The following is a 70,000-nucleotide window of genomic DNA, read 5'->3' as shown; positions in this document are numbered from 1 at the left end:
GAGAGGCACAACCAGTCAGCGAGGGCACTGGGTGGCTAAATGAAGGGAGATGTACTGCTACCCAGTGTAGGTAGAAAAGCAGAAAGAGCTAGCTCTAAGAGTGTACTGGCAGGTGGAAGCTCTGTGGCTAGTCCTGGCGTTAGCTAGCTACTGTTCGCCCTGTGGGTCAATTGCCTAGCTATTGCTACCGTAGTACACTGCTTGTTGAAGACAAAGCAAATGGCGTAAGTCTTAGGTGAGCTAGCTGGTTAGCTTCGCCTTGTAGCGGTGGATATGAGTCCGTAAGAGTGGGCTACAAGCATGTCGTAAGTGGCACACAATCAGCTGGAAAGCTCCACTAGTTGGCGTTGCTCTATATGCAAAACAATTTTAGGTTGGTAAGTTAGTCTAGCGGCCAGCTATCTGAACATTTAACCAACCATTGATTTTGTTAGTCACTTCCACTCAGATATAATATTAAAAACTGCAAAATTTCTCTCCACCCTAGGGCAAAAATGTGCATAATTGCAGGAAATTTGCTGTAAAATTTATATTTTATCTCTCTGCCCCATGGCAAAACGTGTTTTTTTTTCTATCTCCACTGCCCAACCAAATGTTATTTATGGCCCCCAAAAGGCTAGTGCTGGCTCTGACTAAGTCAGTATGAATGTGGGTGCACACACCCGCGAGCCATTGCAGCCCCTTTTTGTGGCCCCCACCTCCATACAAACTGACCATTCCTGGCTTAGAGTGTGGCTAACCGAATCTCAAAAGTCTATTTCCTTTCTTCCACCTTGGTGGGAATAAGCAGCACGAGGCAGGTAGCAAAGCGGGCTGGTAGCCATGTGGCGCTAGCTGAGCCAGAGAAGTAGCTTTGCTGCGAGCTCAATCCTCTCGATTAGAAGCTGCTGTGCTACACTCCGTGGCAGAGTCTTTGACGGTTCACCTGTGCTAGCAGGAAAGCAGAGGTCGAAGTTGATGCTGAGAAGAGTAGAGGATTTTATTTGAATCAACGAGGAAGACGAAAGAAGTGAGGATGGGAGAGGATTATGGCCCCTTATATAGGAAGTAGAGTGGTCTATGACAGACGTTGTGTGATCGGATCTTCCTAGACTCTTCCCCTAACAAGGCATTACCCAAAGTGAAAGACAGAATGAGTCACTTAAATAGTATCGAACTGGCTGATCTCTAATATTGTGTGGGCGGTACCCCCAACCCTTCCCCCTTCTTTAAATAAAATACATAGAACCTTGCACAGATTTATTTTATAAAGTAGTATGTAGGCCTATGTGGTGTAAATATTGTCAATGAGTATTATAGGAGGTTTTCTTTAAGCCTGAAGGCTGTGGAAAGTCCTAAGGAAAGCCCCTACTGCCCACATTGAGTGCCCTGCCTAATGGAAGCCACACTATGTACGCCACATCCTAATGGTCATGAGTGTCAGTCACAGAGTTGCTGACCCTGTACTCATGGTTTGTTTGGTTTCCCCATTGATCCCTGTGTCTAACCTATAGGCTTACACTATCGGGCACACTGTATCTCCTCTCTGGTTTTTGCCTTAATGTCTCTAAGTCTCTCCTTCTGTCTGGTCTGTGTGCGTGTCTGGTCTGTGTGCGTGTCTGGTCTGTGTGCGTGTCTGGTCTGTGTGCGTGTCTGTCTGTCTGTCTGGTCTGTGTCTGTCTGTCTGTCTGCGTGTCTGTCTGTGTGCGTGTCTGTCTGTCTGTCTGGTCTGTGTGCGTGTCTGTCTGTCTGTCTGGTCTGTGTGCGTGTCTGTCTGTCTGTCTGCGTGTCTGTGTGCGTGTCTGTCTGTCTGTCTGCGTGTCTGTGTCTGTGTGCGTGTCTGGTCTGTGTGCGTGTCTGGTCTGTGTGTCTGTGTCTGGTCTGTCTGTGTGCGTGTCTGTCTGTCTGTGTGCGTGTCTGTGTCTGTGTGTCGTGTCTGGTGTCTGTGTGCGTGTCTGGTCTGTCTGTGTCTGTCTGTCTGCGTGTCTGTCTGTCTGTGTGTCTGTCTGTCTGGTCGTGTCTGTCTGTCTGTCTGCGTGTGTCTGTGTCTGGTCTGTGTGCGTGTCTGTCTGTCTGTGCGTGTCTGTCTGTCTGGTCGTGTCTGTCTGTCTGTCTGGTCTGTCTGTCTGTGCTGTGTCTGTCTGTCTGTGTGCGTGTCTGTCTGTGTGCGTGTCTGGTCTGTGTGCGTGTCTGTCTGTCTGTGTGTCGTGTCTGTCTGTCTGTGTGCGTGTCTGGTCTGTGTGCGTGTCTGTGTGCGTGTCTGTGTGCGTGTCTGTCTGTGTGCGTGTCTGTCTGTCTGCGTGTCTGTCTGTCTGTGCGTGTCTGGTCTGTCTGCGTGTCTGGTCTGTGTGCGTGTCTGTCTGTCTGTGTCTGTGTGCGTGTCTGGTCTGTGTGCGTGTCTGTCTGTCTGTGTCTGTCTGTCTGTCTGTCTGGTCTGTCTGCGTGTCTGTCTGTCTGGTCTGTGTGCGTGTCTGGTCTGTGTGCGTGTCTGGTCTGTCTGCGTGTCTGGTCTGTGTGCGTGTGTCTGGTCTGTGTCTGCGTGTCTGGTCTGTCTGGTGCGTGTCTGTCTGTGTGCGTGTCTGGTCTGTGTGCGTGTCTGGTCTGTGTGTCTGTCTGTCTGGTCTGTGTGCGTGTCTGGTCTGTGTGCGTGTCTGGTCTGTGTGCGTGTCTGTCTGTCTGCGTGTCTGTGTGTCGTGTCTGGTCTGTCTGCGTGTCTGGTCTGTGTGCGTGTCTGGTCTGTCTGCGTGTCTGTCTGTCTGCGTGTCTGTCTGTGTGCGTGTCTGGTCTGTGTGCGTGTCTGGTCTGTGTGCGTGTCTGGTCTGTGTGCGTGTCTGGTCTGTGTGCGTGTCTGGTCTGTGTGCGTGTCTGGTCTGTGTGCGTGTCTGGTCTGTGTGCGTGTCTGGTCTGTGTGCGTGTCTGGTCTGTGTGCGTGTCTGGTCTGTGTGCGTGTGTCTGTATCTGCGTTCTGGTCACGTGCCTGCCTGTCTGTCTGTGTGTGTCTGCTGAGGTGTGAGGAGTGTCTGACAGTGTGACTGGTGACCTGGTCTGTCGTGTCTGGTCCACTGTCTGTGCGTGTCTGCCTGTCTGCCCATTGTTCCTGGAAAATGGCAGATGAGTCTCTGTGTGTGCTCTGTGGAAACAAAACAACTCCCTGTCTATAATCTCCAAAACAGAGTGGAACTAATCCACGGGCACAGGCTCACATTATCTCACCTCCTCCTTCAACACATACAGATGTATGACCTTAATTTGATCACTCTGCTGTTTTGGAAATGTCCTGCACAGCAGGAAATGAACACTTAACGTATTCTAGGTTGAAAAAGGTTTCTAAAGATTGTAATTTCCACTTTACATTTTCAGACTCGATTTGCTCTGACAAAAAAACGTATAATTTAAAAACAATAATCCACACACTTATTCACATTTCCTATTGATGCAAGGATTATTTTCCTGTTGTGAGAATGATCAAATTAAGATCCTACCTCTGTAGGCCTACTACAGTACATGGATGAAGATATACAAAACTCCAAAATGTCAGCAGGTTAATAGCCTACTGTATGTCTAAGAGTTGAAATAAAACATTGTCAATGTAGTAGCGCACCCATAGCAATGCACTGAATAATGTAATAACTGTAGGCCTCCTTTTAGGCCCAATCCATAACAAATCCACATGCTCAAGTTGTCAATGGCAGCTTCAAGCTCAAAAGGTTTCAAAGGCTTGTCGTCATTGCATTGGGAACGACTTAATAGCCACTGACTATCATTGACTTTTGGACCAATTTCATACAAACAGGAATGTGATAGCATACATTGTTGCCAAACTCGTGATAGCCCACTTCCTCAAAACGGTTACATTGTATCACAGAGGTTTTCCCTTCTGTAGCAGTGTGTGGATACATTCACTGGGGAAGCCAAGCCAGTAAAAAAGCCATATTAGTTCATATATAACTATAACCCATTAGTTCATTCACCACAATAAGGCTGTGACAACAAAAATACTAAATTCACACAGTGGTGGAATAAATTCAACTACACATACGTTTGCATCATCACAAAAGCGGAGAGCAACATCTGTCCAGCAATGTTCCCTCAAATTTTTTTTGGGGCACTGATCAAATATTTGGTCTTGTGAGCAGAAACTTGAAAGTTGTGAGAATTTTGTGCAACTTCCAGCGAGCGTTTACAGTGAACACTGAGGCTGTACCCTTACAGTTTTAGACAGTATTCAATAGGCTATTGTGGTTATTTCAGCATAATGTAGGCCTAGCAACAAAACCAATCGAGCAAATCCCGTAACATTTTCACATGGAAATAGCTTCTGTTGATGTCTATGATGTAGCCCACAATAGCCTGTATGTGGTGTTCAATGCAGGCCTACATTGCATGAGACTTTTAAAAAGTTTATAAAGGGCTTGCCATGAATTCATGATTTCTTTCGTTGGTCTGTAACACCATGGGCCAAATAGGTCAATCGATCAGTCAAATGTATCTATAAAGCCCTTCTTACATCAGCTGATGTCAGAAACCCATCCTAAAACCCCAAACAGCATGCAATGCAGGTGTAGAAGCACGGTGGCTAGGAAAAACTCCTTAGAAAGGCCAGAACCTAGGAAGAAACCTAGAAAGGAACCAGGCTATAAGGCGTGGCCAGTCCTCTTCTAGCAGTGCCGGGTAGAGATTATGGCAGAACATGGCCAAGATGTTCTAGTGTTCATAGATGACCAGCAGGGTCAAATAATAATACATCACAGTGGTTGTTGAGGGTGCAACAGGTCATCACCTCAGGAGTAAATATCAGTTGGCTTTTCATAGCCAATCATTCAGAGTATCTCTACCGCTCGTCCGGTGAACAGGTCAGGGTTCCATAGCCGCAGGCAGAACAGTTGAAACTGGAGCAGCAGAATGATCAGGTGGACTGGGGACAGCAAGGAGTCATCAGGCCAGGTAGTCCTGAGGCATGGTCCTAGGGCTCAGGTCCTCAAAGAGAAAGAAAGAGAGAGAAAGAGAAAAAGAAAGAGAGAAAGAGAGAATGAATATATTATTATTATTATTATTATATTAGAATTAGAGAGAGCATACTTAAATTCACACAGGACACCGGATACGACAGGAGAAATACTCCAGATATAACAGACTGACCTTAGCCTCCCAACACAAACTATTGCAGCATACTGGAGGCTGAGACAGGAGGGGTCGGGAGACACTGTGACCCCGTCCGAAGATACCCCCAGACAGGGCCAAACAGGCAGCACTGTGCTCTGGATACCATATGTGAACTGATTGCCCCCCCATCTATCTTCAGAGCTTGTGCTGCTAGGTGACCTAAACTGTGACATGCTTAACACCCCGGCCATCCTACAATCTAAGCTTGATGCCCTCAATCTCACACAAATTATCAATGAACCTACCAGGTACAACCCCAAAGCCGTAAAGACGGGCACCCTCATAGATATCATCCTAACCAACTTGCCCTCTAAATACACCTCTGCTGTTTTCAACCAAGATCTCAGCGATCACTGCCTCATTGCCTGCATCCGTAATGGGTCAGCGGTCAAACGACCTCCACTCATCACTATCAAACGCTCCCTGAAAGACTTCAGCGAGCAGGCCTTTCTATTCGACCTGGCCAGGGTATCCTGAAGGATATCGACCTCATCCCGTCAGTAGAGGATGATTTTGTTTAAATGCCTTCCTCACCATCTTACATTTACATTTACATTTAAGTCATTTAGCAGACGCTCTTATCCAGAGCGACTTACAAATTGGTGCATTCACCTTATGACATACAGTGGAACAGCCACTTTACAATAGTGCATCTAAATCTTTTAAGGGGGGATGTAGAAATTACTTTATCCTATCCTAGGTATTCCTTAAAGAGGTGGGGTTTCAGGTGTCTCCGGAAGGTGGTGATTGACTCCGCTGTCCTGGCGTCGTGAGGGAGTTTGTTCCACCATTGGGGGCCAGAGCGGAAAGGAACAGTTTACTGGGCTGAGCGGGAACTGTCCTCTTCCTCAGTGGTAGGGAGGCGAACAGGCCAGATGTTCTAGATGAACGCAGTGCCCTTGTTTGGGTGTAGGGCCTGATCAGAGCCTGGAGGTACTGAGGTGCAACAGTTCCATCATTGCTCCGTAGGCAAGCACCATGGTCTTGTAGCGGATGCGAGCCAACTGGAAGCCAGTGGAGAGAGCGGAGGAGCGTGGTGACGTGAGAGAACTTGGGAAGGTTGAACACCAGACAGGCTGTCCGGTGGATGAGTTGTAGGGTTTAATGGCACAGGCAGGGAGCCCAGCCAACAGCGAGTTGCAGTAATCCAGATGGGAGATGACAAGTGCCTGGATTAGGACCTGCGCCGCTTCCTGTGTGAGGCAGGGTCATACTCTGCAGATGTTGTAGAGCATGAACCTACAGGAACGGGCCACCACCTTGATGTTAGTTGAGAACGACAGGGTGTTGACCAGGATCACGCCAAGGTTCTTAGCGCTCTGGGAGGAGGACACAATGGAGTTGTCAACCGTGATGGCGAGATCATGGAACGGGCAGTGCTTCCCCGGGAGGAAGAGCAGCCCGTCTTGCCGAGGTTCAGCTTGAGGTGGTGATCCGTCATCCACACTGATATGTCTGCCAGACATGCAGAGATGCGATTCGCACCTGGTCATCAGAAGGGGGAAAGGAGAAGATTAATTGTGTGTCGTCTGCATAGCAATGATAGGAGAGACCATGTGAGGTTATGACAGAGCCAAGTGACTTGGTGTATAGCGAGAATAGGAGAGGGCCTAGAACAGAGCCCTGGGGGACACCAGTGTTGAGAGCGCGTGGTGAGGAGACAGATTCTCGCCACGCCACCTGGTAGGAGCGACCTGTCAGGTAGGACGCAATCCAAGTGTGGGCCGCGCCGGAGATGCCCAACTCGGAGAGGGTGGAGAGGAGGATCTGATGGTTCACAGTATTGAAGGCAGCCGATAGGTCTAGAAGGATGAGAGCAGAGGAGAGAGAGTTAGCTTTAGCAGTGCGGAGCGCCTCCGTGATACAGAGAAGAGCAGTCTCAGTTGAATGACTAGTCTTGAAACCTGACTGATTTGGATCAAGAAGGTCATTCTGAGAGAGATAGTGGGAGAGCTGGCCAAGGACGGCACGTTCAAGAGTTTTGGAGAGAAAAGAAAGAAGGGATACTGGTCTGTAGTTGTTGACATCGGAGGGATCGAGTGTAGGTTTTTTCAGAAGGGGTGCAACTCTCGCTCTCTTGAAGACGGAAGGGACGTACGTAGCCAGCGGTCAGCGATGAGTTGATGAGCGAGGTGAGGTAAGGGAGAAGGTCTCCGGAAATGGTCTGGAGAAGAGAGGAGGGGATAGGGTCAAGCGGGCAGGTTGTTGGGCGGCAGGCCGTCACAAGACGCAAGATTTCATCTGGAGAGAGAGGGGAGAAAGAGGTCAGAGCACAGGGTAGGGCAGTGTGAACAGAACCAGCGGTGTCGTTTGACTTAGCAAACGAGGATCGGATGTCGTCGACCTTCTTTTCAAAATGGTTGACGAAGTCATCTGCAGAGAGGGAGGAGGGGGGGAGGATTCAGGAGGGAGGAGAAGGTGGCAAAGAGCTTCCTAGGGTTAGAGGCAGATGCTTGGAATTTAGCGTGGTAGAAAATGGCTTTAGCAGCAGAGACAGAGGAGGAAAATGTAGAAAGGGAGTGAAAGGATGCCAGATACGAGGGAGGCGAGTTTTCCTCCATTTCCGGGGCCCGGAGCCCTGTTCTGTGAGCTCGCAATGAGTCAAAGGATGGAAGATAGGGGACATAGAGAGTCAAAGGATGCAGAAAGGGAGGAGAGGAGGGTTGAGGAGGCAGAATCAGGAGATAGGTTGGAGAAGGTTTGAGCAGAGGGAAGAGATGATAGGATGGAAGAGGAGAGAGTAGCGGGGGAGAGAGAGCGAAGGTTGGGACGGCGCGATACCATCCGAGTAGGGGCAGTGTGGGAGGTGTTGGATGAGAGCGAGAGGGAAAAGGATACAAGGTAGTGGTCGGAGACTTGGAGGGGAGATGCAATGAGGTTAGTGGAAGAGCAGCATCTAGTAAAGATGAGGTCGAGCGTATTGCCTGCCTTGTGAGTAGGGGGGGAAGGTGAGAGGGTGAGGTCAAAAGAGGAGAGGAGTGGAAAGAAGGAGGCAGAGAGGAATGAGTCAAAGGTAGACGTGGGGAGGTTAAAGTCGCCCAGAACTGTGAGAGGTGAGCCGTCCTCAGGAAAGGAGCTTATCAAGGCATCAAGCTCATTGATGAACTCTCCGAGGGAACCTGGAGGGCGATAAATGATAAGGATGTTAAGCTTGAAAGGGCTGGTAACTGTGACAGCATGGAATTCAAAGGAGGCGATAGACAGATGGGTAAGGGGAGAAAGAGAGAATGACCACTTGGGAGAGATGAGGATCCCGGTGCCACCACCCCGCTGACCAGAAGCTCTCGGGGTGTGCGAGAACACGTGGGCGGACAAAGAGAGAGCAGTAGGAGTAGCAGTGTTGTCTGTGGTGATCCATGTTTCCAAGAAGTCCAAGTGCCAAGAAGTCGAGGGACTGGAGGGAGGCATAGGCTGAGATGAACTCTGCCTTGTTGGCCGCAGATCGGCAGTTCCAGAGGCTACCGGAGACCTGGAACTCCACGTGGGTCATGCGTGCTGGGACCACCAGATTAGGGGTGGCCGCGGCCACGCGGTGTGAAGCGTTTGTATGGTCTGTGCAGAGAGGAGAGAACAGGGATAGACAGACACATAGTTGACAGGCTACAGAAGAGGCTACGCTAATGCAAAGGAGATTGGAATGACAAGTGGACTACACGTCTCGAATGTTCAGAAAGTTAAGCTTACGTAACAATAATTTTATTGACTAAAATGATTAAAATGATACAGTACTGCTGAAGTACGCTAGCTGGCAGTGGCTGCGTTGTTGACACTACACTAATCAAGTCGTTCCGTTGAGTGTAATAGTTTCTACAGTGCTGCTATTCGGGGGCTAGCTGGCTAGCTAGCAGTGTTGATTACGTTACGTTGCGTTAAAAGAACAACAATAGCTGGCTAGCTAACCTAGAAAGTCGCTCTAGACTACACAATTATCTTTGATAAAAAAGACGGCTATGTAGCTAGCTATGTAGCTAGCTATGATCAAACAAATCAAACCGTTGTACTGTAATGAAATGAAAATGTGATACTACCTGTGGAGCGAAGCGGAATGCGACCGGGTTGTTGAGTTCTATTCGGAAGACGTTGGCTAGCTGTTGGCTAGCTAGCAGTGTCTCCTACGTTAAGGAAGACAAATAGCTGGCTAGCTAACCTCGGTAAATTAAGATAATCACTCTAAGACTACACACTCTAAACTACACAATTATCTTGGATACGAAGACAGCAAAGACAGCTATGTAGCTAGCTAACACTACACTAATCAAGTCGTTCAGTTGAGTGTAATAGTTTCTACAGTGCTGCTAATCGGTGGACGTTTGCTAGCTGGCTAGCTGCTGGGCAGAGCAGTGAAGACTACGTTAGGACGACGAAATACGATAATTACGCAATTATATTTGATACAAAGACGGCTATGTAGCTAGCTAAGAAGAAATTGCTAAGATTAGACAAATCAAACCGTTGTACTATAATGAAATGTAATGAAAAAGTTATACTACCTGCGGAGCGAAATGCGGATGCTACCGCTCGCTCCAACCCGGAAGTAGCATGCCCCATTCAAGAAATTTAACACCAAGAACAGATATAGCCCTTGGTTCTCTCCAGACCTGACTGCCCTTAACCAACACAAAAACATCCTATGGCGTTCTGCATTTGCATCGAACAGCCCCCGTGAAATGCACATTTTTAGGAAAGTTACAAACCAATATACACAGGCAGTTAGAAAAGCCACGGCTAGCTTTTTCAAGCAGAAATTTGCCTCCTGCAACACAAACTCAAAAGTTCTGGGACATTGTAAAGTCCATGGAGAATAAGAGCACCTCCTCCCAGCGGCCCTCTGCACTGAGGATAGGAAACTCTGTCACCACCGATAAATCCACTATAATTGAGAATTTCAAAAAGCATTTTTCTACGGCTGGCCATGCTTTCCACTTGGCTACCCCTACCCCAGTCAACAGCACTGCCCCCTACACAGCAACTTGCCCAGGCCTTCCCCATTTCTCCTTATCCCAAATCAGTCAGCTGATGTTCCGAAAGAGCTGCAAAATCTGGACCCCCACAAATCAGCCGGGCTAGACAATCTCGACACCATTCTGTATACTTCTGGCCCTTCTTTGGACACTGTGTTAACAACCCTCCAGACGAGCTTCAATGCCATACAACTCTCCTTCCGTGGCCTCCAATTGCTCTTAAATACAAGTAAAACTAAATGCATGCTCTTCAACCTGCCCGCCCGTCCAGCATCACTACTCTGGACTGTTCTGACTTGTGGAATATGTGGACAACTACAAATACCTAGGTGTCTGGTTAGACTGTAAACTCTCCTTCCAGACTCACATCAAAAATCTCCAATCCAAAGTTAAATCTAGAATTGGCTTCCTATTTCGCAACAAAGCATACATCACTCATGCTGCCAAACATACCCTCGTAAAACTGACCATCTTACCAATCCTCGACTTCGGCGATGTCATTTACAAAATAGCCTCTAACACCCTACTCAACAACGTGGATAACAATATCCCTATACTTTTAGCTTTAGCCAGCACCATCTTCAGATTAGCCTTAACATCGGTAGCGCTGCCCCCTGGTAAACAGTGTATGATCGCTGGATGATTCGTTTTAAGTCTAATACTGCCGGTAATGGAGTCGCCAATGACTAAGGCTTTCAATTTGTCAGAGCTTCGGTGTCTCAGACCCTGTAACGGGAGGAGTAGAGACCCCACGAAGGCTTGGCCTCTGACTCTGCCCCGTTTCTTAATGGGAAGAACCCAGTGGGAAAAGGCTGCCTATATATGATCCTCAATCAGAGCCAACGACAGACAGCTGCCTCTGATTGGAAACCATACCAGGCCAACATAGAAATGGGAAGAACCGGTTGACAGTTTCTGTCGGCTGAATGAGCGACACCGGTTGAGCATTCCTACAGCATTTCCTTCCAGAAGCCATGAGAAAATTGCCCGGCTGCTGGGACTTTGCGAGGGGATTTAAACCACTATCTGTACTTACTGGCATAGACGCTATTTCATCCTTTCCTACACTAAAATTACCCTTGCCTAACGATTGCGTCTGAAGCTGGGCTTGCATTACATTGCATTGTGTTGTATGATGCAAGAAACCACTTTATAAAATGAATTATTATTACTGTACCATTGTCACACCCAGGGTGTGACTAGGGTGGGTAGTCTAGTTTTTTCATTTCTATGTTGGCCTGGTATGGTTTCCAGAGGCAGCTGTCTGTCATTGGCTCTGATTGAGGATCATATATAGGCAGCCTTTTCCCACTGGGTTTTTGTGGGATCTTGTCTATGTCTAGTTGCCTGTGAGCACTACATTAGTTTCACGTTTCGTTTTGCGCTTTATTGTTTTCTGTGAGTTCCAACCAATGGCACCTTGGTCCATTAATTCAATCAACTATCGTGACAGAAGATCCCACCACCAACGGACCAAGCAGCGTGCCCAGGAGGAGCGGGGATCCTGGGCCTGGGAGGAAAGCCAGGAGTGGAGGACATCCTGGACTTGGGAGGAAATAATGTCAGGAGACAAAAGCCTGCCATGGAAACAGGCGGAAGCAGTGAAGGAGGAACAACGATGACACCAGGGTTCGCAGCTAGGACGCAAGCCCAATTTTTTTTGGGGGGGGGGGCACATGGAGTGGTCGGCGGAGCCAAGGGGTGAACCAGAGCCAGTCAGGGAGTCGAGTGAGGAACTTGACAAAAGATTCCGGAGGAGAGAGGTGTTGGCGTTGAGAGCGCTGCATAGCGGGCATGCTGAGTTGTGTGACACCAGTCCGGTGCACCAGTTTCACGCATCTGGCCTCCAGTGCACCTCCCCAGTCCGGTAAGTCCTGTGTCTCCTCCAAACACTCGCGTTGAGGTGTGTGTCACCATTCGCCTCCACTGCCCAGTGCACCCGTTCGCCTCCACTGCCCAGTGCACCATGTGCCAGTTCGCCTCCACTGCCCAATGCGTCCTGTGCCAGCTCCCCGCACTTGCCGTGGGAAGGTTGTCATCTGTCCAGGACACTTTGTGCCAGCTCTACGCTCCAGACCTCCAGTGCACCTCCACAGCCCAGTAGACAATATAGACAATGTAGGCTACCCCTCTGCCAAATGATTTATTTGCATATTCAAGCCTTTCTCAAAATACAACACTGTCCCTTTAATTAAGACAGGCTTTTTAACTGACTGGTTTTTCAAAGACAGCTTGAAAAGTAACCTACACGTTTCGTGCACTTGTAGGAAGCAAAAACTCCCCATTGCTGACCTATACGAATCTATAACTGGCCTAATAACTTGCTAACTATCAAAGAATATCAACACCTGCAGCTCTGCGCTCTGATCTGAAAAGCTCCTTCACTCATGATTGAAAGCCCACTCAAGCTAGCTAGCTACTGCAGGACATCAACAAAGCAGGCCAGAAACAGACACATTTTTCTGATAATGATGACATGTTGCTTAGGATGTGATTTGATTTGAGCAAAGTCAAATCTTTAGGTTACGTTAGTAACCCCGGTTCTCTGATAGTATGAGTGAGTTATTTCACTTATGGTATATGCCCCCAGCGTATTTGTCAGAAGCCTTTATTACAGCAGCCATGATTGGCCAGATATCGAGACGTGTACGTCGAGAAGGGTGTCTCTCCTACCATATAAAAGATCCAACGCAGCGTCTCTGAGCCATTACAAAATAAGCAATACCTCTTCCTCACTCATGCAAGGAGGGTGGTCTTGTGAAATACCTCACTCATACTATCAGAGAACCGGGGTTACGGTTGTAACCTAAAGTTCTCTTTCAAGTATTTATTTTGGTATTTCCCTTATGGGATATACTGACTCCCGTGTTGCCAGACAGGCTTATCCTGACAAGGACTGATATATCACACAAAATCGGGCTTTGCCCTCAGAAGATCCTACATGTTAAACAGTATGCGCCAGGGTCGGTGCAGTGACATTGAGCCTATAAAACTTTGCAAATGTAAGAGGCGAAGCCCAACTTGCTGCTGAGCAAATATATTGGATAGATATGCCCTTAAATAAATCCCAGGATGTAGCCATTCCTCTAGTGGAATGGGCCCGTAGGCCAGCAGGAGACTGAAGACCCTTACTTGTGTAGGCCAAAGAGATAACCCTCACTATCCAGTGGGAGAGGTGTTGTTCAGTGAGCAATTTACCTGTGTGAGGTTTCGCCCAGGCAACTGATCACATATTCTAAATCCCTTTGTCCTGTCCATGTAGATTGCCAGAGCGCACACCCGGCACAACATATGCAAATGTTGATGTTTCCGGAGAGGAAAACAGTGGGTAATAAAAAGCTACCAGCTCAAGGGGAAGATGCATCAAAGATGGGCTAATAATCTTAGGGAGGCGGGGTTAGGCCGCAATGATACCTTATTGGTACCGGGTGCAAATTGTACACATAATGAGTGCACTGAGAGTGTGTAAATGTCACTTACATGCTTGGCGGAGGACAATTCTAGTAATAGCACGGCCTTAAATGAAAGCATCTTCAGCTCCACCTGATCCAGGGGCTAAAAGGCTGTTAGCATAAAGTATTCAAAACAATTGATAAATCCCATGACCGGGAAAGCTGTTTTGGACACCGGATGCAAACAATGTGCACCCTTCATAAAACGGGCAACAAGAGGGTGTTGGCCAGCCAAAACATTGCTAGATATACCTTAATAGTCAGAGCACTGGAATGGCACTGTCTGTGATTTAGTGCACCATTCCTCAAACATGTGCCATTTACAACTGTAAAGGGATCTGGTGGATGAGGCTCTAGCACTCTGAATAGTCTAAATAACATTTTGGGGAAACCCGGCAGTGTTGAAGTTGAACCATTCATGGCCCAGGCCCAGAGTGCCAACCGTTCCGCGAGTGAGGATGGAAAATCTCCCCTCGTGGCTGGTCCCGACGCAGGGGGAGGGGCCACGGTTGATCGCATAGTGGGGGGGAATGCACACAGGAGGACGTGTCCACGTGCGCCAATGCATCCACTCCCATCGTCGTATCCCAAGTATTCTCTATTGATGCATAAAGATCCACTGCTGGAATGCCGAAGTGCATCCAAACCTGATTGGCTACCTCTGGGTGGAGCTTCCACTCTCCGTATAGAGGGTTCCCCCTGGAAAGTAACTTTGCCCCCAGATTCAGTACTCCCGGTACATCATTAGCTCTCAGTGACTGGAGATGCACACTGCTCCACATAATCACTATGTGTGCCAGTGTGTGTAAGTGAGGGGATTGCAGTCCCCCTTGTCTGTTTATGTAAGCCACAACAGTGGCATTGTCTGTTCTGATTAGAACGTGACGACCCTCCAGAAATGTGAGGAACGTCTTTAATGCTAGGGACACTGCAAGGAGTTCCAGGCAGTTTATATGAGTAGATCGGAGATGGGGTCCCCATACTCCGTTGACCGTTCTGCCCTCATGGGTCGCACCCCAACACGAGAGAGATTAGTCTGTCGTGACTACTTTTCTGGATAAAACAGTGGCCATCTGGGCACCCTGTGACAAAAATGTCTGTTGTCTCCAGGAGTGCAGTACTACCATGCAGTCTTTGGAGATCTGTACACGGTGATGTTTGTGACGTATTGGGTTCAGACCTAGAGACAGACCCAGCGTTGAAACCTTTTCATATTCAAACAAGGAAGGTGTTCCAAGAGTAGCTGACTGTGTTCTAAGACCTCTTGTCTCGATTGCACGTACAGCAGCCAATTGTCTATGAACATCATCAGCTGAATCCCCTCTCTCTGAGTGGGGCTATGGCTGCCTCGATACACTTTGCAAAAACATGAGGTGAAATGAGAGGCCAAAAGGGAGTACCAGATATTCGTAGATTATGCCTTGAAAAGCAATTCTGAGAAATTTCCTGTGAGGAGGGTATATTGAGATGTGAAAGTAAGCATCCTTCGGGTGGATGGACACGAACCAATCGCCTGGGGCCTTAGAACGTAGCAGAGCAGTATGTCTCAACATTCTGAACGTGTACTTTCTCATGTGCCTGTTTAACTTCTTAAGGTATAGGGGGCAGCATTTTCACTTTTGGATAAATAGCATGCCCACTTTCAACTTCCTGCTACTCATTCTAAGAATATAAGATATGCATATTATTAGTATGTGGATAGAGAACACTCTGCAGTTTCTAAAACTATTTGAATCGTGTCTGTGAGTATAACAGAACTTATGTAGCAGGCAAAACTCCGAGGACTAACCGTTCAGAATTCTTTTTTTTGTTGGTCTCTGTTCAGTAGGTTCTCATTGGGAAACAATATTTCTTAGGCACTTGTTTTTAGTTCCTACTGCTTCCACTGGATGACACCAGTCTTTGGAATTTGGTTGAGGTTATTGCTTTGTGCAATGAAGAAGTACGGCCATCTAGGAAATGGTTAACACTGTTGAGAGTGCACAAGACTTGAAAAGTAGCGTTGGTTTGTTGTCTTCCTGTATTGAACACAGATAGACCGGTCTTCAATTTGATCGATTATTAACGTTTAGAAATACCTAAAGTTGTATTACAAAAGTAGTTTGAAATGTTTTGGCAAAGTTTACAGGCAACTTTTGAGCTATTTTGTAGTGACATTCCGCAATTTGGAAGCTATTATTTTATGGATCGAACGCGCCAAATATTTTCGGTATATATGGACGGAATTAATCGAACAAAAGGACCAATTATGATGTTTATGGGACATATTGGAGTGCCAACAAAAAAAGCTTGTCAAAGGTAAGGCATGTTTTATATTTTATTTCTGTGTTTTGTGTAGCGCCTGCAGGGTTGAAATATGCTACGCTCTTGGTTTACTGTTGTGCTATCATCAGATAATAGCTTCTTATGCTTTCGCCGAAAAGCCTTTTTAGAATCTGACGTTGGCTGGATTCACCACGAGTGTAGCTTTAATTTCTTATCTTACATGTGTGATTTAATGAAAGTTAGATTTTTATATCATTTCATTTGAATTTGCTGCGCTGCATTTTCCCTGGCTTTTGGTCAAGTGGGACGCAAGCGTCCCCTATACCATAAGAAGTTTAAGCACGTAGATCTAGGATCGGGCGTATGCTTCCCCCCGATGTCATTTCCTCCCAGAGTACACATGCTGATTCCCCTAAGCCTGAGTGTGTATGATTCCCTTGAATCAAGTCTGGGTGAACGTGAAATGCAGTCTATATCCTCTGTCTATCATGCCCTGTACCCAGTTTGACACTGCGCATGCCACTCCGAGAGAGGGCTGACCGGGCTTCCCCCCATAGGACTGTACAGCAGTACACCCTCCCCCTCTGTCGGGGAAGGGTGTACGACAGTCTGTGACGCACTGCGCATGTCTGGCTGGCTCGTAGCGGGAGAGCGCTTATGTGGCCTATCACCCCAGAAGGAGTAGTAGCTTCCTCTGGTGGCATTATAGGGAGGCACGCTGTTTGTTTCGATTGTTGACTGCGCCCTTGGCCTGTAGCCTGGTTGCGCTGGTGTTAACATATTTAATGTAAACTTACATTGGGGAGTGTTTATGAGACAAGAGGGGGCCTTGTAGGAGCATCCACCTGAACATTGTCTCTTCTCCTCTTTGGGCTGTACTCTGTTGCCACAGTCTTGGTCCCGGTATGCAGGAAAGAACACCGAGGTGCCTGAGAACTTGCACCCTGGAACAAGCTCAGGATTGGCGGAGGCGATAGAACTGCGCTTGGGGGAGGCCATTCTTGCTTCTCTGGCGATGGGTACATCGCTAGGCCATCCGCTTCTTCCTCCTTACCCCCTGGGTGGGGTTAGGGGCAGGCTGGCTCCTTGGTGCCATGGGTGGGAAAAGACGGTTCTTAGACCAGGGGCCCTTAGGGTCCAATGTTCTCTGCTGCCCTGGGCTTGCAGCTTGGGGGTCTGGACGTCTGGGGATCTTAAAGGTTGAGGGGGGTCGAACTGCTGCAGCATGGGCAAAGGTGTGGCAAGGCACAGGGGAGGCACTGGGCTGTGTCTTCCTGGGGGCTTCACCCTCCCTCTTTTTCTCCTCACACCGTTTCTGCATCATCTTGACGGTGGGTCCGAAAAGGCCTTTAGGGTCTAGTGGAGCATCCAGGATATTCAGCTTCTCACTATTAGACACCGTGGATAGGTTGAGCCATCGAGCCCTCTCCTGGGATATCATGAGCGTCATCGTTCTTCCTGACGCCTGGACAGCGGCTTTCAACAGACGCAGGTTGAGGTCTGTGGCAATACAGATTTCATCCCATAGACCTGGCTCCGGTGTGACCGCTAGCTCCTCCTGTAGCTCAGCTTGGTATACTGAGAGCATGGAGGTGGTCCTTAGAGCCCTCACCGCTGTGGCGACCGACCTGTAGAACTTCTCTGTTGCAGAAGACTGGAAATGCTCTTACTTGTTTGGTAAGGTGGGGCCGGTTGAGGTCATGTAGGACTTCTGGATGGGATGTAGATGGGAAGACACCAGGGGTTCGATGCGGGGCATGTTCCAGGGCATGTTGCAGCCCAAGGAAAGCGGAACACACCCAAGTGGGTGTCTTTGGCCAACATCTGGTTTCCACAGAAGCAGATTCGTGCCTGGAGCTTCTCGTTTGGGGTGGGAGATGCTTTTGTCGCCATAGCTTGGATGCTATGTTTTTATCCGTCAGACAAAAACTAGCGTGGTAGGCTAGTCCGACAGCTGGCGATTAGTGGGTTACCTCTGTGATGGCTGGAAAACGTTTCCGAAAAGACAGGTTAGAAAAGATAGCTTGGTGTAGCTAGTAAAAGCTTTACTTGTTGGTAAACCACACAAGCTAGCTAGCATGGTGGCTAGCTTGCTAATGATTAGTCACTGATTGGATACAGCTAACTTGGTCGTGAATGAGTTAGCCGTGTCACAGCTGTACCAGTTTCTCCCTCAAATAATATTTATCTAAGTATGGTGAAGGAAAAGGAAAATTGTCACCACCGCACAGTCCCGAGAATAGCACCCGGCGAGCTAGTTGTAAGCTCACGTCTGAACAGTTTAGCTAGTTCTAGAAAATGCAGTCGTGTTGACGTAAGTTTTCTGATGAAAAGCGATAAGAGGTGTTTGAATGACTAAGAGACACTGCCTTTTATAGGGTAGGAGGGACACCCTTCCCCGGCGCACATGTCTCGATGTCCAGATAATCATGGCTGGCATAGTACAACCAAAACGAATACTTGAAAGAGAACCAAACTGGTCTCCCTTTTGCTGTGCCAGGACAACCCACATGAGCTCAGTTTAATGCTGATTGGCATTTTTTTATTTAAAAAAATATTATCAAGGGAGGCCAAATGCTTGCTGGCATCAATCAATCAATCAAATGCTACAGCGACAACATGTCATACTAGTTTGTTCCAGAGAGCATCAGATACAGTACATGGGCTACCCATACTGAGACAGGGGGTCGCTGTTTCCCTCACTCAGATGATTCCACCAGGAATTGATGTTAAATTATGAAAACACAAAGAGGAAAGAGACATTATTTTATCATTTTTATTGGTCAAATATTTGGGGGAAGCTTGCCTTCCATTGTCATCCATTTATACACCACTGTTTCCCTTATATTTTAGATCCTAATATTACACTCTATGAACCTTCAACATATTGAAGATAAATAGTCTAAACACACGCGTGGAATGTATTTTGTTTCTGTAGCAGATTGGTGTCACATGACTTGTTCAAGAGCACCTGTAATTGACAGGGTAGTTCGTGGACAGGAGAGGGAGAGCGAGGCAGGAGAGATAGAGAGAGATGCTAGTGGGAGTTACCAGCGGAGGATCGGCGGGGGAATGGAGCGTACTTTTTGTTGATTGAGGAGGACCTGCCGTTTCTCCCGCGGCAGAAGCGGTAGTTCCCTCCCCAGGACAAGCATCAGTTTCCAAATGTAACCCCGGGTGGTGGACATATATGGATATTTATAGGTTAAACAAAGAAATGTGTCTAGAACATCACCAAGACAATCCCGGAAATAACAGACATACCCTCAGCCGGTCACGTAGGCTACGTTGCTGGAAGCTTTGAGTTACTGATAGGTAAGTGTACAATCAGCTGACAGACAGAGGGCTATATTTTGCCCGGGCTACTATTATTACATGCACGTTGTTGAATTGATTTCTGAATCGTAGCTAAACTCACTCCAAAATAATCCAATATAGGCTATCTGTATGTTGAAAGGAATGCAAACACGTGTAGGCTATATGTCTTAAATGATTGGCTATGCATGCAGGCTATACACTGTAGTAATGTGAATGCATAACAAGGTAGAGTGGCATGCGTTCTTCCGATTAGCTGCTCTGACATTGTGTTTGCCCCCTCATCGTGAAGTGGGGAATTATTATAACCGATATCAATGTTATGACCTTAATGTGTTATTCCCTGAAATATATTGTCATAACAATATTTTAGGATTGAACTGCTGTAAAAAAAACGATTACCATTTAACTACCCGAGTCACTATAGCCCCATGTCGGAATAGAATATATTATTAGAATATAATACAACATATTTAAAGAAATGTAGGCCTATTCTAAGTTAGTCAATAAATGTAGGCAACGCTACATAACATATTCGGACTACGGTTCAATTTGTCTACAAAGTGTAGGGTCCCTTGGAGCTTTCTTAATCGATGGAATATGAATAGTCTAGGCCTGGTGGGAAGATTAGGCTGATTTATGTTTAGCTAGAGTATTTTGTCCCAAGCATGTGAGGCTATACGATTAGCCTACTTATTATAGGCTATAACGGTAATCGCAGTCAAGTAATTATTGTATCATTTTGTTTTAGAAACGTTTCAAGCTTCTGAATACCAGAAAACATTTCAATCGAAGACAAATGTGAAACCATTTAAAGAAAAATCATGAATGAAAGAAAAACTGTGGCAAGGAGACTTTTTAATATGAAACTTCCCACAACTGTGGCACCGCTCCTCTCTCGCAGCCTAGGCAGTTGTGCTGCACTCTCGCTCTCGCACGGTGGCTCCCGTAAAAAATGAGGCGAGGACGTGGGCTACGTGCGCATCTAGCACTAGACGAGATGAAATGGAGAGCTTGGAACACACGGACCTTTTAAATCAAAGCTCTTCCCACGGACACAACAGTTTTCCAGCCTCCGGCGAGAGAGTGAGAAACGGTGAACACATATTTGGAGCCGCCGAGTTTCAACCTTTCCAAACCAACATGGGACTCAATGGACTAAACGGCTACTGCCAGGGCATAGCGCCGGTTGGGAGCGCCACGGCCGCGGAATTACTGTCTGGTCTGGCTTCAAAAACAAGCACTTCCAGCATCACGGTTTTAAAGAAACAGACGAATACTGGGCTGCCGTTCTATAACGGTGGGATTGTGTCTCCGTTCGCAACCATTGAGGGCAGCCACAGTGGTCCCAACGGTTACCCTCCGCAAGTGAAAGGGGTGGGGGAGACACCCAATGGCCTTGCGCAACACCTAGGCAGCAGAGCACGCCTCGTGGAGAATGGGGACAGAACACAACATGAGAAATGCATTCTTCTGGTGAAGAGGCCCAATGGTGACCCGCAGGTCAAACAGCTGCACCATCGGAAGCGGAGAGGTGAGGAGAACCGGGACATGGGTTCTGAGATGCCCAAAGGTTGTGCCTTATCAGTGGGTTCAGGTTTAGGTACTCTAGGTATGATGGCCTATGGACCAGGTGAGTCGATAACCTCGGATTGCAAACGGAGACGAGTGTCCGAGAGCGAAGTTCACAAAGTGGAGCCCTCCAAACCCGGCAAGGCTGTCCTCCCTCTTGCTGCCAACGGCGACAGCAGCATCAACAATAACCATAGCAACCTCAACCACTGCGCCACCCCTCACCCCTCTTTGCCCGACCCTCACAACAACAAGCTGCACCACAATGTACACAAGGTGATGCTGCTGGGCCCCGGGGTTGTTCCAGGCCAGATGTCCCCGGTGGAGGCCAACAGCATCCAGTCTCTACCGTTACCGGCCGGGGTGGGCTGGTCGGCGGAGAGTATCGCCCAGCAGTACATCGTGCCCTGCCTGACTTCCTATGGTATCTGTGTGAAGGACAGTTTCCTGGGGCCACGGCTGGGTGAGTCAGTGCTGGGCGAGGTGGAGAGTCTGAACCGCAGCGGGAAGTTCCGGGGGGGTCAGCTGGTCAGCCAGAGGAGCATCCCCTCACGGAATATCCGTGGAGACCAGATCGCCTGGGTGGAGGGGCACGAGCCGGGTTGCGAGGGCATCGCCATGCTGATGGCACACATCGACGAGGCCGTGATGCACAGCGCTGCCCACGGGCAGCTGGGGGACTGTGTCATCAATGGACGCACCAAGGTGAGAGAACTGGAAGGGTGGGGGAGGACCGAGGGGCAGGGTAGCAGGTAGAGACGGTGGGTTTGAAGACAGGAAGGGACGGCGTCATCACTTGGAGCGCCAAGATGAGGGGAGATGTGGGGCGAGAAGCTGGGGAAGAGGGAATATAGAGAATTGTGGAAGGGAACAGGGTGAGCTGGGGACTCGGTGTCATCAATGGCCATATCATGCTAATGAGGATCGAGGGGTGAGACGGAGGAGAGACTGAAATAGAAAGGATTAGTAACAATGTCAACGTTTTATATAATTCTACGCCATAGATAGGGGGGGAGTGGTGTCCCATTTTGATGACATCTCTACTGTGATCCTGAACTGGCACTATCATATCACTGACAAAGGGTGGGTATGTAATCCTGTCTGTTCTCCCTCAGCTAAGTGGGGCCATAGCTGTCCTATATGCCCCCGACTTCTCCCATGCCAGTGTATGGCCCCTATTGTCATGCCAATGTTCTCATACCACTGGCAGCAAGTCAACCTTCTGGGAGCTATCTGGTCTGAGATCGGTGTTTCACTAGCTTTGAAGACCGCTCTTTCAATCTCTCACCCATACGCAAACAAGGCATTCTTGTGGCTGGTTTGGTAAGGGTGCGTGTGTTTGATTGGTTGGTGTCTGTTTGGATGGCTGTGTATGTGTGTTTGCTTGCCTAGCCTATTGTAGGCTACTTCTGTATGGCTATGTACGCATGCGCTTGTTTGGATCGCTTTTGTCTTTGTGTTTGAGATAATGAATGTATGAAAGAATGGTTCTTTTTAACCGTCCTCCGCATAGCATAAAACATTAATATTACAAGCTTAGACAATGGCCAGATATGACTGACAGGTTTGGGTTCAATTCAAATTGAAGTCACTCAATTCAGGAAGCAAAAAAAAAAGTGTGTGTATACACACATTTTTTTAAAATTAATAGTTTCTCCTTTTCAGTTCATTAAGAATTCCCTGAAAAGCCCTGTTCAGTTATTTAATTGGAATTTCAGTTGACTTCCTGAATAGACTGACTTTCATTCGATTACCAAGGCGCAGTAGTTGGCTACAGTGCTGTAAGCTGTCAGTGAGCTTGCCCAGTGACGCAGGTCTTGATATTTGAGCCAGGTCCTACGGCTATCTTTGCGTATTATGTCACGGTCCTACGTCTGTCACCCAGTCTCACTGCATTCTCCCAGGTTTCCATCCCACCCTGACCCAGTTTCTCAGCCCACTCAGCCCTCTCCCAAAGCAGGGTTCAGACCTTTCTAGTCCTTGGTTCAACTAGACTAGAGCATGGTTTGAGTCCTGTACAAGCCGCAGTACATTATACTCAATATAACCCGATTGTGTTTCACTGTAAGTCACTTTGATATAATCTGCTACCTAGTGACTGTGTTATATTAACATATTATCTCAGTTGTTCACTACTGAACCTTGACCCCAGGGTCTCCCTCTTATCAGTGGCGTTAGTCATTGAAGGACTGTCTAGACTTTGTTACGCCACATTTACTCAAAGAGCTTGAAGTGAAATATTTAATTTCAATATTTATAGTAGATAAAGTAGTGATGGTGGGGATAGAAGTAGTGATAGAAGTGGTAGAGGGCATAGCAGTAATAGTTGTGGTAGTTGTAGCCTTAATCGAATTAGTAGTAGTAGCTATAATGTAGGGTACTACGTGTAATAGTTGAGGTAGTTGTAGCCTCACTAGTGGTAGTAGTTGGGCAATTCCATGGTAGCGGAATTACACTGAGACTCACATTTTTTCACATTAAAATGTATACCAAACAAAAACCATTGAACAAACCATAGAACTCTATGCACAAGGACTACTTTGAACAATTAAACACAAAGTTTTACAAAAACACATTACGTGAAGAACTGTGCAGATACAAAGTTTGGTAACCGAACAAAACTGATATTTTATCAAGCTTTGCATCGGCACAGTTTTTCCAGTAAATGTGTTTTTATTTATTTGAGTGAATTGTTCAAAGCAGTCGTTGTGCTTTGAAATCAATGTTTGTTTTTTGTTTGGCGTACATTTTAAAGTAAAATAATTTCAATGTATTTCCATTATAGTGGAATTGCCCAGTTGTAGGGTAGGGTAGGGTGGTAGTAATAGTTGTAGCTTTAGAAGTAGTAGTAACTGTAGTGTAGGGTAGTAGTAACTGTAGTGTAGGGTAGTAGTAATAGTTGTAGCTTTAGAAGTAGTAGTAATAGTTGTAGCTTTAGAAGTAGTAGTAACTGTAGTGTAGGGTAGTAGTAACTGTAGTGTAGGGTGGTAGTAATAGTTGTAGCTTTAGAAGTAGTAGTAACTGTAGTGTAGGGTAGTAGTAACTGTAGTGTAGGGTAGTAGTAATAGTTGTAGCTTTAGAAGTAGTAGTAACTGTAGTGTAGGGTAGTAGTAACTGTAGTGTAGGGTGGTAGTAATAGTTGTAGCTTTAGAAGTAGTAGTAACTGTAGTGTAGGGTAGTAGTAACTGTAGTGTAGGGTGGTAGTAACTGTAGTGTAGGGTAGTAGTAACTGTAGTGTAGGGTAGTAGTAACTGTAGTGTAGGGTAGTAGTAATAGTTGTAGCTTTAGAAGTAGTAGTAACTGTAGTGTAGGGTAGTAGTAACTGTAGTGTAGGGTGGTAGTAATAGTTGTAGCTTTAGAAGTAGTAGTAACTGTAGTGTAGGGTAGTAGTAACTGTAGTGTAGGGTAGTAGTAATAGTTGTAGCTTTAGAAGTAGTAGTAACTGTAGTGTAGGGTAGTAGTAACTGTAGTGTAGGGTGGTAGTAATAGTTGTAGCTTTAGAAGTAGTAGTAACTAAGGTAAGGTAGTAGTAACTGTAGTGGAGGGTGGTAGTAATAGTTGTAGCTTTAGAAGTAGTAGTAACTAAGGTAAGGTAGTAGTAACTGTAGTGGAGGGTGGTAGTAATAGTTGTAGCTTTAGAAGTAGTAGTAACTGTAAGGTAAGGTAGTAGTAACTGTAGTGGAGGGTGGTAGTAAATGGTGTAGCTTTAGAAGTAGTAGTAACTGTAAGGTAGGGTAGTAGTAACTGTAGTGTAGGGTAGTAGTAATAGTTGTAGCTTTAGAAGTAGTAGTAACTGTAAGGGAGGGTAGTAGTAGTGGTAGTCAGTGGTACTGCAGTAATTGTGGATTTAGTAAGTCGCTCTGGATAAGAGCGTCTGCTAAATGACTTAAATGTAAATGTAAATGTAATTTAGCCTAGCGTGCGAGTGGGGCACCAGTTCCAGGGTTAACAGTGTGTGTGCAGTAGAGATGTGAGGGGTAGCAGCAGTACCAGTGTTCAGTGGGTCAGAGCTGTCAGAATATGGGCTCTTCACCTCTCGTGGGGTGCAGTGTGTGTGTGTGTGTGTGCGTGCGCGTCTGTGTACACTACACTATCAAACCGTAGCTGCGTGTGGCGACCCCGTCGGAGTAGTAGAGATACACCTTTGCCCCCACAGTGACATACTTTCTGGAATACCCAGACGACATGTGTTTGAACAGGGACGTCACTCTCCCAGTCATCAGCCCTTTGCTCCTCTGTCATGGAACTGACTATTCTTCTTCCAGGTCAAAGGTTATGCTTGCTCTGGTCCATGAGTGTGGCAGGCAGGCAGCTGATGCTAAATGGGTTAGTTGAGCCACAAGCCAATGTCCCTGCTCATATGTTCCATCACAACTCCCCTACTCTTGTCTTGGCATACTGTGCCATCTTGAACGGAAAGAATGTCTTTGCTGTGTGTTATGTAGTGTGGTGGAAGTGGATAGAACAGTAGCAATGAGTCATAGATCAAGGTATGAATTGAGGGGGTGGAAGTGGGCGAGGCAAAGATTCGAATAACAGAAAGGGAGGGAGGAGTTCGGATAATTTACAAGGTCATTGCGCCAGCAGTCCTCTGCTCTTTAATGTTTCTTCTTTTTTTTTTAAGGTGCAATATGCCATTTCCTGGTTGCAGAATTTCTACTAGTTTCCGAATTTCAGTTTGTGACCAAACAAGCAATATATAGTGTAGAATATCATTGTACCATCTAAACTGCAGTGAAATATATTTTCAATAACCAAAAATATTGTATTTTCAGCTGTTTGAAGTAAAACGTAAAAGACGCAAAAACAAAACTTAAGAAAGGGAAGCATAGAAATAGTGCACATAGAACAGATCTACCGCTTGTTGGACTTGCTTTCAATGAGAATTACAGATCTATGATGCACATTTCTATGTGAATTTAGTCAGGTCTCCTAAAAGTTACATATTGTAGCTTTTAATACTTTTTATTTATTGGTTTTTAAATTGCAACAGAATCACAACAAAAGCTATATACATTTACCCCCAACCTGAAACTTGCTTTCGTTTTCCTATGTCGATCTGTACGTAGCTCCGATCTGTATTAGCCTACTGTCTATATGGCTCAGTAAGTACTGTCCCCCAGCATTGTTTCTCTCTAATGTTATGTGTCTATTCTTTCCTTTTGTCCTTTTTTCTCGTTGTTCCCTCTTTATTCCCCCCACTTCTTTCTTTCGGTCCTCTCCCCACTCCCTTTCTCCTGCGTCTTATCAGCCCCTCTAGCTTCTCTGCCAAACTATTTCCCCTCCGTTTCCTTGGTAACAGGGCCATACAGAGCGTAGCACTGCAGTGTGTGTGTGTGTGTGTGTGTGTGTGTGTGTGTGTGTGTGTGTGCCCAGAATAATGCCACCATAGTACCAGCTGGAGCTCAACCCAATGCACGCTCAGCAAACACACACCAGCTCCATCCAAGCACAACGCAGCAGCGACAATATATCACAAGAAAAGGCGCAGTGAAAGAGTGGTAGAGTGAGAGATGGGTAGAGAGAGTGAGTAGTAGATGAAGAGAAGTGTGGAGGAGAGAAGGAAGAAGAAGATATCTTAGGTAGGGAGAGATTGATGTTATTTCGAAGGCGTGAGATGAGAGGTGGTTCAGAGGGATAGACAGCGCCCGATGCAGCAGCGCCAGCCGTATCATGAGTGTCTAGTGCAGTGTGCCCTCAGATGCCCCTCCCAGAGAGACTGCCGCGCTGCTGCACACAGGAACAGCCAGGGAGATGCTAGCAACTAGCATTTAGCCTAGCGCACTCACGATCCAGTACCAAGCCAGCTGCTAAGACAAAGAGACATGTAAAACAAATGATGAGAGCTTTACATAGGCTTTAAGGTACTGAGAGGATCACACTGCTCTTCGCACTTCCTATCCTTACCCGTTCAGTTTACAGAAGGCCGAAGGATCATGTAACCATTTGCACTCGAATGCAAAACCGTTTTAAAGATGAGCATTTACTTTTCTCTGGGTGACCTCCTAGGGAATGTAGTGCTTGTTGTTTGTCCTGGGAGAGTAGGCTCTGGAAGAGCATGCTTCTTGTGATCTCAGCTTGTTTTGGAGCTTTTTACAGCAGGGGTTGATGACTCATACGGACTCTGAGAGCAGTCCGGACTGCGTTTCGGTGTCCTATGCCAGACAGTCACACATTCTCTACTTACTGTATGAACACATGCCCACTCACCTTTCAAGCGATTCTCACACACAGAGAGCACTTCCCAAGTGCAGTCCATCTTGGGTTTGAAATTCAGCGTGTCACTGTTTGTGTCTCGGTGTGCATGTGTTCTGCCTGTGTGTTTGTGTGTGTGTGTGTGTGTGTGTGTGTGTGTGTGTGTGTGTGTGTGGTCTCAGATTATGCTGACAGTAGGCTGGGTTGGTTGCGTTTGCATAAAGAGTCACACTGGTGGGTAGTGTGACGTTCTGATTCACAGAGCAGGGGAGAAAAGAGTGTACATAGTATAAATGACCGCTTTTTGTCAGGTTACTGGAAATGGAGGAACACACACACACACACACACACACACACACACACACACACACACACACACACACACACACACACACACACACACACACACACACACACACACACAGCCCTGTGGTTAGTGTGACTCAAGCAAGATGGGGTCCATCACCAGGCATGACTCATCAAGGCTGATCAGCTTTTTCTGCTAGATACCCGACCTCATTAACAAGTACACACTCAGCCGCAGCGGAGGGAAAATGACGAGTTACATTACATTTAATTTAAGTCATTTAGCAGACGCTCTTATCCAGAGCGATTTCAGTATGGAAACTGTGAGATGATGGATACATACGATTAGAGAGGTGAAGTGGAAGATAGAAATATAATGGGATTTAATGGTTGAATATCCAATAAAGTTTATTTCACTAGAAATAAACCTGTAATAATACACTCCTATTTTTCCTATTTGCTTCCAATAATTCACAGACCGGCATGGCGCATTACTCCATCAACTTGTGTCAGCTCAGCTGGTTAGTCAGGCCCGAGACTTACGGCAGGTCCACAGAGAGCCTTAGAACCCAATGGAACTGTATCGATCCCTGGACAGGCGCCGTCTGTCCTTAGCTCAACCTTACTGACTCATCCAGAAATACACAGGCCAGCTGAGCACACAGAGTTCACCTCAGTCCAACACATTTCTCACTGTCTGATCGGCACAGAATTTGCCATCACAGCATAGAACAGCTCACATCAGCCCAGTCCAGTAAAACCCACACAGGCCCACTTCAGCTAAGCTCAGCCTGGCAAATCCCCAGCACAGTATACACCTACCTATCCCAGTGCTAGTTAGTTAGCCTAGCACTACCCTGATGCTCTCCCCTCTCGTCTGTCTGTCTGTGTGTCTGTCTCATCAGGGTCAGGCCCTGTATTTGTTCAGCCTTATCTCTCTCCTGCCTCTGTCCTCTATGCCCCTTATCTGCTGGCAGTATGCTATGACAGCGTGCTTGCCCCTTTTTATTTTACTTCTTTCCAGGAACAGCCTGTTCTCTCTCTCTCTCTCTCTGGCCTTCATATTGGCAGGCAGGCATGCGGGCAGAGACAGGAGGCAACGCTATTAGGGCATTAATGCTGGTGCCAGTGGTGCCCATTAGATTGGCACGGAGGCGCTGAGAGATTTGAACAGAGATTGAAGAAGGCTGATCTGATCGCGACACGTCGGGTCATGCCGTTTGAATGAGATCAGGGGCTGGGAGCAACAGGAGAGGAGAGCGACTGGGATGCCGTTGTATGGTCACGGTGTTTGTGACATTCATATGCCGGTTTGACTGACTCTCACAGTTCTGGTTGACTACTGGCTTAGATCTCTACTAGCGCTGGTTTGGACTGTGTCATGTCTATATGAACGCTGGTGTACAAGAACTTTGTGTGTTTGTACACGCGTGTGCATATCCTCCAGGCTGGGGCTGTGCTGTGGCACGGTACATGTTAATTGTGGTTAAGTATGCAACAGTTGCATGTGCTCTCAGGCCCAAAAAATGCGCACTTATAAAATACTACATGCATACATGCAGTGGGCTGCAATCTTCAACACCATGGTCAGTGCAAGCATCAAACATCTATTGGCTGTATATCTACCACTAAGCAATCACACATATATTGGCTGTATATCTACCACTAAGCATCAAACATCTATTGGCTGTATATTCTACCACTAAGCATCAAACATCTATTGGCTGTATATCTACCACTAAGCATCAAACATCTATTGGCTGTATATCTACCACTAAGCATCACACATCTATTGGCTGTATATCTACCGCTAAGCAATCACACATCTATTGGCTGTATATCTACCGCTAAGCATCAAACATTTTATTGGCTGTATATCTACCATTAAGCAATCACACATCTATTGGCTGTATATCTACCCGTAAGCATCAAACATCTATTGGCTGTATATCTACCACTAAGCATCAAACATCTATTGGCTGTATATCTACCACTAAGCATCAAACATCTATTGGCTGTATATCTACCACTAAGCATCAAACATCTATTGGCTGTATATCTACCACTAAGCATCACACATCTATTGGCTGTATATCTACCACTAAGCAATCACACATCTATTGGCTGTATATCTACCACTAAGCATCACACATCTATTGGCTGTATATCTACCACTAAGCATCACACATCTATTGGCTGTATATCATCACACATCTATTGGCTGTATATCTACTACCGCTAAGCAATCACACATCTATTGGCTGTATATCTACCACTAAGCATCACACATCTATTGGCTGTATATCTACCACTAAGCAATCACACATCTATTGGCTGTATATCTACCACTAAGCATCACACATCTATTGGCTGTATATCTACCACTAAGCATCACACATCTATTGGCTGTATATCTACCACTAAGCATCACACATCTATTGGCTGTATATCTACCGCTAAGCAATCACACATCTATTGGCTGTATATCTACCACTAAGCATCAAACATTTTATTGGCTGTATATCTACCACTAAGCATCAAACATCTATTGGCTGTATATCTACCACTAAGCATCAAACATCTATTGGCTGTATATCTACCACTAAGCATCAAACATCTATTGGCTGTATATCTACCACTAAGCATCAAACATCTATTGGCTGTATATCTACCACTAAGCATCACACATCTATTGGCTGTATATCTACCGCTAAGCAATCACACATCTATTGGCTGTATATCTACCCGTAAGCATCAAACATTTATTGGCTGTATATCTACCACTAAGCATCACACATCTATTGGCTGTATATCTACCACTAAGCATCAAACATCTATTGGCTGTATATCTACCATTAAGCAATCACACATCTATTGGCTGTATATCTACCCGTAAGCATCAAACATTTTATTGGCTGTATATCTACCACTAAGCATCAAACATCTATTGGCTGTATATCTACCACTAAGCATCAAACATCTATTGGCTGTATATCTACCACTAAGCATCACACATCTATTGGCTGTATATCTACCGCTAAGCAATCACACATCTATTGGCTGTATATCTACCGCTAAGCAATCACACATCTATTGGCTGTATATCTACCCGTAAGCATCAAACATTTTATTGGCTGTATATCTACCACTAAGCATCACACATCTATTGGCTGTATATCTACCACTAAGCATCAAACATCTATTGGCTGTATATCTACCACTAAGCATCAAACATCTATTGGCTGTATATCTACCACTAAGCATCACACATCTATTGGCTGTATATCTACCACTAAGCAATCACACATCTATTGGCTGTATATCTACCACTAAGCATCACACATCTATTGGCTGTATATCTACCACTAAGCATCACACATCTATTGGCTGTATATCTACCACTAAGCATCACACATCTATTGGCTGTATATCTACCACTAAGCATCACACATCTATTGGCTGTATATCTACCACTAAGCATCACACATCTATTGGCTGTATATCTACCACTAAGCATCACATCTATTGGCTGTATATCTACCGCTAAGCAATCACACATCTATTGGCTGTATATCTACCACTAAGCATCACACATCTATTGGCTGTATATCTACCGCTAAGCAATCACACATCTATTGGCTGTATATCTACCACTAAGCATCAAACATCTATTGGCTGTATATCTACCACTAAGCATCACACATCTATTGGCTGTATATCTACCACTAAGCATCACACATCTATTGGCTGTATATCTACCGCTAAGCAATCACACATCTATTGGCTGTATATCTACCGCTAAGCAATCACACATCTATTGGCTGTATATCTACCACTAAGCATCACACATCTATTGGCTGTATATCTACCACTAAGCATCAAACATTTTATTGGCTGTATATCTACCACTAAGCATCAAACATTTTATTGGCTGTATATCTACCACTAAGCATCAAACATTTTATTGGCTGTATATCTACCACTAAGCATCACACATCTATTGGCTGTATATCTACCACTAAGCATCAAATTTTATTGGCTGTATATCTACCACTAAGCATCACACATCTATTGGCTGTATATCTACCCGTAAGCATCAAACATTTTATTGGCTGTATATCTACCACTAAGCATCAAACATTTTATTGGCTGTATATCTACCACTAAGCATCAAACATTTTATTGGCTGTATATCTACCACTAAGCATCAAACATCTATTGGCTGTATATCTACCACTAAGCATCACACATATTGGCTGTATATCTACCACTAAGCATCACACATCTATTGGCTGTATATCTACCTATTGGCTGTATATCTACCACTAAGCTAATCAATCACACATCTATTGGCTGTATATCTACCCGTAAGCATCAAACATTTTATTGGCTGTATATCTACCACTAAGCATCACACATCTATTGGCTGTATATCTACCACTAAGCATCAAACATCTATTGGCTGTATATCTACCATTAAGCAATCACACATCTTTTGGCTGTATATCTACCCGTAAGCATCAAGGCATCAAACATTTTATTGGCTGTATATCTACCACTAAGCATCAAACATCTATTGGCATCAAACATCTATTGGCTGTATATCTACCACTAAGCATCACACATCTATTGGCTGTATGTCTACCACTAAGCAATCACACATCTATTGGCTGTATATCTACCACTAAGCATCACACATCTATTGGCTGTATATCTACCACTAAGCATCACACATCTATTGGCTGTATATCTACCACTAAGCAATCACACATCTATTGGCTGTATATCTACCACTCTATTGGCTGTATATCTACCACTAAGCATCACACATCTATTGGCTGTATATCTACCGCATCAAGTATATCTACCATCATCACACATCTATTGGCTGTATATCTACCACTAAGCATCAAACATTTTATTGGCTGTATATCTACCACTAAGCATCAAACATTTTATTGGCTGTATATCTACCACTAAGCATCAAACATCTATTGGCTGTATATCTACCACTAATCAAACATCTATTGGCTGTATATCTAAACATCTATTGGCTGTATATCTACCACTAATTGGCATCACACATATTGGCTGTATATCTACCACTAAGCAATCACACATCTATTGGCTGTATATCTACCCTAAGCAATCACACATCTATTGGCTGTATATCTACCACTAAGCATCAAACATTTTATTGGCTGTATATCTACCACTAAGCATCACACATCTATTGGCTGTATATCTACTACCACTAAGCTTCAAACACATCTATTGGCTCAAACATCTATTGGCTGTATATCTACCATTAAGCAATCACACATCTATTGGCTGTATATCTACCCAATCACACATCTATTGTAAGCATCAAACATTTTATTGGCTGTATATCTACCACTAAGCATCAAACATCTATTGGCTGTATATCTACCACTAAGCATCACACATCTATTGGCTGTATGTCTACCACTAAGCAATCACACATCTATTGGCTGTATATCTACCACTAAGCATCACACATCTATTGGCTGTATATCTACCACTAAGCATCACACATCTATTGGCTGTATATCTACCACTAAGCAATCACACATCTATTGGCTGTATATCTACCACTAAGCATCACACATCTATTGGCTGTATATCTACCGCTAAGCAATCACACATCTATTGGCTGTATATCTACCCGTAAGCATCAAACATTTTATTGGCTGTATATCTACCACTAAGCAATCACACATCTATTGGCTGTATATCTACCACTAAGCTTCACACATCTATTGGCTGTATATCTACCGCTAAGCAATCACACATCTATTGGCTGTATATCTACCACTAAGCATCAAACATCTATTGGCTGTATATCTACCACTAAGCATCACACATCTATTGGCTGTATATCTACCACTAAGCATCACACATCTATTGGCTGTATATCTACCGCTAAGCAATCACACATCTATTGGCTGTATATCTACCGCTAAGCAATCACACATCTATTGGCTGTATATCTACCACTAAGCATCAAACATCTATTGGCTGTATATCTACCACTAAGCATCAAACATCTATTGGCTGTATATCTACCACTAAGCATCACACATCTATTGGCTGTATGTCTACCACTAAGCATCAAACATCTATTGGCAATCACACATCTATTGGCTGTATATCTACCACTAAGCATCACACATCTATTGGCTGTATATCTACCACTAAGCATCACACATCTATTGGCTGTATATCTACCACTAAGCAATCACACATCTATTGGCTGTATATCTACCACTAAGCATCACACATATCTACCACTAAGCATCACACATCTATTGGCTGTATATCTATTGGCTGTATATCTACCACTAAGCATCACACATCTATTGGCTGTATATCTACCACTAAGCATCAAACATTTTATTGGCTGTATATCTACCACTAAGCATCAAACATTTTATTGGCTGTATATCTACCACTAAGCAATCACACATCTATTGGCTGTATATCTACCACTAAGCATCACACATCTATTGGCTGTATATCTACCGCTAAGCAATCACACATCTATTGGCTGTATATCTACCACTAAGCATCAAACATTTTATTGGCTGTATATCTACCACTATAGTGCTTTTCCCATTTGTTTCGGTTGACATTTTTTGTGAGGGTAATGAGTGAGGTTAGGGGATGCGAGGTTGGAGGATGCGACTATTAGCGACTAAAACATTCTGGAAGCCCGCTGGAAGTGCTTGACAACATAAATGTTCACCAGCATTTCTCTGTGCCCTCACACTGATTGCTTAGCAACAGAGCAGAGTGAATTGAGACTGTGATTTCCATCTCAATCCCAGATAAAGAGCTCTTCCACAGTGAGTCAGGATCAACGCAAATGCCTTAGTAAGGCCATTCTTCCCCACAATGCAACACCACCACCCATGTTGCTGATGACATCATATTTCCCAGAAGCAGCCTGACCCTGTCGTGAATGAACACCCCCCCCATCTGTCAAAACACAATACATTACATTAGAGCAGCCAGCCATATTTTGAGTGTTCTTAAAAAAGCTACTGTACCGATTTATACTGTACTATGTTCACTAGCCAAACCTTTAATCAAGTCTTACTTACAGCCCATGTCCTGTGTGTTTATACACCAAAATGGTATCAGTTGAATTATGTAGCCACGTTCAACAGTCCCAAGTACAGTAAATCACATCGGGATTACTGTCATGTCTGTCCTCTACACACCGACTCCTGGAGGGACTTCAGATGAGCTCGGTCCTGGCTGTGTGTGTGGGACTTGATGGTGGGTAGAGACCAGCGGGTTGGGGCTGGAGTCGGAGGTTAATGAACACACACACAGCGTGTACACAGCGTGTGAGCGTCGCGTGGTAATGAGGCGAGACGATGGTGGCCGGCAGGCTGGCCAGAGAGTCACACAGGCAGAAGGGAACACTTGTACTTTGGCCTGTATCATTCTTCCATAATGAGACTGAGCCAGATTATGGTTTGGCTACAGATGGGAGTATTTGGGTGTCCTCTTGGTATCCCGTGACTGTTCACTATGTCGGATATGATTATTGAGTGTTGTATTTGACACAGCTGCTTTGCACCACGGTAGGCGGACGGCTGACTGGCACTGTAATGGATTCAGTGGATTTGAACATGAAGGACTCTGTCGTCACTCTGTATTGAAGCGTCTGGGCTTGACAGTTCTGGAGTGACACTGAATGATACTGTCTTCTCTCCCTGCTCGCTCCTCATTCCATGCTGATAACTGAGCCAGTATTTGTCTAAATGAGCCGAGCTGGAGTGAAAGAGGAAGTCAGTCCTCCGCTCTTCACCAGTGTTTACTCTTCCCCCTTGTGCTCTGTGATGGGCTGGGAGAGGGGAGAAGAGAGAAAGGAGGAGCTATGGAGGGACAGAGGAGAGGGAAGGTAAAGACGGAGAGAAAAGGAGAAATAATGACAGAATTTTTAAAGACAAGGGAAGGCCAAGTGAGCGAGAGAACAAAGGGAGGCAGAGAGAAACGACAGTGGAGTGAGAAAAGAGAGGCAGAGTAAAACAAAAAGGGAGAAGGTTCTTGTTCAGAGTCGGTGAAGGGATGAGGTGTACTGTACTCTCCAGGGTCCTGATCTGTATCGTCATGAAGTATCCGTGCCCTGACAGAACACACCGTCACCGGGACCCTGATGGCTTTCTTTCTCACATTCCTGCTCTCTCTCTCACACACACACACACACCAAACCTGACCCAAACAACCTCCCCAGCAGAGATACAAAGGCTAGGGGCCCGATTCCGACTCGAGTTAAGCGTGAGTAAATGGACCGTAATTCCATTTTTATCCACTACTCTATGCATATACTGACCTTGAACGTAAGCACAAGAATAGCGTGCTATTAGTTTTGGGTGGAGATGGACTAAATTACGGTGTGGCTGAGGTATCTGTCTACAGATACGCCATTTTCTGACCTTGATTTAACACAACCTTTACGAGCGAGGAAACCAAGAATATCGTCTAGCGAACCTACCAGTTCCAAGTGGAAACCTACTTAATTTTCCCCCAGATAAAAATAGCACCATTCTCCATGCACTGTAATGTACAACGATAAGAGCTATTGATACGAGCTCGGTGAATGAGTAATCCATTTGGATAAGGGAAGTGTAAATATAAATGACACTTGTTTTAGTTATATTTGAACTTGTAATCACCGGAGACAAATGTGAAACCAGTCGTATGGCAGAAAACTGAAATTCTGAAATGCTGTGCCAATATGCAGAATTTAAATTGTATGGCCTTTTAACTTTCAGGAATGGGCACTCTCGAATATCTTATTTATAGGCTACCCCGACTTTCTCTGTTGACCATTTATGTCATGTTAAATATTACCCACTATCAGTATAAGCCGTCAGTAGGCCTAATAACCACACATATCCAACTGCCAATGTACTGTTAGTTCCATTCAGTTGGTATAGCCTACATTATCATTCCATTTCATTCCATTGTTTAGTTTACCTTCATTTGCTTCCTCCGCAAAATGACGGCCAAGTGGTTGACTTGGGGTCAGTTCCACAGACACAGATTAAGACTAGTCTTGGACTAAAAAGCAAGCTCAATGGGAAATGCTTTTTATTTCAGTATTAGGATTCATCTGTGTCTGGGAAACCACCCCTTGGTGTTCTAGAGGTGTTGGATCAGAGCCTTTGTGACACAGTATTATTATTAGGATTAGTATTCAACAAGGTCATGCATCATGTGTGTTCACCATGTGTGGCATTGGATCTAGACGTGCTAATATGGCTAGGTTTACACAGGCAGCCCAATTCTGATATTTTTTTCCACTAATGAGTCTTTTGACCAATCACATCAGATCTTTTTCAGTGCTGATCTGATTGGTCAAATATTTTTGGGCAGCCTGTGTTAAACCACCCTGTGTTAAATGTGGTGTTGGTGATATGTGGTGTTAGCTTTTCGCATAGTTGCGTGCAGCGAAGGAATGTGTACTCCCAGCCCGTTCAGAAACACACATCCCTAGAGAAGCACAGCCTAACACAGCCTTGCCTAGCAGGGGGAAATGCCAGCCAGAGGCCATTGTTACTCTACTGGTACTCGAGGGACTGTCTCCAGTCCAGTACAGTACAGTACAGTACAGGTGAGGTTGAAACATTAGCTGAGAAGTTACATGCTCACTGTCCAATCCTCAACAGGACCAGCTAGTTAGAGTTTGAGTGTAAAGACGATAACCCATGTCTTCTATAATAAAGTTCTTAGAACAGTCAGAGTTTATAGTAATGTGTGACCCGTAATGTATGCATGTGGTCCTACACAACCGTGTTTAAGACACAAAGAAATCATTGGGACACTGACTGTCTCTATACAGAACCATGGGACTCTGAGTGAGTACAGTAACCTATATGGTGCCCTATGGAGTGGAATATCATGCCTACGAACACCAGTGAAGGGGTTAAAGTAACGGAAAACACAGCAGAGCCATACCACTTCTACTGCTCACCGCCTAAAGCCTTTTACCTGATTGGTGGGTAAAGGGTTCGGCCCACTGATGATACGGTACAGGCTCAGTTAAATGGGGGTGGCGACATGGCTGCCATACCCGGCCATTATGGCTTAAAGGCACAGCGTCTAGTTTCACAGCGCAGACTGAGTGTGCATGCTTCACTCTTCACACGATTTAAAATGGGCCATGGCACAAAACCCTTATTACAGACCCGCCGCCACGTTAGTAGCCAAACAAATCCTAACCCTTGTAGTCCTACAATTACAGGTTAAATGGAAACTCTAACGTTGGTTACAGGGAGGCCCTTACCCTCTTTATCACCTTGCTTAACTCACACAGTGCTCTCTCAGAACCCATATATATAGGGTAAACTGTGCTCGGTCCCTGGTGAGGACGACGGAAGTTTCCCAGCTCCCAAGACCAGGCCAGGCTGTTTCCCTGCCACCCTTACCTCCCAATGCCGGGGTGTTCCAGTTGCCTCACGGGGAGGGAGGGAATGTCTGGGTTGTGTTTTTATAACACGTCTTAAAGGGGAACTGCACCTGCTGATTTGGCCTCTTTTTTTCCCCCTCTTGTTCCTCAAGACATGCTGGCGGCCATGATGGAAGCCAAACACGGTGTGGTTTGATGTGGGTCCTTGCCACCACCAAGACACACCATAGAGTACCACAGTATGAGTCATAATACCCTTAAAACCTAGCGGTCAAAATAGGGAAATAGGTTCCAATCGTTTCTCCACAGGAGATTTTAGAAGCACTTAAAATAAGGGCTGTGTTTTGTGTAGGCTTACCCTGGCATGACAATTTGATAACCGTGTAAATCTCTCTCGTACAAGGTTACTTATCAATGTTGTCGGCAGTATTTACCCCCCCCCCCCAAAAAAAACCCCACTAATTAGCTGCTCAAAGAACTACAAATGCCTGATGATTTGGACACGACTGCTGGATTGTGGCAAAGGTAAGAATCTCTGGATTAACTATCTAATGTTAGCTGAATATAGTCATTAATAAATTGGCAACATTTCTTTAAATGAACAATTCTTTGGACTGTCTTGTGCAAGTTTTAAAAGGACCCAATACATGTTAGCAAAGGTGTCAGCAAAGGTGTCAGCTAGAGATGACGTGCAGGAGCTTGCAGGGATTTGTAGTTTTGCATGCATACTTTGATGCTAATTAGCATTTTCGAATTTGAGAGTAAATAAAGCCAAATATACTGATAAGTCACCTTGTCCTAGAGAGATTTACACGGTCATCAAAACGTCACGACAGGGTAAACCTACACGAAACACAGCCCCCCTTATTTTAAGTGTTTCTAAAAATCCCCTATGGGAAAGAATAAATGGTGGAAAAATGATTGGAACCCTTTCCCCGTTTGACCATGAGGTTTCCAGGGCTTCTGAATCAAGTGCACCTTCCCGCCAACAGCGCAACACAAAAAAATAAAAAAGGAGCGCAAGCCTTGTTGGCTTTCATACAGAAATGTTTGAAGATCGACGAGTCGATTGCAATCGACCGGTTTGTAACCACTGATGTAGAATAAAACAACCATTTACATAATTACCATAGAAGTAGCGTTCTGCTAATATAACAATGTGGCACCTTTCATTGTCATTCCCAGCCGATACAGATACTGGTGGTGGTAATGGGGCTACCTTGGCAAATATTTCAGTGGTCATACCTTTCTTTGTGGTGCCCAGTATACAACAGGAGTTCCCTGATCCTGGTGTAGAACACATAGGGTTTCTCCCTCCCCATATTGACTGATTCAATTCAATCATTAAAAAAAAAAAGACGAGACATCAGTATCAAGCCCGTCAATCACATCATCTTGCAAGTTTCCATGTGCTGGCTCCATATATGTTTCTGTGAAACACATACACACATAGCCACTGTTCAGTTATGCCTCAGGATGGCATGTCCTTTTCATTAGAGTCGAGGGAGACTGGCAAGGGTACATGTGTCTTTCATTCGGAGGTCTTGCCCGACAAGCTTTAAAAATATCAAGTGAACAGTGAATAAAAAATTGGAGGTCATTAAACCATTGCAATCACATTGCTGGACATGTAATGAAATCCAACTTTGCTCCTTCCAACTGTGCACTTTGTCTATCAGGAAAAAAACGGTCAACAACTATCATCATACCTCAAATATAAACATAGCTCGAGAAAGAACGTAATCTTGTTTGAAAGCGAATTCTATGCTTTATAGATGTAGACTGACTGACTCCAGATTGGATTAGATTCAGGCCGGTGACGCCCTTACACTCTGCAACCAACTGTGACATGTTTTGCTATTGACCTCGGTTGGTTTGAGTTTGTTGCTGCTAGTTAGTACACTATTGTAGTCATGCATGAGTTAGCTAGTTAATACCACCATAGCTGCATCCAATATTAATTTGTGCCCTAGACATTGGTTGCACATCAGAGGCTAATGTGACTGTAGTCTAAATGACACTAACTTAGAGTGGCATGGAAATACGATGGCTTTGCTAAAGTAGGCAAATAATTGGTAGGAAACCATTTTGCCATCAAATGTTATCAAATTGACTTTAGAGAGATGGCAATGTTGCCATTACTGTTTGTCAAAAATAGCTAGCTAGCAATGTTAACGTTAGCATGTTAAAATAAGGCAGTCCCCTCAATCTTAGTTAAGCTGGCTAAGGTTACAGTATTTAGCATCTAAAGTCAATCTGGCAACATCACAATCATGATGATCGCAATCATGATGTTATCGTGTTTCCAAGCCAAATCTGAATTGTATTAGGTAGGCTAACGTTAGCTAGCTAGCAAGCTATGCTAGCGATAATGGTGATAATGATTATCAAAATATACATAACCAGAAGCCTATTGTCTAGCTACCAGTATACTCACCATCACTGGGGACCAACGAACTTCCACCTACTCTGCATGATATAGGTTCCTTCGGCAGGGCATGCAAACCATAGTGGTTGGCTGTGCATCCTGCTGGTAGCATGCATTTCATGGTCAAACTGTATAGGGCTTTTCAGTGTCAAAAGGGAGTGATCCTTTGAACGCATTGGTTGGGGGCGATGAAACAACCAAGCCCCGTTCAATAAAGGGAAGCGAAGTGGGCGGTGGGGAAATGTTAACGTCCAATGGGACTCCCGGCCACGGCCAGTTGTGGCACAGCCCGGGAATGAACCCAGGCCCTGCACTGCAATGTAGTGCCTTTGACCGCTGCGCTACTCGGGAGGCCCGAGGTGTGTGTTCTTACTGTAACCGACATCCCCGTCTTCTCTCCTCAGGCTATGGTGGCCTGTTACCCAGGTAACGGCACAGGGTACATCCGTCACGTGGACAACCCTAACGGTGACGGCCGCTGCATCACCTGCATTTACTATCTCAACAAGAACTGGGATGTCAAGGTACAATGGAACATCGAGTCTCATATCTAATCTACCGTATTTTACAGTCCCACCAGATTTTCCCTGTCTGCCATGGGTTTTGAACCGGCAACCCTCTGGCTACTCACCTGCCTCTCTAACCTCAAGGCTATGGATAAGGCACTGTGCATCTAACATGACACCTATTTGTGTGTGTGGTCAGGTTCAAGGAGGTTTGCTGCAGATCTATCCAGAGGGGAAGAGTGTGGTGGCCAACATAGAACCGCTGTTTGACCGTCTGCTCATCTTCTGGTCCGACCGCAGGAACCCACACGAGGTTAAGCCAGCCTACGCTACACGGTGAGTGACCACACACACGGGAAAGGATATACGGACACGCTTGGTGCACAAATTGATGATGTATGTCGCGCAGCTGAGAGTCGAGTGGAGACAAACCGATTTAAACATTCGTCCTGATGAGCCCTTCCCAGCTAGCTAATTTATGCTTGTGGCTAGAAAGTTCAGTGAGAATTTGAAACTTGTCTGCCGAATTTGGGACTTGGGAGAGTGTTCAGAATCATTAAGTTTTTAAATTAGGATTTTTTTTTTTATAATTTTTTTTTTACTATAATGCCGTAGTTGTAATGTTTTGGTGAAAACCATGCTTTAGCTGTCATCCTGGCCTGATACTTAGCTACACTATCTAGATACTTCCCCTGCTCGCCAAGAGGGCCCCTTGGTGTTGTTGTGTTGCCGGCATGCGGCACAAACTCTCCCCGTTGAGCAGTAACGTTAGACTGTATCATGTTGACACCTAGGTGGTTACTACCACATGCAGTATTGCGTATTTGTTTCTTGTGTAGGCTGCTATCCTTCTCAAAATAAAGTGGGATGGAACAAATTGGCGACATTAACCCCTCGCCAGCGACATGTGATACGGCTGCCCCGGGGGAAGCAACGACGTAGCACCTCCATACAATACCGTTGCAACCGCTTGTCGTCGCGTTAGCTAATTGGCATGTCACGGTGACATCCAGATGGTGACCAGTACTACAAAGTTATTTCTCCCTCGCATATCTAAATAAACATCTCTTTCTTTTACCTGTTTCAACTAGCACAGTGCTGCTTTTGTTGCCAGCATAACCTAGCTAGCTTGGAAGGACTCACCAGGATATCTGACTGAACCAAATCTACTCAACTCTCAGCTGCGTGCCATACGTCATCTATTTGGGCACCAGGCGTACCCGTATGGCCCCTCCCCGAGCGAGCGCGCGCACACACACACACACAAATGTATGCTGACATGGACTCGCACTAGGGTCAGAGAGGTGACACAGAATGTACACTTACAAAGCCACTGCATGCTCGCTGAGACGCAACGTATCCCATCTCCCACACACTCACACACAAATGTCCCATAGGTATTGTATACTCAGAGATTTACTATGTACTAAGGCACACAAAGTCATTCCCAGAGAGGGTTTTTGGATGACTCCCACTGCTTTCAGTTCCCTGAAAGTGTGCCACATCGTTTGACCATAACCACATCCCACTTAACCCCCACCCCCACCACCCTTCCTCTCTGCCGAGCCGTTACAACCTCTAACCCACTTTTTTGCCTTCACACACAGTATCTGTTCACTAAAGGCTCTTAATGGTGTTGGGGAAGCCTGCTCTGTTAAAGGGATACTTCAGAGTCCGATGAACTCATGGATACCATTTGTATGTCTCTGCATCCGGTACGAAGGAAGTTAGAGGTAGTTTCGCGAGTCAACGATAACTAGTGTTAGTGCAGTGACTGGAAGTCTATGGTATCTGCTAGCATGCGCTAACACTCATTAGCAAATTCCTTCAAACTGCACGCAAGACAACATCAAAATGGTATCCGGGAGTTCAGAGTTCTGACTCTGGGGAAGTAGATAAAGGGCTTCATTGCCAAAATCCCGACGTATCCCTTTAACAGATTATAGATCCACTCTCATGCTGATGATCCACTGTTGAGAGAAGTATGAACTCAGCCAGAGCCTATTCATGATGTTGTGATCATGCAGATTATTTTTTTCATATACATACTGAATGCTGGAACGCAGTAGTCAGAAGTACGCCACAAAAATTTGACACGTGATTCTAGTTCATTAGTTAGTCCTCTCCTCTCTGTCTGACAGCTGGGGGGTGAGGTGGGGCTCAGGACAGGAAGAACGTATTTCCTGACTGGGATTGGGGTCAGGGGTGGAGGGAGAGAGGGAGGGCGGTTGGTTCAGTTGCAGCTCTCGTGCTTGAGGGAGAGAGACAGGAATAAACAACACAACCCCACTGAGAAGCCCCACAGGAGAGGCAATGACCCTGACTTAACCCTCCACGGACCAAAACCAGCTCAGACTTAACCCTCCACTGACCGTATATAGCACAGACTTAACCTTCTATGCTGTACTATACTGTGCTGAATTAGTCTGTACTTGCTTGTGAGCTGAGAATCTCTGTTGTCAGTCTGATCAGATCATTGTGTGTTACAGCTATGCCATCACTGTCTGGTACTTTGATGCCAAGGAGAGGGCCGAGGCCAGAGAGAAGTACAAACTGGGTGAGTTACAGTTCTGAATGTCTGACTTACATGTACCGTAATAGCGTGCATGAAACAGTTTGTGCACTTTGTACAGTACATTTTTCAAAAAGTGTTTTGACTCTTGGCTCCACTGCCATTTCTTGTGTCCATAGCAACAGGACAGAAAGGTGTTCAAGTGCCCGTCACTCCAAACAACAAAACCTAAATCTTGTTCAATCCCCCCCAGCTCTTTATTGGTTGAGAGGAGATACGGCAGCATCTGATTGGGCAGTTGAGGGAAAGTGGGCGGAGATGGAACACAGTGGACTCAGTTGGCGAATGGAGCGAGGCAGGGTCAGACTGACTCAGGTGGCATAAGGGCCAAAGAGGATGAAAATGACTCCTCTTCATCAGATAATTCAAAAATTATTTAAAGACAACAAACTGAATGGACAGACTCTTGTTTTTGCCTTATCAATAATCAGCGCCATTATAATATAATCAGAAAGCAATCTTCTCTGCTCTCGCAAACTTTTCAGCTTGGTCAAAAGATAAGGGGTAACATACAATAGACATTTCTCCAATCAAAAAGCAGGCCTAAGGAGACAGGAGCACCATCTGCGGCGTCGGAGGAATACGATTGAGTCTGTTTTTCAGGGGAAACTGAAAAAGAGCTTTTGGACATTAACAAGACGATACTCCATCTTAACTCCACCTTCACATTTACTAGATTGGTTCAACAGTGCAGAAGAGAACCTCGCCATGTAGTTCTCTCATCAGGTTAAGACAGTTAGGGAAATGTGATTGGAGGTCCCGACTTTCACACACATTGTGACACATCCAGTGTGTTGCCTCAGCTACACCCAGCCATCAGTCAACAACGCACCATTAAAGAGGAAGTGACCTCACAGGAAATGGTCCTTTACATATCACACAGTAGTGTGACATTCAGCTATCCCAGCATTCATGTTGTTGGAGACCCTGTTAGGGTATCCACGTGCCACCAGTGTACAGAGAAGACTGAAGACTCTTTATCGCAGAGAAACACAAAGACTCTTTAACTCAACTAGTCAACAGAAGGAAAAAAAATCAATAATGTTTGTTATGTGACAGTCAGTGAGAAAGGAGTGTGTAATGTCAGAAAGCAATGTAATACAATTCCAAGAGAGCGTGTTTTTGTTTGTGAGCGTTTTTGAAGACGACACCTAAACAAAGGTGGGTCGAAGGCAGGTCGAAACAGGGTTTGCTGAATGTTATAGTGTGTGTGTGAAAATGTACTGTACAAGCAACCCTGTTACTAGTACCTCGGTGGTCCCAGTTGCACCTGTAAGACCCACCCCTCCCTATACGGAGACTAGAGGCTGCATCAGCACTATCATCACCTACAGTGCATTCTGGTCAACTCAAACATACAATAGATTGGACACGGTTCACCACAACATCTGAATCTAACCTGACCCCAGACCCTCAGTCAACCTTGTTATACTCCACAGAAGCAAATGTTAATGCACAGAAGGGTCTGTGTGAAACTACTGCAGTGTCTGTCTGTCTAACTATACTTGTGGGGACTGGATAAGAAGTCTCCACAAGAATGGTAAATAAACAAAGTCTCCACAAGAATGGTAAGTAAACAAAAAGTCTCCACAAGAATGGTAAGTAAACAATAAGTCTCCACAAGAATGGTAAGTAAACAATAAGTCTCCACAAGAATGGTAAATAAACACAAATTTAACTGTGGACATTTTAGTTTGTCTCCACAAGGAAAAATTATATTTCTATGGGGTTTAGGGTTAAGGAAAATATGATTTTGAATGGGAATCAATTGTACCCCCCAACAAGGTTAGTTAAATGTGTGTGTGTCTGGCCTTGAATGGGTGTGTGTGTGTGTGTGTGTGTGTGTGTGTGTGTGTGAGAGACAGACTGGGTAAGAGAGAAGTAAAAATATGACTTTTCAGAAATGCTATCTGAATGATCAGTGTAAATTTTGAAACAAACTGCTTTTTATGCTGTGGATAATATGGTTGAGATGCAATAGTGACTAAAACGATGAGAACAAAAAAATGTTGCCGCAGTTTTTTCAGAAATTTTGCATTATTGAATTAAAACGTGTTTTTGTACAAGAAGACTTGTTTATTCTTTTGCCTTCTTGAACATTGAACATTCTGATTCTGGACAGAGTCACTGATACAACACAAAGCAGGGACCCAGACACTGTCTGGACATTCAGGGGAATTATGAACGATACATACACACACAGTTAGAAGTCCACTCTCTTAACCACAATCATGCAGCCATTTCCTCTCCCAGACCTGTCTCAGCAGTGGTGAGGGAAAAATTGGGAGGTATAAAGATAGACTGAATGGCAAGAGACTGGCAAGAGACTGGCAAGAGTCAAACAGAGAGTAATATTAAACTGTGGTGGGTGGGCAGCTTGCATGTCACTACAGATTTGAGATCACAGCGTGGTCACACAAGACAAGAATGAACTCCATGGCTCCAATTTTTGACCAGTAGTGCACAAGGGAATAAGGGTGCTATTTGGGACTTGAATCTATGATATCCCTGAATCTGCCCCTCCCTCAATACTAACCCATTCCTGTTCCTCCTCTCTCTACCACCTCTTTTCATAACCCAAATGCTCATAGCCTCAGCCCCCTTTATGTAACCATTTCAATATCAAGTATGTACCAACACGGCTGCTACAGTATGACAACATAAATCCACTCACACAAAGAGACACAAACATAATTGGAAAGATAAACCCAGCCACACAAACCCAGCCACACAAACACACACCAAGACAATGGTCCTAGTGCCTCTCACTTCTCATCTGGGAAAAAAAGTGCATTCACATCCACTTCTTTTTCTGTACCCAGTCCAGGAGTCTATAGTCGCCACACAAGCACAACCTCAACCTCTCAGTGTTCAGGGCCCATCTCCACAAAGCGTCTCAGGAGTAGGATTATATGAACAGATCCTAGATCAGCACTCCTACTCTGAGGCGCTTTGTGGATACGGGTCCAAACATCCAGACAAGCAGGCTGCAATGATGAATGATCCTATCACCTCCACCTTATGTCACCCTAGACCCACTTCAATTTGCTTACCGCCCAAATAGGTCCACAGACGATGCAATCACCATCACACTGACCTATCCCATCTGGACAAGAGGAATACCTATGTAAGAATGCTATTCATTGACTATAGCTCAGCATTCAAAACTATAATACCCTCCAAGCTCAACATTAAGCTTGAGGCCCCGAGTCTCAACCCCACCCTGTGCGATTGGGTCCTGGACTTCATGAAGGGCCGACCCCAGGTGGTGATGGTAGGAAACAGCATCTCAACTTTGCTGATCCTCAACACTGGGGCCCCACAAGGGTGTGTGCTCAGCCCCATCTTGTTCTCCCTATTCACCCATGACTGCTTGGCCATTTAATTACTTCATTTATTTAACCTTTATTTAACCAGGTAGGCTAGTTGAGAACAAGTTCTCATTTACAACTGCGACCTGGCCAATATAAAGCAAAGCAGTGCGACACAAACAACAACACAGAGTTACACACAAGCGTACAGTCAATAACACAATAGAAAAAAAAGTCTATATAGTGTGTGCAAATGGCGTGAGGTGGTAAAGCAATAAATAGGCCATAGTAGTGAAGTAATTACAGTTTAGCAAATTAACACTGGAGTGATAGATGAGCAGATGATGTGCACGTAGAAATACTGGTGTGCAAAAGAGCAGAAAAGTAAATAAAAACTGTATGGGGATGAGGAGGTAGATTGGGTGGGCTATTTACAGATGGGCTATGCACAGCTGCAGCGATCGGTTAGCTGCTCAGATAGCTGATGTTTAAAGTTAGTGAGGGAAATACAAGTCTCCAGCTTCAGCGATTTTTGCAATTTGTTCCAGTCATTAGCAGCAGAGAACTGGAAGGAACGGTGGCAAAACGAGGTGTTGGCATTGGGGATGACCAGTGAAATATACCTGCTGGAGCGCGTGCTATGGTGTTGTTATTGTGACCAGTGAGCCGAGATAAGGCGGAGCTTTACCTAGCATAGACTTATAGATGACCTGGAGCCAGAGGGTCTGGCGACGAATATGTAGCGAGGGTCAGCCGACTAGAGCATACAGGTCGTGGGGGTGACAAAATAGATGGCACTGTGATAGACTGCATCCAGTTTGCTGAGTAGAGTATTGGAAGCTATTCTGTAAATGACATCGCCGAAGTCAAGGAACGGTAGGATAGTCAGTTTTACGAGGGTATGGTTGGCAGCATGAGTGAAGGAGGCTTTGTTGCGAAATAGGAAGCTGATTCTAGATTTAATTTTGGATTTGAGATGTTTAATATGAGTCTGGAAGGAGAGTTTACAGTCTAGCCAGACACCTAGGTATTTGTAGTTGTCCACATATTCTAAGTCAGAACCGTCCAGCAAATGGTTGAAAAGCATGCATTTGGTTTTACTAGCGTTTAAGAGCAGTTGGAGGCCAATGAAAGGAGTGTTGTATGGCATTGAAGCTGGTTTGGAGGTTAGTTAATACAGCGTCCAAAGAAGGGCCAGAAGTATACAGAATGGTGTCGTCTGCGTAGAGGTGGATTAGGGAATCACCAGCAGCAATTATTGTATTGATATATACAGAGAAAATAGTCAGCCCGAGAATTGAACCCTGTGGTACCCCCATAGAGATTGCCAGAGGTCCGGACAACAGGCCCTCCGATTTGACACATTGAATTCTAGTTGGTGAACAAGGCGAGGCAATCATTTGAGAAACCAAGGCTGTTGAGTCTGCCTATTAAGAATATGGTGAATGACTGAGTTGAAAGCCTTGGCCAGGTCAATGAAGATGGCTGCACAGTACTGTTTTTTATCGATGGAGGTTATGATATCGTTTAGTATCTTGAGCATGGCTGAGTTGCACCTGTGACCAGCTCGGAAACCGGATTGCACAGTGGAGAAGGTACGGTGGGATTCAAAATGATCAGTGATCTGTTTATTAACTTGGCTTTTGAAGACGTTAGAAAGACAGGCCAGGATGGAAATAGGTCTATCACAATTTGGGTCTAGAGTGTCTCCCCCTTTGAAGAGGGGGATGACCGCGGCAGCTTTCCAATCTTTAGGGATCTCAGACAATACGCAAGAGGTTGAACAGACTGGTAATAGGGGTTGCAACAATGGCGGCAGATCATTTCAGAAAGAGAGGGTCCAGATTGTCTAGCCCAGCTGATTTGTACGGGTCTAGGTATTACAGCTCTTTCAGAACATCTGCTATCTGGATTTGGGTGAAGGAGAAGCTGGGGAGGCTTGGGCAAGCAGCTGCAGGGGGTGCAGAGCAGTTGGCCAGGGTTGGAGTAGCCAGGAGGAAAGCATGGCCAGCCGTAGAGAAATGCTTATTGAAATTCTAGATTTATCGGTGGTGACAGTGTTACCTTGCCTCACTGCAGTGGCTTGAGTTAGAGCTACAGGATGCAAATTTGTTTGAAAAAGCTAGCCTGCTTTCCAAACTGACTGCGTGTATTAGTTCCTGACTTCCGTGAAAAGTTGCATATCGCAGTGACTATTCGATGCTAGTGCCGTCCACCACAGAATGTTTTTGTGCTGGTCGAGGGCATTCAAGTCTGGAGTTTTTTTGAAAGGGGCCAGCTTATTTAAGATGGTGAGGAAATTACTTTTTAAGAACGACCAGGCATCCTCAACTGACGGGATGAGGTCAATATCCTTCCAGGATACCTGGGCCAGGTCGATTAGAAAGGCCTGCTCGCAGAAGTGTTTTAGGGAGCGACAGTGATGAGGGGTGGTCGTTTGACCGGACCCATCGCGGATGCAGGCAATGAGGCAGTGATCGCTGAGATCCTGATTGAAAACAGCAGAGGTGTTTTTGGAGGGCAAGTTGGTCAGGATGATATCTATGAGGGTGCCCATGTTTACGGATTTAAGGTTGTACCTGGTGGGTTCCTTGATCATTTGTGTGAGATTGAGGGCATCTAGCTTAGATTGTAGGACTGCCGGGGTGTTAAGCATATCCCAGTTTAGCTCAACTAACAGAACGAACTCTGAAGATAGATGGGGGGCAATCAATTCACATATGGTGTCCAGGGCACAGCTGGGAGCTGAGGGGGGTCTATAACAGGCAGCAACAGTGAGAGACTTATTTCTGGAGATATTCATTTTTAGAATTAGAAGCTCGAACTGTTTGGGCATAGAACTGGAAAGTGTGACAGAACTCTGCAGTAGATTGCAACTCCTCCCCCTTTAGCAGTTCTATCTTGACGGAAAATGTTGTAGTTGGGGATGGAAATCTCAGACTTTTTGGTGGCCTTCCTTAGCCAGGATTTAGACACGGCGAGGACATCAGCGTTGGAGGAGTGTGCTAAAGCAGTGAGTAAAACAAACTTAGGGAGAAGGCTTCTGATGTTAACATGCATGAAACCAAGGCTTTTTCAGTTACAGAGGTCAACAATTGAGAGTGCCTGGGGACATGCAGGGCCTGGGTTAACCTCCAAATCACCTGAGGAACAGAGGAGGTGTAGGATGAGGGTACGGCTAAAGGCTATCAAAACTGGTTGTCTAGTGCGTTGGGGACAGAGAATAAAAGGAGACCATTTCTGGGTGTGGTAGAATAGAGAGGTTGCATCTCTGGACGGGGTGAGGTGAGGGTGGGTGAGGTCACCACATGTGTGGGAGGTGGGAGGTATCTGAGGGATACTAGGGGCTCTGCAGTAAACTGAGACAATAATAACTATCCTAAACAACAGTGTACAAGGCATATTGACATTTGAGAGAGACAAAGAGAGGCATAATACAATCACAGGTGTTGATTGGGAGAGCTAGCTAAGGCAACAACGTGTAACAGCTAATCAGCTAAGACAACAACAACAGCTAAAATGGCGATGAATGGGCAGAGAGGGTTGGTTTACTACAAAAGTTTTGAGAATGACAAATATTAATTTCCACAAAGTTTGCTGCTTCAGTGTCTTTAGATGTTTGGTCAGATGTTACTATGGAATACTGAAGTATAATTATAAGCATTTCATAAGTGTCAAAGGCTTTATTGACAATTACATGAAGTTGATGCAAAGAGTCAATATTTGCAGTGTTGACCCTTCTTTTTCAAGAACTCTGCAATCTGCCCTGGCATGCTGTCAATTAACTTCTGGGCCACATCCTGACTGATGTCAGCCCATTCTTGCATAATCAATGCTTGGGGTTTGTCAGAATTTGTGGCGTTTTGCTTGTCCACGCACACTCTTGAGGATTGACCACAAGTTTTCAATGGGATTAAGGTCTGGGGGTTTCCTGGCCATGGACCCAAAATATTGATGTTTTGTTCCCCGGGCCACTTGGTTATCGCTTTTGCCTTATGGAAAGGTGCTCCATCATGCTGGAAAAGACATTGTTCGTCACCAAATTGTTCCTGGATAGTTGGGAGAAGTTGCTCTCGGAGGATGTGTTGGTACCATTCTTTATACATGGCTGTGTTCTTAGGCAAAATTGTGAGTGAGCCCACTCCCTTGGCTGAGAAGCAACCCCACATATGAATGGTCTCAGGTTGCTTTACTGTTGGCATGACACAGGACTGATGGTAGCGCTCAACTTGTCTTCTTCGGACAAGCTTTTTTACAGATGCCCCAAACAATCGTAAAGAAAATGACTTTACCCCAGTCCTCAGCAGTCCAATCCATGTACCTTTAGCAGAATATCAGTCTGTCTGTGATGTTTTTCCTGGAGAACAAGAAACAGCAGAGGGAGCACCCCTCATCCACATCGATTGGACAGCAGTGGAGAAGGTGGAAAGTTTTAAGTTCCTCATCACGGTCAAACTGAAATGTTCCACCCACATAGACAGCCTCAGGAGGCTGAAGAAATTTGGCTTGTTATCTAAAACCCTCACAAAGCTTTACAGATGTACAATAGAGAGCATCCTGTTGGGCTGTATCACCGCCTGGTACGGCAACTGCACCACCCACAACCGCAAGGCTCTCCAGAAGTTGTACGGTCTGCACAATGCATCCCGGGGGCAAACTACCTACCCTCCAGGACACCTACGGCACCCAAAGTCACAGGAAGGCCAAAAAGATCACCCAAGGACAACAACCACCCGAGCCACTGCCTGTTCACCCGCTACAATCCAGAAGGCCAGGTCAGCACAGGTGCATAAAAACTGGGACCGAGACACTGAAAAACAGCTTCTATCTCAAGGCCATCAGACTGTTAAGCAGCCATCACTAACACAGAGAGGCTGCTGCCTACATACAGACTTGAAATCATTGGCCACTTTAAATAATGGAACACCAGTCACTTTAATAATGTTTACATGTCTTGCATTGCTTATCTCATATGTACAGTGCCTTGTGAAAGTATTCGGCCCCCTTGAACTTTGCGACCTTTTGCCACATTTCAGGCTTCAAACATAAAGATATAAAACTGTATTTTTTTGTGAAGAATCAACAACAAGTGGGACACAATCATGAAGTGGAACAACATCTATTGGATATTTCAAACTTTTTTAACAAATCAAAAACTGAAAAATTGGGCGTGCAAAATTATCCCCCCCCCCCCCCCGTCTGCCTCCCTGTGCTCCTCATGCTAAACAATTGTCAGGTAGGGCAGACGTGGTCTGTGTCCCCAAGGACTGCAGGGAGACAAAGGGCCCACCGCACAGAGAGACAGACAGGAAGAGGTCCCCCACTTATCCTACAGTGACCAGACACACATGCACGCACACACATCCGTCAGCAGCACTTGAACGTTTTCCACAGTTTGTTGTGTTACAAAGTGGGATGAAAATGGATTTAAACCTTTTTTTAACAATCTACACAAAATAGTGTGGGAGGGTATTTGTTTTATTTTGTCAAGCAAAGTATAAGGGAGTTTTACTCCAGTCTAGTAGGTGGCGGTAATGCAAAATATATTGGATGCCAACCGCCGTTAAATGGTCCTGTGTAGCTCAGTTGGTAGAGCATGGCGCTTGTAATGCCAGGGTAGTGGGTTCGATCCCCGGGACCACCCATACGTAGAATGTATGCACACATGACTGTAAGTCGCTTTGGATAAAAGCGTCTGCTAAATGGCATATATATTATTATTATATATTATTATATAAACCTCATCGAAGAAGAAGGTCAACAACCAACTTGACAGAGATTGAAGATTTTTTTATAATAATGTGCAAATGTTATACAATCCAGGTGTGCAAGGATCTTAGAGACTCACCCAGAAAGACTCTTGGGTTGAATACTTATCTAGTCAAGATATACTAGTGTTTATTTCTGAAAAATTAAACACTAATAAACTCCAGAAAATAAATGTCCCTTTTTCAGGACCCTGTCTTTCAACACCTAAGACAGCGCTACAGGGAGACAGGACTGACAGCTGATTGTCCTCGCAGTGGCAGACCATGTGTAACAGGAAAGGTACAGGATGGCAACAACAACTGCCCGAGTTACACCAAGAACGCACAATCTCTCCATCAGTGTTCAGACTGTCCGCAATAGACCGAGAGAGGCTGGACTGAGGGCTTGTCCTCACCAGACATCACCGGCAACAACGTTGCCTATGGGCACAAATCCACAGTAGCTGGACCAAACAGGACTGGCAAAAAGTGCTCTTAAATGACAAGTTGCAGTTGTCTCACCAGGGTTGATGGTTGGATTCATGTTTATCGTAGAAGAAATGAGCATTACACCAAGGTCTATACTCTGGAGCGGGATCGATTTGGAGGTGGAGGGTCCGTCATGGTCTGGGGCGATGTGTCGCAGCATTATCGGACTGAGCTTGTTGTCATTGTAGGCAATCTCAAACTGTGCATTACAGGGAAGACATCCTCCTCCCTCATGTGGTACCCTTCCTGCAGGTTCATCTTGACATGACCCTTCAGCATGACAATGCCACCAGCCATTCTGCTCATTCTGTGCATGATTTCCTGCAAGACAGGAATGTCAGTGTTCTGCCATGGCCAGCGAAGAGCCCGGATCTGAATCCCATTGAGCATGTCTGGGACCTGATGGATCGGAGGGTAAATGCTAGGGCCATTCCCTCCCAGAAATGTCCAGGAACTTGTAGGTGCCTTGGTGGAAGAGTGGGGTATCAGTCCATGAGGAGATGCACCGCAGTACTTAATGCAGCTGGTGACCACACCAGATACCAACTGTTACTTTTGATTTTGACCCCCCCCCCTTTGTTCAGGGACACATTATTCAATTTCTGTGGAACTTGTTTAGTTTATGTCTCAGTTGTTGAATCTTATGTTCAAACAAATATTACGCATGTTAAGATTGATGAAAATAAATGCAGTTGACAGTGAGAGGATGTTTATTGTTTTGCTGAGTTCGTATCTTGAATAGAAAAGTATTCAATCCAAGTCTTCACGTTAGAATCACTTTTGGCAGCGATTACAGCTGTGGGTCTTTTTGGGTAAATCTCTAAGATCTTTGCACACTGGATTGTATAACATTTGCACATTATTATTTAAAAAAAAGCTTCAATCTCTGTCAAGTTGGTTGTTGACCTTCTTTGATGAGGTTTAACGGCAGTTGGCATCCAATATATGTTGCATTACCGCCACCTACTAGACTGGAGTAAAACTCCCTTTATACTTTATACTGAAAAAAAATAATAAACAAATACCCAACCGTGTAACACTACACTCAAAAAAAAACACCACCCTACTCCACTATTTAAATCAATTTAGTCCTACCTCATGCCAACAACCTGAAAAGATGGGACACTTAACCCCTACGGGATGGTTGAGCTAAAGTAGGCTAATGTAATTAGCATGAGGTTGTAAGTGACATGACAATTTACCAGGACATAGCCATATCTAATATGGGCAGAAAGTGCAAATAGATTAATAAGAATTTAAGCTGTCTAATTTACAGTAGCTATTACAGTGAAATAATACCATGCTATTGTTTGAGGAGAGTGCACAATTATGAACAAGAAATGTATTAATAAACCAATTAGGCACATTTGGAGAGTCTTGATACAACATTTTGAGCAGATATGCAATGGTTCATTTGATCAGTCTAAAACTTTGCACACACACACTGCCATCTAGTGGCCAAAATCTCAACTGTGCCTGGGCTGGAATAACACATTATGGCCCTTCTCTTGCATTTCACAGATAACGGTACAAAAAAACTCAAACTAAAAATAAATTATTTGTATTATCTTTTACCAGACCTAATGATGTCAAGTCTCGCACACCCAAATATCTCTGTGCTGCTGCCACCACAACCTCAATTTTTCTGCGACTTCTATTCCATCCCTGCAGTACAGTTGATAACCATTGCTATAAATGCTAAAAATCCAATCTTATTTAAACATAAATCACTTGTTAGCCACAAGTGATATATGAAAGATTAGTGGAATCTGTGTGGGTTGCTGGACAGGTAGGATGACTGACAGTGAAGGTGAACAGGTGGTCACGTGTCAGGTGACAGAGGAATGTATGAGACTGAGGCAGGAATTCCTTTAACCATAAAGTGGTATATTTACTGGGTAGTCTGTGTTGCATCACAAAGGAAACAAATAACATGTATACAATCAAATTCATAATCAAAGATCAAATCATATCAGTCATTATTAATATAAGTTAAGGAATTCAACAGTCCAGTTCATTAAGAAGTCAATAGTAATCATCCGCGAGTCATTTAGGCTCATAACTATTTATCATAAATCATGAAAGAATACAAACAGTGAATGGTTATACAATCTATAATCCCCATGATCAAAGTCAATCAGTTAGCAAACAATGACGTTTCTCATTTCACGCTTTCAATAGTCTTCATGTGTACATATAATTAATTTCAATACACATGAACCATATCGATTGTGTAATTGGCCTATGAGGATCTGTAGGGCCGTGATCATTGACAATTCACATTACACAATATGTTTGAAGCTTGCGCTCCAAGCCGCGCTCCGCGGTGATAACTATAAACAATAACTGAATGGCCCACTCTCCCGATCACCACAGATCATTCAGATGAAAGGTAAGTCGGTGGACTTACGTGGATTCATGGACGCACAGAACTTCTGGATCAGATGGAGTTAGGGAAGAGAAAGCAGCGAGATCAGGCGATGGCAATTTCCTCCTTTTATGGAGTTGAGATCTGTAGGACATTTCCACCTGACCTAATTAAAGCGCCCCTGGCCCAGCTGAGTAAATGGCAATGAATTAAAGGAGTATTCCACCAACTCCATGGGCCTTTTCTACATTAGATCTGGTAAAAGATGATACAAAGAAAAAAACATGTTTGTTTGTATCCCTCTGTGTTGGTACAGACCTGCTACTTACACCACTCCTCTCAGGATCCCTCCCCCTAAACCCATCTTCCTCGACTTTCTTCACTGCCTCGGCATATGACTTCTGCACTACTCTGACCCTGGAAACCTCAACCTGCCTCTCTCTCGCACGGGACATTTCTGATCCCCAGCCCCATGGGCACCCCTACAATTAACACATTCCACTACTTTTCCCCCCAATGCTACACATTCCTTTGTCTCATGCCCTTCTGCACACTGCTCACACCTAGGAACCTCCCTCCGACACACTGCTGCCACATGCCCAAAAGCTTGACACATGTAACAACTTAGTGCATTTGGCACAAAAGCTTGTACAGGATAACATATATCCTAACATCAAATCAAACTTTATTTGCCACACGCGCCAGTGCAGTTCTTAGGAGAAGACAATATTTACCAAGTAGGCTAAAATAAAAAGCAACACAATAAGAATAACAAAGCTATATACAGGGGCACTGGTACCGATTCAGTGCCAGGGGTACAGGCTAGTTGAGGTAATCTGTAAATGTAGGTGGGGGCGAAGTGACTATGCATAGGTAACAAACAAACAGCGAGTAGCCGCAGTGTACAAGGGGGGGTCAATGTAAATTGTCTGGTGGCAATTTTTATGAGTTGTTCAGCAGTCTAATGGCTTGGGGGTAGAAGCTGTTGAGGAGCCTTTTGGTCCTAGACTTGGTGCTCCGGTACCGCTTGCCGTGCGGTAGCAGAGAAAACACTCTAGAACTTGGGTGACTGTGGAGTCTGACAATTTTCTGGGCTTTCCTCTGACATCACCTATTATATAGGTCCTGCATGGCAGGAAGCTTGTCCCCAGTTATGTACTGGGCTGTCCGCACTACCCTCAGTGGCGCCTTACAGTCAGATGCCGAGCAGTTGCCATACCAGGCGGTGATGCAAGTGGTCAGGATGCTCTCGATGGTGCAGCTGTAGAATCTTTTGAGAATCTGGGCCATTCCATATCTTTTAAGTCTCAGGAGGGGGAAAAGGTTTTGTCGTGCCCTCTTCACGACTGTCTTGGTATGTTTGGACCATGATAGTTCATTGGTGATGTGGACACCAAGGAACTTAAAACTCTCGACCCGCTCCACTACAGCCCCGCCAATGTTAATGGAGGCCTGTTTGGCCCGCCTTTTCCTGTAGTCCACGATCAGATCCTTTGTCTTGCTCACATTGAGGGAGAAGTTGTTGTCCTGGCACCACACTGCCAGTTCTCTGTCAGGCCTACCACTGTTGTGTCGTCAGCAAACTTAATGATAGTGTTGGAGTCGTGTTTAGCCACACAGTCATGGGTTAACAGAGAATACAGGAGGGAACTAAGTACACACCCCTGAGGGGCCCCAATGTTAAGGATCAGCGTTGCAGACGTGTTCTTGCCTACTCTTACCACTTGGGGCGGCCTGTCACGAAGTCCAGGATCCAGTTGCAGAGGGAGGTGTTTGGTCCCGGAGTCCTTAGCTTAGTGATGAGCTTCGTGGGCACTAGTCGGTGAACAGCATTCTAACATAGGTGTTCCTTTTGTCCAGGTGAGAAAGGGCGGTGTGGAGTGCGATTGAGATTGTGTCATCTGTGGATCTGTTTGGGCGGTATGCGAATTGGAGTGGGTCTAGGGTGTCCAGGAGGATGCTGTTGATGTAAGCCATGACCAGCCTTTCAAAGCACTTCATGGCTTCTGACGTGAGTGCCATGGGGCAGTAATAATTTAGGCAGGTTACCTTGGCTTCCTTGGGCACAGGGACTATGGTGGTCTGCTTGAAACATGTAAGTATTACAGACTCTGTCATGGAGTGGTTGACAGTTGGTAACCGTTTAAAGGTTTTGTTCACGTCGGCTACCGAGAGCGTTATCACACAGTAATCCAGAACAGCTGGTGCTCTCGTGCATGCTTCAGTGTTGCTTGCCTCGAATCGAGCATAAAAATAAAAGTTGCTCATCTGGTAGGCTCGCGTCACTGGGCAGCTCGCGTCTGGGTTTCTCTTTGTAGTCCGTAATAGTTTTCAAGCCCTGCCACATTTGATGAGCATCAGAGCCGGTGTAGTAGGATTCAATCTTAATCCTGTATTGATGCTCTGCTTGTTTGATGGTTCGTCTGAGGGCATAGCGGGATTTCTTATAAGCGTCCGGGTTAGTCTCCCACTCCTTGAAAGCGGTAGCTCTAGCCTTTAGCTAAATGCAGATGTTGCCTGAAATCCATGGCTTCTGGTTGGGATGTGTACGTACAGTCACTGTGGGGATGACATCATTGTTGCACTTATTGATGAAGCCGATGACTGAGGTGGTGTATTCCTCAATGCCATTGGATGAATCCCAGAACATATTCCAGTCTGTGTTAGCAAAACAGTCCTGTAGTGTAGCATCCGCGTCATCTGACCACTTCCGTGTTGAGCGAGTGACTGGTACTTCCTGCTTCAGTTTTTGCTTGTAAGCAGGAATCAGGAGGATACATTTGTGGTCAGATTTGCCAAATGGAGGGCTGGGGAGAGCTTTGTATGCTTCTCTGTGTGTGGAGTAAAGGTGGTCTAGGATTCTTTTCCCCCTGGTTGCACATGTGACATTCCGGTAAAAATGTGGTAAAACGGATTTAAGTTTGCCTGCATTAATGTCCCCTGCCACTAGGAGCACCGCTTCTGGGTGAGCATTTTCTTCTTTACAGCCTTATAGAGTTGGTTGAGAGCGGTCTTAGTGCCAGCTTAGCTTTGTGGTGGTAAATAGACGGGTATGAATAATATAGATGAGAACTCTCGTTAGAGTGTGGTCGACAGCTTATCATAAGGTACTCTACCTCAGGCGAGCAATACCTCGACACTTCTTTAATATTAAGCACCAGCTGTTATTGACAAAAAGACACACACCCCCACCCCTCGTCTTACCAGAGGTAGCGTCTCTGTTCTGCCGGTGCATGGAAGATCCCGCCAGTTCTATATTGTCAGTTTCTTCGTTCAGCCACGTCTTGGTGAAATTTAAGATGTTACAGTTTTTAATGTCCCGTTGGTAGGATAATCTTAATAGTAGGTCATCAATTTTATTTTCTAACGATTGCACGTTAGCAAGGAGAATGGAAGGCATTGGGAGTTTACTTGCTGGCCTCTGGATTCTCAGAAGGATCCCCGATCTGTGTCCCCTTTTCCGACATCTTATCTGGCCCTCGCTACATATTCGTCGCCAGACCCACTGGCTCCAGGTCATCTACAAGGCCATGCTAGGTAAAGCTCCGCCTTATCTCAGTTCACTGGTCACGATGGCAACACCCATCCGTAGCACGCGCTCCAGCAGGTGTATCTCACTGATCATCCCTAAAGCCAACACCTCATTCGGCCGCCTTTTGTTCCAGTACTCTGCTGCCTGTGACTGGAACAGATTTCAAAAATCGCTGAAGTTGGAGACTTTCATCTCCCTCACCAACTTCAAACATCAGCTATCTGAGCAGCTAACAGCTGTACATAATCTATTGGTAAATAGCCCACCCATTTTCACCTACCTCATCCCCACAGTTTTTATTTATTTACTTTTCTGCTCTTTTGCACACCAATATCTCTACCTGTACATGATCATCTGATCATTTATCACTCCAGTGTTAATCTGCAATATTGTAATTATTCGCCTACCTCCTCATGCCTTTTGCACACATTGTATATAGACTCCCCTTTTTTTCTACTGTGTTATTGACTTGTTAATTGTTTACTCCATGTGTAACTCTGTTGTCTGTTCACACTGCTATGCTTTATCTTGGCCAGGTCGCAGTTGCAAATGGGAACTTGTTCTCAACTAGCCTACCTGGTTAAATAAAGGTGAAATAAATAAAAATCTTCACGCAAAGGCGTGGATCTGGGCCTGTTCCAGTGAAAGCAGGATATCCTTCTTGTCGAACTCATTAAAAGGAAAAAAATGTAACTTTTCTGATGTCCAGAAGTTATTTTCGGTCATAAGAGACGGTAGCAGCAACATTATGTACACAATAAGTAAAAAATAAAAATAAATAAATTACACAAAAAAAATATAAATTGCGCAATTGTTTGAGAGAATGTAAAACGTCAGCCATGTTCGTCGGCGCCATTTTCAGGCACAGATTTCAACCTCTAAACTCAAAAGGACAGACAATGGCTTCTGTTTCACCACTCACGCCACCCTGTCTGCTTGGCACTAAATGACGAGCATCACAAACACCGGGAATCTTCCCCTTCAGTTGGTCAACTTTTACATTTACTACCAATAGTTGCCCTTGGCGAGGCATTGGAACACCTCCCTGTTCTTTGTGGTTGAAAATCACTGCTCGATTTCGGGACCTTCACAGACAACTGAATGTGAGCAGTATAGTATAGTATAGACAGATAGTATAGACAGTAGATGAGATAATAATTCAAAAATCATGTTAAACACTATTGTGGCCACTAACTGTGGATAAGAGCATCTGCTAAATTACTCAAATGTCACAGAGCTAGTCCATGCAATTTATGTGACTTAAGCAAATTATTACCCCTGAACTTTAGGCTTGCCAATAAAAGGGACTGAATACTTATTGACGCAAGACATTTCAGCATTTCATTTTTAATGGTTTTGTAAAAATTAAATAAAAAAACAATTCCACTGACATTATGGGGTACTGTGTGTAGGCCAGTGACAACACATCCAAACCGTAACACAACAAAACATGAAAAAATGTTAAGGGATGTGAACACTTCCTGAAAGCAGTGTACATGGCCTTGCATAGGCTCAAATGCAGAACATTCACACCCCTAACATCAATACAACGAACATATTCTAAGTCAGAGATTCTAGGCACATTTTATAAAGCCTATCCGAACACAAACCAGCTGGCAACATAAAGGGCATTGGAGGCATAACTTTACAAAAACACTTGGAATGTTGTCAAACCAATAACACAGAAGTGTTGTGTTGCATTTGGTTCTCACCTCAAACCTTTCTTCTCAATCAGACTGCATGGTTGGCCACATGAGCATAACAGTTAGGCACAGCAATAAAGCCCAGCACAGCAATTAAAGCCAGGCACACATTCTACACAGGACCATGTAGAAAAAGTTGAAAGCGTCACCAGGTGCAAAGGTGGCTTCATACCTTTTACATGTTCCCTTGTAATCCTTAGAGGGTCGTTGGTTCCTTCCCTGTCACACAAACAATTTGAAACACTAAAACTGTTTCATTGGCCTTATGTGATAACGGACTCCATTTTGAGGTCTATCGGCGCCATCTGGTGGCTGAATAAGCTAAACACAAGGTGCAGGAAAAGTATAAAGAGATTAACCAGATGTACCGAGAGACTCCATTTTGAGGTCTATCGGCGCCATCTGGTGGCTGAATAAGCTAAACACAAGGTGCAGGAAAAGTATAAAGAGATTAACCAGATGTACCGAGGAACAGACTACGTTAAACGTTTACAAAATAAAATACACATGTAATGAGGGAAGAATATGGCACGGTTTATTTTACATACCAAACGCAGGACGGCGCTACAAATAATACATTTCCCAACATTGTGCACGGGAGCACCACCTCCTTCCGTGTGACGTTTGCAGTGTGAAAGTTCACAGGGCATGCTAAGGTCGTGTTTTTAGCGAGCTATGGCTGCCTTGAGTTGGTTTACTTGCAGACAGCTGCCGCGGATTGCATCTCAGTTCGCCCAGGTTGTGAAACACGTCCGGCCGCAGTACTTTGGAGGACTGCCGGCGAGGAGAGTCCACGGGTCTTCGCGGAAATGGGTGGTTGAGAAGGAGCAATGGAGCAAGGCTCGCGTTCCCGAGTATCATCAGCTGACAGAACTCGATAAGGCGGATGCTTTGGTAAATTACAATGAATAGACTCCTTCCTGCATTATGGAAATTATCTGTGTGTGCGGACATCACGCACCTTTCTATAAATCACTGGGATTTGTCTTATTGTTTGCTCTGCAGATGCTGAGAAAGTCCCACGAAACCGGTAACTGCACATTTACAGAGCATTCGGAATGTATTCAGACCCCTTGACTTTTTCCCCATTTTGTTACGTTACAGCCTTATTCTAAAATGGATGAAATTATCCCCCCCCCCCCCTTCAAATCTACACACATTACCCAATAATGACAAAGCAAAAACAGGTTTAGATTTTTTTGCAAATTTATTAAATTAAAATAAACTGATTACATTTATATAAGTATTTTGACCATTTACGCACTACTTTGTTGAAGTACCTTTGGCAGCGATTACAGCCTTGAGTATGACACTACAAGCTTCTCCCATTCTTCAAGCTCTGACAGGTTGAATGAGGAATGTCTCTTCACAGCTATTTTCAGGTCTCTCCAGAGATGTTCAATCAAGTTCAAGTCTGGGCTCTGGCTGGGCCACTCAAGGACGTTCAGAGACTTGTCACGAAGCCACTTCTACGTTGTATTGGCTGTGTGCTTACGGTTGTTGTCCTGTTGAAAGGTGAACCTTCGCCCCAGTCTAAGGTCCTGAGCGCTCTGGAGCAGGTTTTCATCAAGGATCTCTCTGTACTTTGCTCCGTTCAGCTTTCCCTCAATCCTGACTAGTCTCCCAGTCTCTGCCACTGAAAAACATCACAGCATGATGCTGCCACCACCAGGCTTCACTGTAGGGATGGTGCCAGGTTTCCTCCAGGTGTGACATTTGGCATTCAGACCAAAGAGTTCAGCATTGGTTTCATCAGACCAGAGAATCTTGTTTCTCATGGTCTGAGAGTCCTTTGTGCCTTTTAGCAAACTGCATACAGGCTGTCATGTACCTTTTACAGAGGAGTGGCTTCCGTCTGGCAACTCTACCATAAAGGCATGATTGGTGGAGAGCTGCAGAGATGGTTGTCCTTCTGGAAGGTTCTCCCATCTCCACAGAGTGACCAACGGGTTCTTCGTCACCTCCCTGCCCAAGGCCGTTCTCTCCCGATTGGTCAGTTTGTCCGGGCGACCAGCTCTAGGAAGAGTCTTGGTGGTTCCAAACTTCTTCCATTTAAGAATGGAGGCAACTGTGTTCTTGGGGACCTTCAATGTTGCAGAAATGTTTTGGTACCCTTCCCCCGATCTGTGCCTCGACACAATCCTGTTTCGGTGCTCTACGGACAATGCCTTCGACCTCATGGCTTGGTTTTTGCTCTTCCATGCACTGTCAACTGTGGGACCTTATAGACAGGTGTGTGCCTTTCCAAATAATGTCCAATCTGTTTAATTTACCACAGGTGAACTCCAATCAAGTTGTAGAAACATCTCAAGGATGATCAATAGAAACAGGATGCACCTGAGCTCAATTTCGAGTCTCATAGCAAAGGGTCTGAATACTTTTGTAAATAAGGTATCTCAGTTGTTTTATTTGTAATAAATGTGCAAACATTTCTAAAAACCTGTTTTCACTTTGTCATTATGGGGTATAGTGTGTAGATTGATGGGGGGGAAAAACATATTTTTGTACATTTTAGAATAAGGCCGTAACGTAACAATGTGGAAAAAGTCAAGGGGTCTGAATACTTTCCGAAGGCACTGTAGATTAGGAAGAGGTTTAAAGACAGGCTATTTATTTAATTACTATGCTATGCATTTTTGTTAGATTTCCTGTTGGCACAGTTAGATTAGTTATCGTAGTGTTAAGAAGTTCTGCATGCGTCTCTAGGCTATGTTTACACATCCGGATCCAGGAACCTCCGCAACATGGGAGAAGCTCCTGACTGCAAACACTGATAGGTTTAGAGGAAGGGATGAGGGGGTTGTTTTCAGACTGGGCTGTAAATCTCTGTGTTGTTCTGTTCTAGGTTTCCTGTCTTGGTTCCGTAACGGACTCCTGGCCACCGGTATCGGGGTCATCGCTTTCGTCCAGAGTGACGTAGGACGAGAAGCAGGCTATGGTAAGGAGGCTAGGAAGGGCCAGGGGCAAGGCTCTCTTCTGTCGCAGCGAAGCATAATTATCAGGAAAGTCCTTAACGATGCTGAAACACACCCACACCCATTATAAATATACTGCTATCGGTAATCAATCTTTCTGCCTCTCTCTCCCCCAGCCTTCTTCATCCTGGGTGGTGTGTGTGTATCGTTCGGCGGGGCGTCCTATGTGGGCAGCCTGTTTTCCCTGAGGAGGATCATGCTTCTCTCCCTGCCTGCCGTGCTGCTGAATGTTGCTGTGGTGAGCAGCATCGCCCTCTTCTGGCTGTGTGCGGTATCGCTCTACATCGGACGCCTGGAGGTGGAGATTATTCACGAGGATGACGATGACGGAGGGGAGTGCCCAGACTGTCGCGACCGCTGCAACCACTCCCGTGGCGACAGGCACCACGGCAACGGCAACGGCAAAGGCCAAGACAAGTAGAGCGCTTGAGTGGCAAAGGTGACGAAGTGTGTGTTTGTTTCTTTGTGTGTGAGTGAGACAGAGAGAGTGTATGACACTCAAAGACGCGTGGGTACAAAGGGGATCAGTGAAAGGCATGATTTGGTTAAGTCCTCTGTGAGAGTAGTTTGTGTGGGTGATTGTCTTAAATTGCTGTGATTAGGTATCAGATGGGGCGGCAGGTAGCCTAGTGGTTAGAGCGTTGCACTTGTAACCAAAAGGTTGTAAGTTCGAATCCCCGAGCAGTCCTGGACAAGGCAGTTTAACCCACTGTTTCTAGGCCGTCATTGAAAATAAGGATTTGTTCTTAACTGACTTGCCTTGTTAAGTAAAGATGGGGAAAAAAAGATATCAGATGTTAGATTTTTTTCAATTTAGTTTTATTTTACACACACACACACACACACACACACACACACACACACACACACACACACACACACACACACACACACACACACACACACACACACACACACACACACACACACACACACACACACACACACACACACACTGTGAGAGCCTCATTTGAGTTTATTGACTCCTGATCATGTTAACTTTATGAATCAAAGAGCCCTGTACAATTCTTAAGCCATACTCTGAGCCAGCTCATGCTGTGTTCACCTAAATATGGTTTTGATTGATGCTATTTTAAAATCAGTTGATTCTATATCCATGCAAAGGACTACTTGGATTCTGTGTAGTAATCCTTGCTGGCGACGTAGAATGAGGAGATGTAGTCCATGTCGACGCGTTGAGTGGATGAACTGGGCCTATGCGAATTGAACGATATAGGGTATAAATAGGTCATCAACACAACGGTCTGTCTTTCTGGAATTCGATGTCTCTGTGTGCGTGTAAGTCTGGGTTTTTCTTTTAATGTGTTTGTTCTGTTCTTACAGATACATTTTTTTGTTTGTTTAACAATTTAGGCTTCGGCTTACATTTTTCCAAAGGGTTTTGTAATCCGTATAGCAAATAGCACTTTGCCAGTTTTGTTTTTGTCATGAGTTGTAATTGCTTTATTAAACGTGTTTAATTGCAATCTTGAATTCCCATAGAGTCGTTGAACTGCAAAGTAACGATATTTCATACCTTTAGTCAATCGAGGGCTGATAGTTGGGAGCTACAACTTAATCGAAATACCAACCTTAGGAAACTATACCATTTTGCATAACCTGTATGTTTTGTGTGAGATGATAAGAGTACTTTTAGGTATTGTTAGCCTGTAGCCACCATCCTGACCTGGCCGCTGAGCTACAAAACATGAGCTCGCGAGACCTGGATGGTGGAACGAGGCGAGTTGGTCTCCGGGTTAGAGATCATCTGTATGGAGTTGCAGTGTGATTTGATTTCTGCATGGCCTTCAGTACAACTTACTGTACATCATTAGACTTTATGTATGTATGAATGTGTACATAAACACAGTTACAAAATCAAACTGGTGTTATTGCTGTGTGTTTGACCCCTACGCGAAAAGACTACATACTGTATGTTTGTGGTCAATACTTAAAGGTGCTACACAGGATAAAACGAAATGAAAATTGCATTGTAATTTCAGAAAATGTCCATAATATATTTGGCGCTAATAGTGGAATGATAGTGTTTCACTTAATACTTACCCACCATTGCTGTCCCCAGTCCACCTGAACGTGCTGCTACTCCAGTTTCAACTGTTCTGCCTTATTATTATACGACCATGCTGGTCATTTATGAACATTTGAACATCTTGGCCATGTTCTGTTATAATCTCCACCCGGCACAGCCAGAAGAGGACTGGCCACCCCACATAGCCTGGTTCCTCTCTAGGTTTCTTCCTAGGTTTTGGCCTTTCATGGGAGTTTTTCCTAGCCACCGTGCTTCTACACCTGCATTGCTTGCTGTTTGGGGTTTTAGGCTGGGTTTCTGTACAGCACTTTGAGATATCAGCTGATGTACGAAGGGCTATATAAATTAATTTGATTTGATTTGACTTTGTGGCTGTGTTATGTTGTGGAAATCGCTATGTCATGGTTAAAATCCTACACTGTTTGCTCAATTTCAGTTCATGTGAGCAAATAAGCGCAAGTCATTGTCCCATCTAAATTGCAGTGAAATATATTTCCAATAACAAATATAGTTTTTACAACTGTTGGAACAAAACCGGAAGTAAAAGGCTAAATTTGCATATTCTAATTTCTGAAATTACAATGCAAAAAATGTAAAAGTACCCTATGTGTAGGACCTATTTAAAGAGATCAGAATGTTGCATACACACACGTAGGGTTATCGATCAGATTTGACACCGTAGAAATGGAATAGGAATATGGAATCAAAATGGCTGACATTCCCTTAATTCGTCTTGTGTCTTTCCTGTCACTCAACCAAGCATTGATGCCATCTATTCATCCACCCTCCTCTCTGGGTACACGACACACAGAGCAGCACCTCCTGTGCTGTCTGGATAACACCGCGGGAGGGCGATTATAGGGATCACTGAGTAGGTTACAGGCCCAGGTGCGGGTTATCTCTCATCCATCGATTCACTGGAGAGATGAGAAGGTTCGGGTCGAGGCACGAGCTGCTGAGACTCACCTCTCTGTCCTGAGGTCGGAAGCCCATCTAGTGCTTCTTTACCATCCCTCTCTGTCCTTCTCTTTCTCTCCACCCCAGGCGTTTTGGCGCAGTTAGTTTCTCATGCAGGGTGTGTCTGGGTGCTGCATTGTTCCCCAACCCCCACCACCACCTCCCTTCTCCTCGGCTGCGTCTGACTGCGCAGGCAGCTCTGTTTGGCATGCAGGCGGCTCCTGGGGCCTGGCGCGTCTAAAGGGCCTGGCGCCAAGCAGCACGCACCCACACTGACAAGCACCCGGACCGTGGACAGACTCAACCCGCCTCACGACACCATGGCAGGTTATAGATGAGCGTATTACCCTCCTCTCACGACCTGGACAGAATAGAGGAGGGATGGGGCTGTGGCAGTGAAATAATGAGTGGTATAGGTGGCGTGGGTGGGGATGGAGAGGCTGAAGGAAGAGGGTTGATAGTGTTAAATGAGTGGTAAGATTGAGGGAAGTTAAGAGGTGGAGAAGAGAGGGGGTGGGGCATGTTGAAAAGTGGTGTTGAGGGTGGTGTAGTTGGGGATAGGATGGATGGGGGGAGGGAGGAGAGGCGGTGTAAAGGAAGGGGGGGGGTTTACCTTCAGTTCTCACTCAAATATTTCCTCTCGTGTTTTCCGTTTCGGTGTCAAGCCCATGTGGCCAAGGTACTATTTCCCTAGAGACTGCAGCTCCGTTCAGGGGCTGAGATAAGCCTTCCAAGTCACTGACAGACAGACAGCCAGGGCGTAGGGTTGAGGAGAGACGCCCATGTCCCCCACAAACCCACAGTCCCTATCTGAGATGTAGAGGCACACCTTCACACCCACCATGGAAAAGGCTATCAGCTGAAGAACTCACTCCTGAGAAAGCAAGAGATAAAGGAGGAACCTGAGGTCATTTCTTAACTCTCTTTACACACACACACACACACACACACACACACACACACACACACACACACACACACACACACACACACACACACACACACACACACACACACACACACACACAGCAGATGCGCGCACACACACTCAGCAGACGTACACACACACACACACACAGCAGACGCGCGCACACACACTCAGCAGACGTGCGCGCACACACACACTCAGCAGACGTGCGCGCACACACACACACGTACACTCACATTTTCTCCCCAACAACTGCTCTTGTTTAGTATGCGCTTCCTTTGGTCTTGAGAAGGAATGATCCTCCCTCTAATGAACTGGGGCCTGCCACTTGAATGTAAAACAGGATTTAACCCGTCTTCAATGTCAGAGCCCCTCCCTAGGGCTGCCTGGAACAACACAACACCCGCTCTGAAACATACACACGTACAGCCCCTCGGTAACACACACACACATGCTCGCATTCGCACACACAGATACGCCGGCCATTCGCACAACCCACTGTATGCAAACACATGGCCTCAGGCAGACAGACACCCAGCCTGACACACGCACACAGGCATACACACACAAACACTGCCACAGTCACACACGCGCGCACGCACGCACACACACACTTTGTCTAAATCTTCAGAGCCATTACTTAGAGAGCTTTGGCTCATAAACCTGGATATACAGTATACTGTCTAACAGGCATGTTTTCTCTGCACCACATCAGGCCCGGGTCACTCAAACCGGGTCTACAGGGACCAATGTGGACGATGGTCTTTAACATCCGGTACTTTTTCACGAACATTGTTATGCACCCTTGTGCAGGGCAGGTATAGACATACTCAGCCGTCACCTTCATCTTCCAATGTCTCGAGACGTAACGTCGAGATGACTTGAGACACCGAGAAGACTTCTCGAGGTACAATCTGAAGGCATGTTTTCGAGACAGGCAGTCGCCCGGACAACTCTTACCGACAGCCAGTCAGACACTAGAGGGAAATAAGAAAACTTTCTTGTACTCCTCAAATGTAATATTTTATTATCGTTCATCAGTATCATAGTATTTATACATGGGTTTGTTTTCACTTGAAGATCAGAAGGGGGTGGTGTATTCAGAGGTAAGTGTTTTGTTGTTGTTGCCGAGCCAGTGGAATTACAACCCGACGCACAGGCGAACAGACATACAGATGGACAGACATCCCCTCGTATGACACACATGGTCCTATACAGCTGACATCCGACCCCTGTTCATCAGTAACTCTTCATTTATAACCAGGACAGCGATTTAAGATATCGGGACATTTTAATCTCTAGAATATTCCGTTTGGGATGATGGTCTTTCTCTCATGAACCTCATAATGTTTGGGATGGGATTTCTGGAGATGTGTATAAAAATGAATATCTTTGATATGATTTGATATATGTTTTCCACCCCGCCTCAAATGACCTTATATGGATGTTTCAGGACAACCACTTTGAGAACAGAAATCCGCAGTTCTTATTTTATTGACCACAACTGTACTAAATCCCCATGGTCATATTTTGAATGACCACACGTTTATTGACCGCGTTTTTAAACTCCTGTGGTCTTTCTTTCATGTGGTCCGTTTGTGGTATTCATCATGACCACTCTGTAATTGAACCCTTAATGCACACAAGGAAATTCAAAAGTGCTATGTGTTCATAACAAATTTCAGGAAGTGCTCGGACAAATGTGAATAATTCTAAATAAATACCCCCCCCCCCCCCAAACCCTTTATTTTCAATACATTTGTAGAGGGCTTCTGAATTCAACTGTGGCATTTCCCAAAGTATGTTCTCTAGGAAGACAATAGTTCTTACACCTCTCCCACTTCACCCTATGGCAACAACATGACAATATAACTGGACTATGGCTTTCATCTCAAACCCAGCAAGCCCAGCATCTCTAACTTTCACAACACTTCATTTCTGTAGGATCATTTTTCAGTTTTTACAAGACTGAAAACATTACAACGTGACCAGACAGTAGAGGTGTTGTACGTTCCCGCCTCCCATGCCTTTCTCTCCTAGACGACATCACGACAGAACAGCCTCGGAGTGGAATGGAATGTATCTGAGCCTCTCTCACTCTCTCTTTAAGAGATGATTCGGGGGAACAAAAATGTCATCCATTTTTCTTTTTCTCTTTTTTTCATTCACACTTAAGTCAGTCTGACAGGCTCAGGAGCAGTCGTTATAATACTGAGGAAAGAGTAGTGAAGGTATGTAAATGGCCCTGTCTCTATGTACAATATGGCTTTAGACATGGAACACTGCACAGTCATTTAACAGCAGCGAAGAGAGGATGTGGTAGAGCAGAGAGGGGGACAAAGCTTGGACAGCTGGTGGGGTAAAGTCAAGTGTCAAAGTTCACTTTGAGTGTCACCTATCCTGTCACCTGCGTCACCATCTGACTTCCCCACGGAAGCTGTGCAAATGGTCCTGTGTTCAGTTTCCCAACCCCATATGTCCCAATGTCCTGCCCCCCATGTCTCTCTCTCTAGCCCCTACTCTCTTTCAGTCCTCCTCGGACCCCGCGGCCCCCCTCAGTCCGTTCACACAGAAGGGGTTGAAGGGATTGTCTGAGGCGGAGAACCCACTGAAGGAGGGCAGGCCGGCCAGCCTCTGGAGGTGGGGGAAGAAGGCTGGGGGGCCCTTGTGGTGGTCGGAGCGCAGCCCCTCAGCACCAAGGTGGGAGTGGGGCAGCTCTGGGGGTGCATAGCGGATGGTACTGGGGGCGTACAGGCTCTGTGGCCCCTGGGGGCCGAGGGCC

The 70,000-nt window shown here is 45.2% G+C and overlaps 3 protein-coding genes across 4 annotated transcripts in view; 2 read left to right on the top strand and 1 right to left on the bottom strand.

Moving 5' to 3' along the window:
* Positions 1–18,812: 18,812 nt before the first annotated feature.
* LOC124005619 lies at positions 18,813–52,174 on the top strand. 2 transcript variants are annotated; one of them, XR_006833657.1, is made up of 7 exons: positions 18,813–19,135; positions 19,887–21,412; positions 40,485–40,604; positions 40,786–40,922; positions 43,076–43,143; positions 43,278–44,683; positions 52,162–52,174. XR_006833657.1 is itself a non-coding variant. In XM_046315036.1 (6 exons), exons 2-6 carry the CDS (start codon positions 20,141–20,143, stop codon positions 43,328–43,330), a joined length of 1,650 nt encoding a protein of 549 aa, XP_046170992.1. In that variant the 5' UTR covers positions 18,813–19,135; positions 19,887–20,140; the 3' UTR covers positions 43,331–45,227. The 2 variants fall into 2 exon arrangements, 1 of the variants encoding a protein (XP_046170992.1); XM_046315036.1 differs by lacking the exon at positions 52,162–52,174 and having other exon boundaries at positions 43,278–45,227.
* Positions 52,175–60,923: 8,749 nt separating this feature from the next.
* On the top strand, positions 60,924–64,200 carry LOC124005425 (transmembrane protein 160-like). The gene is made up of 4 exons (XM_046314682.1): positions 60,924–61,202; positions 61,314–61,338; positions 63,154–63,246; positions 63,400–64,200. Exons 1-4 carry the CDS (start codon positions 60,984–60,986, stop codon positions 63,702–63,704), a joined length of 642 nt encoding a protein of 213 aa, XP_046170638.1. The 5' UTR covers positions 60,924–60,983; the 3' UTR covers positions 63,705–64,200.
* Positions 64,201–68,990: 4,790 nt separating this feature from the next.
* The window catches only part of LOC124005867 (neuronal PAS domain-containing protein 1-like), a 59,659-nt gene continuing 58,649 nt past the window's right edge, over positions 68,991–70,000 (bottom strand). Inside the window, exon 12 of the mRNA XM_046315493.1 lies at positions 68,991–70,000. This exon is cut by the window's right edge and continues 736 nt beyond it. Coding sequence (XP_046171449.1) covers positions 69,745–70,000 — 256 coding nt within the window. The 3' untranslated portion in view covers positions 68,991–69,744.

Source organism: Oncorhynchus gorbuscha, linkage group LG19 (assembly GCF_021184085.1).
Source record: "Oncorhynchus gorbuscha isolate QuinsamMale2020 ecotype Even-year linkage group LG19, OgorEven_v1.0, whole genome shotgun sequence".
Taxonomy (NCBI): Eukaryota; Metazoa; Chordata; class Actinopteri; order Salmoniformes; family Salmonidae; genus Oncorhynchus; species Oncorhynchus gorbuscha.
This window is presented reverse-complemented; position numbering and strand designations above follow the sequence as displayed.

Coding starts and splice junctions, on each gene's coding strand:
- LOC124005619 (XM_046315036.1), top strand. CDS start 20,141: ATGGAGAGCTTGGAACACACGGACCTTTTAAATCAAAGCTCTTCCCAC. Junction 40,605..40,785: donor ACAAGAACTGGGATGTCAAG/GTACAATGGAAC, acceptor GTGTGTGGTCAG/GTTCAAGGAGGTTTGCTGCA. Junction 43,144..43,277: donor CAGAGAGAAGTACAAACTGG/GTGAGTTACAGT, acceptor TTGTGTCCATAG/CAACAGGACAGAAAGGTGTT.
- LOC124005425 (XM_046314682.1), top strand. CDS start 60,984: ATGGCTGCCTTGAGTTGGTTTACTTGCAGACAGCTGCCGCGGATTGCA. Junction 61,203..61,313: donor TCGATAAGGCGGATGCTTTG/GTAAATTACAAT, acceptor TTTGCTCTGCAG/ATGCTGAGAAAGTCCCACGA. Junction 61,339..63,153: donor GAGAAAGTCCCACGAAACCG/GTAACTGCACAT, acceptor GTTCTGTTCTAG/GTTTCCTGTCTTGGTTCCGT.